The sequence below is a fragment of the Castor canadensis genome, chromosome 4 (assembly GCF_047511655.1).
Source record: "Castor canadensis chromosome 4, mCasCan1.hap1v2, whole genome shotgun sequence".
In the NCBI taxonomy this organism is placed as follows: Eukaryota; Metazoa; Chordata; class Mammalia; order Rodentia; family Castoridae; genus Castor; species Castor canadensis.
The window spans coordinates 82,479,090-82,550,195 of NC_133389.1; the positions used below are offsets into that span (position 1 = coordinate 82,479,090).

The 71,106-nt window shown below is 52.5% G+C and overlaps 1 protein-coding gene across 1 annotated transcript; it reads right to left on the reverse strand.

Moving 5' to 3' along the window:
- Positions 1 to 43,871: 43,871 nt before the first annotated feature.
- On the reverse strand, positions 43,872 to 49,548 carry Inhbb (inhibin subunit beta B). Its single transcript, XM_020175364.2, has 2 exons — positions 49,101 to 49,548; positions 43,872 to 46,570 (listed from the first exon to the last, which is right to left on the reverse strand). The coding sequence occupies exons 1-2, from the start codon at positions 49,546 to 49,548 to the stop codon at positions 45,795 to 45,797; spliced, it is 1,224 nt and encodes a 407-aa protein (XP_020030953.2). The 3' UTR covers positions 43,872 to 45,794.
- Positions 49,549 to 71,106: the final 21,558 nt, after the last annotated feature.

Sequence of the window (71,106 nt, forward strand, 5' to 3'; positions counted from 1 at the left end):
TGCCAACACACACGACACAGGCTCAGTCACACACCCACACTCGCTCACATATGCACTCACACACAGGCTGGCAAATTTCAACTCACCCTAGAAGACGTCTTGCCCGCTGTGTGAGGCGGCACCACGGTTATAACATCAACCCCTGCAAGCAATTCCCCTTTAAATAAGGCCATTTGCAACAACTGCTAATTACACAAAGGCATGTGGTGCCATTGAGGTTCTTAACATCTTCCACTCAGTAACTTCCGAGCAGAGAGGGCTGGACTTGCACAGTGTGCACTTAGAGCCTGGTGGCCTTTTTTGTTTGTATTTCCCTCTGTTTAGTACAGATGAAACAGTGCTCTGTTTATGGTAGTAGTATGGTTTCCTTGTAAGAAAGATGAAAATTGGCTTTCTTTTCTTTTTTTTTTTTTGTTGTTATTATTTAAGACAGTGTCTCACTATAGCTTGGACTGGCTGGCTTCAAACTGGCGATCCTCCTGCCTCTGCCTCCCAAGTGCCTGGACTACACACATGTACCACCATGCCCAGCTTGCTTGTTTTCCTTTTTTTAAGTGAATTAATTTTACAACACAATACCACATAAGTAATGGTATAGAATGTTCTGGAAAATGTACAGGTAACAAAATGTGGCTCAAGTGTCACCTACTCTAAGAGGCCTTCCCTGATCTTCCCATCTCTGAGATGCCCCAAGTTCTTGGACATGCCTGTATTGTCATGGTGACTCTGTGTTTGCACATCTGCCCCACAGAAGACTCAGAGTCCCCAAGCCAACCTTGTGTCTCCAGAGCCTATCTGTGCCCCATACTTTGGATCCCCCTGGCCAGTGATCAGCTCCAATTCAGAGGCATTTTATGCAGATGTGGCATTAACCTTGGCCAGGTCCCTGGAACTCCTGGTCTCTTTCTAAAAAGCCCAGATCTCCATTCTGAGACCTGACTCCAGGGTCCCTGCACCGTCCCTGCCAAGTCCCCCACTAGGAGCCCTCCCCTTCCTCCTCCTCCCAAACCTACTCCAGCCTCCCTGCCCCAGCCCTACCTCGGTACCCCACAAGGACAGGTCTGTGACATTGTCCCTCTTCCTCCTGCAGCCTCCTCTCCTAACCAGGATCATCAGGCCCTGTGGCTAAAGCCTGCCTATCTGCCATCACCCCGAGCTGTCACCCCAACCTTGGAGCACCTCAGCCCATTGGCAGTGATCTGCCCTCTAGATCCTGACAGTTCAGGTCAGGATTCCCTCTGCATCTCACCAGGGTTTCCCATCATTCCTGGAGAAGAGGGGGTCGAAGCTGTCATTCACAGAGCCCTGTCCATGAGCTGTGAACTACAAGTTTTCTACACACAGTACCTCGTGTTCTTCCTACTTCCAGGTGAGGAACTGAGCTCAAAGAGACTAAGTCAGCCCTGGGGGAACGACAGTCCTTCAGCCCAGCACCAGAGGACGGTAATACAGTGGTATCTCCCACCCAGGCCCCATCTAGCTTCCAGCTGCCCAGAATAACCTCAGAACCAGGGTGTGGCAACAGTGAGCACTGGGGAAACAGGACCACCTCCTGAGGGTGGAAGAACAACAGGCTGCCCCCTGCCCATTGTGACATAAAAGCCAAACACGAGAGCCCAGAACTCTAGGGAATCCCTGTGTGCTGTGAGCACCCACAAAGACTAAAAACCAGTCCAAACACCAGGCCAAACAGCACCCCTAGATAGTCACTGCTTGCTCATTCCTGACCAGGGGCAGAGGACAGCATGCTGTCCATGCTAGAGTGTCTCTGCTGCCCCCCGGGGGCTCCTGAGGACAGAAGCCTGGTGGACTGCCCTGCCACAGACCTCCTGGTTTTTGGCATCCAGCTACTGTCCTTTGGAGTTCTCTTGGCCTCTCCTGGGAGACCTGCAGCTCCCAGGCAAGGAGATGCCGCTATATAACCGTCCTCTGGTGCTGGGTTGAAGGGCTGGCACCCTGCTGTGCTGAACTCCTCTCTGCACTGCCAGCCAGGCTGGGGCTGGCAAGGGGACTAACAGTTGGAGATGGTCTTGACATAGGTAAGTGCAAGTGGCCCTCAGTGTCTGGAATGCCGATGAAAGAAAGGCTGATTCAACTTGATCCAAGAGACTGGGCCAGTTGCCTGTGGGGTAAAAGGTAGAGAGGACCACAGTGGTACCATTGGTGGGCAGGAGGGTTGTTGCCAAGGGAAGACACAGGAGCCATGCAGAGAAAAGGCACAGAGACACTGCCTGCAAGGCAGCCTGCCCTGTGATGGGGGCAGGGCGAGCACTGCGAGGGGGCAGGGATCACACCCCAGTAGCATGGGACCTGGAGGCCCTGCAGCCTGACAGGTTGTGTGGCTGCATCGATGCTCCCCCTTCCACCAGCGAGTGACTGCATCTCTGTCCTGCCAGCACACACCCACCCCTATCCTGACCATATTGATTTACTCCGTTTTCAGGGTACCTGTGGCCCCAACAGACAGGACTCCTGCCTCCTGCCTCCCACCTGGAATCTGTCTCTCAGCCAGCTGCCGGGAGCTGTGTGGCAAGAAGGATGCCTGCTTCCCACTCAGGCTGTGGATTTTGTGATTCTCAGCCTCACTGTTACTTTGCAACATAAGGATCAGGTCCTTGCCTGGGAGTCACATCCCTGCAGCACAGCTGGGCGTACATAGGTACCTGGTGCTGACACCTGTAAGCTCCAAGGAGCTGGAACCTTGTTTCCAGTACCTCCCCAGGGCCTAGCACACAGTTTATAATTGATAGATACTTAGAGGAAAGAAAGAATGAATGGGTGGGTGGATGGATGAATGGTTGCAGGAAGGAATACATGAACACAGAAATCACAGCATCCACTTACTGTATGCCAGGCTGTACTGGCTGTCCTGTGTTCCCTAGATTGTCTTGTTTAATCTTCACAGCAAGTCAAGGGTAAGGTGCTGTGATAGATCCTATTTTGCAAATGAGAAATCAAGGGTTGGGAGGTGAAGGGAACCGCACCCCCCCCTCAGTCACTCAGCCTTTAGAGGACACAGCTAGGCCTTCATCTTGCTCTGGAGTTCTCCCACCTTCTCCTGCTCTTGGAACAGCTCTCCACGATGTTCCCCTGTAGCTTGAAGGGCTCTGAGAACCTCCTGCCACCTGAGATGTTTGGGCACTTGAAACTCAGGGTGCCTAGTGCATCCTACCAAGGCTCCCGCTGTTGAATTATGTGTCACTCTACACTCCAACCCCACTGGGATAAGGGACATAGTAAGTCTTTCACACTGGAGTTTGAATTTGTTTTGATCAGCTCTTGTGCAAGACTGGTGGAGTCCCCTCACATCTGCAAACCACAGACCTCGGTCCCCTGCCCTTCACTGAGCGCTAGCCTGGACCAGGCTCTGTGCTGGGAGCTGGCACCGTGTAGGGACCTGAGCCACCAGCTTGCCCACAGGAACTCCCAAGGACGTTCAGAAAACCTGATATATTCAGGAGAGTGGACAGCTGAGCTTCAGGGAGCACCAACCACCTTGCTGGCAGGGAGATCAGAGCCACACTTGGGGAACAAACGAGCAGTGGGTAATGAGTCTCACTGTGAAGTGAGAGTGACTCCTGTGTGTCCCACATAAGCTAGGAGCAGGAAGAGGGACCTCAGGACTTCAGGAGGCTGGATCAAACTGGCTGCCATCTCACCTCAGGTCCTTCTCTGAGCCAAGTGTGTGGAGAGATTTCATCAATAAAAGTGTTGTCCTGGTCTTAGTTTGTGTGACACCCCAGGGTCTGGCAGGGCCTACTACATCCCCATCCTCTCTGACACACCTCATGGGAACCCTGCCTTCGAAGGCCTTGGGGACTTAATGCCACTCTGGACACAGGGGCTCCAATTCCTGCTTTGCCCCACCAATCTCCCCTCAGTCTTCTCCAAAGGTCACCTGTGCTTTTCAGCGTACAGCTGAAAAGCTGTCACCCTATAAGGGGTGAGCCCAGCCCTATCTGCCAGGGACTCCACCTACAGCTGCAGGTCTAGCAAAGAAGCAGTTTCTCAGCTGACCTCCCTGTCCCCCTGCCCTGGCCCAGTCAAGGGAGTTGGAGAGCAAGAGCTACTGCTGTCAACACATTCCAGGGAGTGCCCTCTGCAGGGGAGTGCCCTGTACAGGACTCATCTGGGACCCACAACGGTCCTGCCATGTCAGCAACCTGGATCATTGCCACCACTTAACAGTTGGGGAAACTGCGGGTGAAGTAATCACAAGACAAGTGTCAAAGCTGAGAGCAGATCCAGGCGCTGCTGGCTCGCGCCTGTAAGTCTAGTTACTCAGGGCAGAAATCAAGAGAATCACAGTTTGAAGGTAGCCTGGGCAAATAGCTCTAGAGACCGTAACTTGAAAATAACTAACACAAAAAAGGGCTAGTGGAGTGACTCAAAAGTGCCTGCCTAGCAAGTGTGAGGCCCTGAGTTCAAATCCCAGTAGCGCCAAAGAAAGAAAGAAAGAAAGCTGGAAGCAACAGTAAGCTCTTGATGACAACTATCCCCAATCCACCTCTGCCCCCTCAGTGACAAAATGGATGAGACAGGGATGGCCCACACCTAGCTACACAGCGATCCCCTACTGTCCTTGGTGTACCCATGGCCCACAGAACCTCCCCAGAGAAGGTGAACATAAAACCCAGGCAAGGGCAAGGCTGCCCTGCTTCCAGTGAGAGCTGGGAGCCAGTCTGAGGGTTGACATGGTCCCTGACCAGCAGGATGACTTTGGACAAGTAACTTCAGTGTTGAGCACACAGTCACACACTCACACACACGTGTGCATGCAGCCCACCCTCTACCCGTGTTCCCCAGTGCCCCATGTGAGTGAGTGGGGAGTGAGTGGGTGGGAGCTATGGAGCAGCTTCGCAGCGACAGTCTCTGTAGCTCACTCGGAGCCCCCCTCTTGGCTGGATGTCAGCCCCAGCCTTATGCACAGGCAGCTGCCTCTAGGGAATGATTTGAAGGGCTCCCAGAAGCAGCCCACCCTTGGGAACATCCCCCGCCCCCTGCCTGCCTGCCACGGGGCCTTCGTAAGGCCAGGCTAGATCCGGGAAAGGAAGGGAGCCCCAGTAGTGGCTCCACAGTCCTGGCACTGTCCTAAGAGACCTATGCATTGCCTCCCTTGTATCTGCCCAACACCCCACCTTGCCTCCCCGCTCCCATGTGCCCCAGTTCATAGCTTAGGAGCCTCTTGCTTAGAGGTGGGAAAATCCAGGCTGAGAAAGTTGGAGAATGCTGCTCAGATCCCCAACCACAGAGCCAGCAATCCCACCCCAGTTCCTGGGCTGTCTCCGCTTCTCACGCCATCGTGCTAAAAGCATTCGTGGACCTGACCCTCAGGAGACTGGAGCCTGGATCAGTACAGAGGAGCCCCAGGAGCCCGAGAGCAGGACAGAGGCAGGGTGGAACCCCAGGAAGAGAGAAGGAGGGAGGCACCTAGGATCAGCATTGAGGAAGGTTCTGGACTTTTCATTTCAGCCAGGTCATCTTGCAGCTATAAGACCCAGAGTTGTGCTTCCACTAGTTGTGTACACGAGTGCAAATGCACACACGTCACACACACACACACAGGCATGGAAGTGTACACAGGGACATGCACACATGCATGGGAGTGTACACATACGTGCACATGACAAGAATGACTCCATGAAGAAGGAAATGCCTGCAGGCTGGGGCGAGATGAATGCTCCGGTGCCTCAGCCAGGGAGATGCTGGTAGACAGAGATGGTTGCCCAAAGCTCACTCACATCCCACTGCCCAGACCCCTTGCCGGCCTCCACCCACTCAGCTGACCTTCCAGAGTCCATTCCATCCCATCGCCACCTAGCCAGACACTGCATCAGGAGCATCACCTACATCAGCCCATCACTCAGACAGCACTGCACCCAGTCACTTCAGACACGGCTCTCAGCATGTCCCCAAGCAGGGGTCTGCCTTCTCTTCAAGGGCTCAAGACTGACTTGGGAGAGTTTGTTCAGGTGCCAGATACATCCCAGGAAGGAAGAAGGGAGGGGCAAGAGGCCCAGGCTGCCAGGGCGAACTCCCCAGAAAGAATCTTTTTATTAGCATACGTCCCAGAGAGACATTCGTGGGCAGCCCCTAGAGGGGCTGCTGTTCTTTCAGCCAGGACTAGCCATCTGGGGAGACCGGACACCAGTGGCAGGGCCATAGAGAACAAGGACTGGGATCTTGTGTGGGATGGGATTACACGCAATCAGAGGGCAGACACTTGGAACCTGAAAGCTGGATTTGACCTGCAGTTATGTTTTCTTTGGTCAGTATAATGCTGGCTCATAAATGACTTTTTTTGTTGTTTTGTTTTGAAACGAGGTTTTGCTATGTAGCCCAGGCTGGCCTCGAACTCTCGATCCTTCTTCCTCATCCCTCAAGCACTGGAATTACAAGCTTGTGCCACTATACTCAGATCACAAATTATATTTTCAAAATCAAATTAATTGCCTACATTTAAAAAACAATCCGCACAGTAGCAGCCATCCACACCAGAGAGGCTGGAATTGCTCACTGCAGTCTCCACTCCTCCCTGTTGCCTATCCTTGGCTTCTGTGTTCATTGTTTTCCTGTCAACTCCTGTGAGTCTTTGATTTTGCCAGACCTCTGGTTCTCGGATTCCAGTTTCTTGGACAAGTAGACCTATGCCCAGCAGTGTGATAGAGCCTGAGGTGTTGAAGACACAAGAAGTGTTGTGACCGCACGTGCCAGAGACACCTCTACTTGTGGGCACAAGTAGAAAACCAAACTAAAGAGAAAGCCCATCCCAGCACCAACATTCCAGGATTCTGTGAATGAATGGAAGTCAGAAAAGAGGAAGTGAGGAAGAGGAAATGGAGGAAGAAGTAGGGAAGGAGGGAGGTGGAGCTTTGAGGCTCAGGAGCAGGCAAGGCACCTGGTCAACCCCTCCCTGCTACCCACCCTGCTTCTCTTCAATGGATATAGCAATGCATTATTTAGCTACGAATTGACAACAACCCATCCCCAAACTCCTAGGCTTAATACATCAACTGTGTAGCAGATCCCACAAGTCAGGAATTGGGCCCAGGCTCAGCTGGGAGGACCTTGTGATCCAGCAGGCTGCAGGCTGCACTCAGCCAGGCTCCCTCCAGCATCTGCTTCTGTGATGGTCGGCTAGTGGGCTGGTCTAGGAGGGCAGTCAGCTGGAGCAGTGGAGTAGTCTGAGCTGTGTATATCCCTCGCCCTCCAACAGGCCAGCAGGGAAGGGGTCCAAGAAAGTGAGCAGGGCTGGTGGAGTAGCTCAAGCAGTAGCGTGTCTGCCTAGCAAACGTCAGGCCCTGAGTTCAAACCCCACTATGGCTAAAAAAAAAACCAAGAAAGTAAGCAGACTGTGGCGACCTCTGGAGATCCAGGCTGGGCATGGTTTCAGTTCTGTGAAACAGACACAGTAAATGACAAGGTCCACTCCATCACTCCACCTGTCCGGGGAGCCAGTGTCACATAGCAAAGGGACAATGCAGGTGACTACAACCATTGTACTGAACTTAGTTCTTTGTTTTGATCAATCACTCCAGGTGATTCTGAGGAGCAAGAGTTTAAAAACAAAGAAAGACACTGAGTTACTGAAGCAAAAGCAAACTAAAAGAACCTAATACACGCCTCTTTAAAAATACAATAAAGGCTAGGTGTGGCGGCATGCAGAGTAGCTGTAGGAGCACTGCAGTCTGAGGCTGGTCAGAGCAAAAGCATGAGACCCTATCTGAAAAACTAAAAGCAAAAAAAGGACTGGAATTACAGGCTTGTGCCACCACACTCAACCTACCACAAACAGAATAAGATAGCTTAAATAGGCTAGAGGTTCATTTCCACCTCACATGAAGAAGCCCTGAGGTGGTTTACATCAGACTCAAAATCCTCAGGAGTCAGACTTCTTTCTTCTTTTTGCTCTGCTAACTCAATACCACTTTATTCTAAAGGTTGCCTTGTGTTCCAAAATGGCTTCTGGGTCTCCAGCCATCAAATCATCATTCCATGAAGGAAGCAGGAAGAGTTGGTGTGGAGAGGGGAGACAGTTCACAAAAGGGTATGCCTTCCACTTGCGTCATCCCCTCGCAACAACTGCTGTCCAGATTTCCTTGGTTGACGCCAGCTGCTGAGGACGGGGCATTGAGGTCCTTGAGTTGAGAACTTTGTCACTTAAAATAAAATTGGACTTCTAGACTGGCGGAATGGCTCAAACGGTAAGAGCACCTGCCTAGCAAGCATGAGATCCTGAGTTCAAACCCCAGTGCTGAAAAATGAAAAGAAAAAAATCAGACTTCTGTAAGGAAAGAAGACATGGAGAATGGGCACGGAGTGTGAGTCCAGCAGCATCTGCAGAAAGACAGCATGTGGGAGGGGAAAGAAGCAAGGTTTCTTCATATGGGTTTAGGGCTCAGATTTCTGCTTCTTGGCATTTTAACTGAAGCTCTAAAGAATGTGCAGAGACCCAAGTGGTAGCACACACCTATAATCCCAGCTAGTTGGGAGATGAGGTACCAGGATCATGGTTCCAGGCCAGGTCAGAGGAAAAGCACAAGACCCTATCTGAAAAATAAATTAAAAGCAAAAAGGGATGGGGGGTATGACTCAAGTGATAGAGAAGAAGAAAGAGAGAGGGAGGAAGGGAGGGAGAGAGGGAGGGAGGAAGGAAGGAAGGGGATGGAAGAAGGGAGGGAAGCGAGGTAGGAGGGAAAGAGGGGAGGAAGGGAGGAGAAAAAAAGACTATGAAGAGGGGTAGTTGTGGCAATCCCAGAGGTCAGGAGGCTGACACAGAAGAATTATGAGTTTCAGGCCAGGCCAGGCTACATATGAGACCCTGTCTCAAAAAACAAAAATATGAGTAAAATAAAACTGAACAAGAAGAATATGTAGAGAACTGCGAAGAAAGTATTTTTTAAAAAAGAAAGTGAGTATTAATTGTGTATATGCAATTATTAAGGAAAAGAAACATCCGTAGCCAGGTGCCAGTGGCTCACACCTGTAATCGTAGCCATCTAGGAGGCTGAGATCAGGAAGACTGCAGTTCAAGGCCAGCCTGGGCAAACAGTTCATGAGACCCCCCCACCCCCAACATAATCAGAGGCATGGCTAGAGGTAGAGTGCCTGCTTTGCAAGTGTGAAGCCCTGAGTTCAAATCCCATCCACAAAAGGAAGGGAGGGAGGAAGAATGAGCCACAGGGCGCCGGTGGCTCAGGCCTGTAATCCTAGCTACTCAGGGGGCAGAGATCAGGAGGATCGCCATTTGAAGCCAGCCTGGCAAATAGTTCATGAGACCCTATCTCATAAAAAAAAACACTTCACTCCAAAAAGGGCTGGCGGAGTGGCTCAAGGTGTAGGCCCTGAGTTCAAGCCCCAGTACCACCAAAAGAAAGAAACATCTGGGTTCCAAAGGGGTAGGAGAGGACTATCAGCTCCCCTTATCTGTAGGGTCTGCAGACACAGCACCTGTCCTCCTACCTCTGCTCCTGCAGGGGGCACCCCCATGCAGCCCTCTCCCCATGCTTCCTCCCCTCCCAACAGCTGCAGACCTGGGTGGGGTCCCAGCCCCAGTCAGGGCCTAACTCCTGGCTGGATGGCACCTATGACCAGCCCTGTGACCCTGAGACACTGAGGGGCAGCTGTCCTCCACACCAGCACTAGCCCTGGGCCGGCTTCAGGCACACCCAACTGTCTCACACACCTGGCCCCTGCAGAGGCCTCAAAGGGAGCAATGGCCTGGAGAACGGACTGCCTGCTAAAAAATCTGGGCTTGAGTCTTCTCAGATCTGGCCAGGCAACTCCTGCGGGCCATTTCCCTTGTCCTCTGCTAAGCTGTGGCACCTCAGGGAAGGGGACAGAGCAGCTGGGTGCTACAGTAGCCTGGTAACAGCCCTCCCCCCTCCAGAGACCACAGAACTCACTGCATCTTTCAGCAGTGGTGTTGGCTGTGCCCCCTCTGGAGCCACTTCCTCCTCCCTCCTCACATGGGTAGAGCACTGTGCTCCTAGCTGACCTCAGAACAGAAGGATCTGAGCCAGAGTCACTAAGGATTGGTGGCCCTGCCCGGTTGGTTGAATGTGTCAGAATCCCAGGGTGCCAGGCGCCAGTGGTTCATGCCTGTAATCCTAGCTACTCAGGAGGCAGAGATCAGGAGGGTTTGAAGCCAGCCCCAGGCAAATAGTTCATGAGACCCTATCTTGAAAAAACCCATCACAAGAAAACAGGGCTGGTGGGAGTGGCTCAAACAGTAAGAGCACCTGCCTAGCAAACATGAGGCCCTGAGTTCAAACCTCAGTGCTAAAAAAAAAAAAAAAAAATCCCGGGGTGCCCAGAGAAGGACTGCCAAGCCAGGGCCTCCAAGCCTCCGCCCCCTCCAGTCATACCTCCAGTATGTTCTTCCTTGTGCTTGGCTCCTACAAACTAACTCATTTGAAGAAAGGGCTCCGAGCTAGGAATGAATGAGGGAGCCGGTGATTGAATGTGTGACTGGTGGACAGCACGTGCCTGGAGAGCATGGCGGACCCGTTCCACAACACCCACTCCACGGGGCCAGCGTGGAAGAGGTGCCTGTGTGTGCAGAGAGCAGAGCAGGCAGAGAGGCAAAGACTCTGCCTCACCCTCCATCCCTGGGCAAGAGAGTGGGGGTGGGGTAGCTCAAGCCTCAGGGGACCCTGACCCCATGTGGCTCTTGTCACCCAAGCTTGGCTGTCTCATCCTCCTTCCCACTGGAGCTCTGATTTTGTGCCCACACCGTTCCACCTAATAAGCCAGCCCCGTACCCCTTCCCACCTCAGCCCAGAAGAGCCCGATGGAGTTCCCGTTAGTGCTCTCACCCCACTTCCTGCTGCTGATCCATCCAGCCCTGTTCAGTGAGGTTCAGGACAGGGGTTTCTGTGTACTCAGGATGAGGGTCCCTCCCTCTCCAGAGTCAGAGATGACTCTCTCTTGTGGCCGTCGTCCTGTAGAGACCAGAGCCCAAAGTTTCTGCGGGGGTCTTTTCCTGCCCAGAGCCCATCCCAGTTCTGGACCCCATAGCTCAGCCCACTGCTGTGGGCCTTCTGGATCTTGCAGCTGAAGTGGCCCCCAGATGTAGCCTGATAGGAGCTATTACAGAGGAAGGTGTTCTGCCTGGAAGGGGGTCACCTGGGTCACCGTAGGAGATGAGCTTCTAGAAGGATAAGCAAGGAGCAATATTACAAGTAAAGAGACACTTTGAAAAGGCCTTCGGGTGGGCAGGAGATGAGGGACGATAACAGGGGACAGTGATGTTGTCACCTTTTGAGGTGTTTCTGAGTGTCTAGGCTCATTAGCTCCTCATAGCGACCTCAATTTCAAAGAGGATCTCCTTTTGAGGATAATAATTGGCATTATTCCCATGAGAAGATTGAAGCACAGAGAAAGTAACTTGACCAAGGTCACACAGCTTACAAAACTTGGATTCCCAGTCAGTCCCTAGCCCCAGACTGCAGACTCTTAACCTTCTGCTCTGAATCCTGACTCACGTCACCCCAAGCGAGTCCTTGAACACACCGAGCCTCCATCTTCTCATCTTTGTTGGAAGGGCAGAGGCCTAATTGCTAGGACTTTGTTTCTTTTGCTTATCTTTTCTTGGGGGTTCCCTGTTCTTTCTCTCAGAGAAGTCTTTAGGAAATGGGTGGGGACCCAGGCCTCTTGTCTTCCTAAATGGCCCTGGGGAAGTGTTCTAACTCCAGGAACTTCAGGTATATAAAATGCAAGAACAATATCTACCTCAGGGGGCCGTCCAGCCAAGTGTCAACACAGACGCAGGTGCCTGGGGGTGGGCTGAGGGCAGAAGGGCACAGGCCTGTCCCAGTGGGCTTGGAAACAGGAGAGCACACAGCTACAAGCAAACACCAGCCCCGGACACCATGGGGGCCAAGGAAGAAGAACCCACGGGGGCCAAGGGCTCAGGAGCACAGCAGGACAGGGAGTGGCAGATGCCAGCAGCCAGTGCCAGCCCAGGAGGCAGGCGGACAGGGTCAGTGTCAATGCCGAGGACAGGGCAGCAGAGATAGGAACCCCCAGTGCCTGTCAGAGCTGGCAATTAGGAGGTCATCGGTGACCTTGGCAGGGCTGTCGGGGCAGTGGGAGGGCAGGGGTGGCTGCGGAGGCCAGAAGGGGTGAGTGGAAGCCATCCAGCAGGACAGGCTCTCCCATGGGAGCAGATAACCAGCTACACCAAACAGCAGCGATAAGCCAGGCAGGCAGGCAGGCAGCCACAGTTCTCAGGCGGCTCCCAACCAGCGGGGCAGCATCGTGAACCCAGACAAGGGCAGGGCTGCTACATCCAAGGACAGGAGCGTTTTGCCTTTCAAGTTCACCAAGTCTGAAGTCCAGTCCAGCTGGACTCAGCCCTGGTTGGCACCAGAGGCACTGCCATCTCTAACACCAAACGTGTATTTTGTGTTTGACATTTTCCATGTGCTTAGGACAGAGATGGGCGTGTATGGCGGATGGATGGAGAAGTGAACAGGTGGATGGGTGGGTAGATGGACAGGTGGATGGGTGAGTGGATGAATGGGTGTCTTGGTGGATGAGCGGGTGGACGGGTAGTTTGGTAGGTGGATGGAGGGACCGGTGGATGGGTGAGTGGATAGATGGGTGGATGGGTGGGTGGATGGGTGGACTTGTGGGTGAATGATACATTAGTGGGGTGTATGGTTGGCCTTGGCAGCAGTAGATAAGTGACCACTCAGATCACAAGAGTATTTTGAAACAAACCAGAAACATTTTAACACAATGTTTTCCTATGAATACAGAAAAGTCACTGGAAGTCATCTAGCATTTTTCTCTAACTTGACCATTACTATTTTGATTACGCAATCTGTATTTCTTCCAATTGCCACCTGGGATGGAGACGCTAGGTCTCCATCCCAACCCTCATCATTTAAAGTTATTACTCCCAGTCCTTGACTTGAAATAACAGGGTGGCTAGTGCTGCTTCCTCCACCACTGTGTCTGTGCAATATTGGTCTAATTTAGAGTGGAGTGTAGAGAAATAACTTTTGCATCTGTAAGATGGGTATGACCACAGCCACCTCCATGACCGGTCTCTTAGCTCCACAAAGCTCAATAAACACTGGCTCCTGTTTTTATTTTTCTTTTCCTTTTTTTTTTTTTTGGCTCCACTGGCGTTTGAACTCAGCACCTCACACTTGTTAGGCAGGCACTCTACCACTTGAGCCACTCCTCCAGGTTTTGGGGGAGGAGGGTTTGGTTTGGGGTGTGTGTGTGTGTGTGTGTGTGTGTGTGTGTGTGTGTGTTGGGTATTTTTGAGATAGGGTCTCACCAACTATTTGCCCAGGCTGGCTTCAAACCTCAATCCTCCTGATCTCTGCCTCCTGAGTAGCTAGGATTACAGGCGTGAGCCACCTGCACCCGGCTCTTGTTTTTCTTTTTAATTAAAGTCATCACACATTTGAAGGATTCCTGGATGGTTCTTCTGGGCCAACATCTTGTCAGCATTCTGGGGAACAACTCAGAACACTTATGACTGCCTCAGCTATATGCCCCAGAGTCTTGCTACCCAGAAAAAAGAGAACTTACTCCTCTGAAGCCATACTAACCTGCTGCAGGATGAGGGAGCTGCTCCCATCACCATGACCCTGCAGCAAGACAACTGTATCCAATTCTGCCTCTGCCCCTTGCACAGCTGTGTGACCTTAGGCCAGTGACTTAACCTCTCTGAACCACATTGCTCTCTCCTATAAAATGGAGTCAATAATAGCTCCAGCTACCAGGAAGATTGAAAGGATCATAGAAACACCTACAGATGAAGCATTAGAAAAATAAGTATAGTAATAATTATTTTTACTTTTCTAAAATGATAATTTTCCCTGGAGAGGTCACTCTCATAATACAAATTAATTGGCCCTCACAACCAGGGTAAAACAAGGCAAAGGTTCATATTCGAATTAAATGCATAAGGAAGTGAGCAGATCAGAAAGGGTAAGAGACTGGCCTGAGGTCACACAGTAAAAAGACACTAGGAAGGTGCCTTCAATTCCTCCCCAGACACCTTCCCAAAGCCCCTCCTGAAACCTAGCAAGACACCCTCTCCACCTCCTGGGTCCAGGCCCTGCTCATCTTTGTCCCTGGTCCCCTCCCCCTTCCCCAGGCAAACACCATTTCATTCAGCCCCAAATGTGTGAGAAGCTCAGACTGATGCATAATTCATGATGCCAATTTGCATTCCCTCACCAGGCCTCCAGCCTCCTCCCCACCCCCGCCCCCGCCCAGCCCGCCACTCCTCCCAGAAGGAGCATCTGCCTTCCCAGGGATGGTTTGCTAACAGTGGAGGGAGGGGGGAGGCTCTGGACGCCCAGTCCAGGACGGGGCTCAGAGGGCTGGGAATACTTTGCAGGCGTTCCTTTTCCTTGGGACTGTGTCAGAGGTAGGATCAGGTCCCTGTGCGGGCAGCCGGCAGGGCCAGGTGAAAATGCACACATGCATTCAAAAGCAGGCCCTTGTGTGAGATCCCAGGCCCCCCATGAGGGTACCCCTCACTCCATTTTGGCCAAGCCCCTGGTTACCCAAGGTCAGGTTCCCTGACCCCCACCATTGCCAGGCCTTGTCCTCTGATAAGGAGACCTAGCCGGTTGAATCCACAGTCCTCAGCCTCTGTGCACAGATCCCATGCTTCTACAGCTGGTTTGACTGAGGCCTTTCAGACTCATCCGCTGGCCTGAACCCTCTTGACCCAGCAGAAATGGTTGGCAAAGGAAACTCACACCACCAAGGACTGCCCACCCCCTGGTCCCAGATAGGCCCCATACAGGGGTTGCCAGGCCAGATTACTCCCCCATCCAGGGACACTGACAACCCCAGGGACCAGTCCACACCTTGATGGGGCTCCCACAGTGTGACAGACGTCAGGATGGGTGACAACCTCTGGCGCATCAAGGGACCCATGAGGACATATGAGGTGCCTGGAAGTGGCTGGCTATGGGGACCACAGGTTGCCCAGCTGGGGAAGGGGTCTTTGAGGGTGAAGGCCTTGTCAGCCTTCTCTCTCCACTCCGTCATGACACACGACAGGTGCTCAGTCTTAAAAACCACTCCCACTGGCTGAGTGCCCACAGACTGCAGCAGCTCTCACTACCTGGCCCCATTTTGCAGATGAAAAGACCAGTTTAAAGAGGTGACAGTATGTCTGCCCAAAGTGACACACCTGGGAAATGACAGAGCCTGGATTCAATGACAGAGCCAGGTCACTGAAGGTCCACACTCCTTCTGCCCCACCAGATGCCTCAAGAACAGGAAGAAGGGATGGACTGACATTCCTAGCAGAGGGGATTCCCTCCCCTCAGCCCATCCCAAGGCCACGTGCACGTGTGCATACGGACAAGGCTGCTGGAGGAGCAGGAGGGAGAAGATAGCTCGTAACCTCGGCCCTCTTATCGGTCAGGGTCAGTAAGCATGGGGAGGTCAGCGGAGGCTCCCTGCCCCTCACCCCAGCCCTGAGCCCTCTGTTGTGTCTGCCAGAGGCAAATAGACACAAGCTGCCATCTCTCCATCTCTCTCAGAAGCGCCTGGGTTGCTAAGGACAGGCCTAGCTTCCTCCCAGCCACCCCCAGCGAGAAAACCTTCACCCCAGCTGCTTAGCCCCCAGCCAGCTACTGCCTTGGGGCTGCCTGGCCCTGCCCCAGGTCGGCCAGAAGACTTGAGAACCCAGGATCCTTTCTGCAAACAGCCCAGGGCACGTGGACCTGCCCCGAGGGAGTCCACGTCCCAAGCACAGGATAGGGTTCACATTCCTACCTGATTATTGTACCCATTTATCAGAGGCAGACACTGAAATAGAATAAAAGCTTCATGCCTGGGAGTTTGCAAATTCTTGGCAGTTGCTCACAGCTTGGTAACTTAGGCTATGTTTCCCTAGCCAGGGAGCCTCACTTGGAAATTCAGCTTGGCTTTTTAATGCAGATAAGGACACAGAGCCCAGAGAGGTTTAGTAACCAGCCGAGAGCAGCACAGTAAGGTTTAAATGCAATCTCAGGTCCTGCCCACTCTACACCTTATCACCTGTCCTGTTCAGAAATGCTGTACCACCCACACTGTGGAAAGAAAGATCCAAGTCTGGGGGTACTTCCTTCCCTTGGTGCTAATGGGTAAACTGAGTCAGAGGCCCTCTCTTTGCAAATTCTGAGGAAAATGGGAGCACTGAGACGTGCACATCGGGTGCCTTCTGCCTCCCAGGTGTCTCCTTCATTGTCTCGTGGACTTGTGTGATAGACACTGTTGACTCTCCTCTCTACTGAGTGTTTTGCCCTCCATTTGCATGGCCAGGTAAATGGCACAGTTGGACACCCAGGGCTGGGTTGGTCACAGACCATTGCCCCATGGCCTGCTGAGCCTCAAGGCAATCTAGAAGTCCATGCCATGAGTCTGGGGGCCGATGCCTGGCTGCAGACCCTGGCTCCCCCACAGCCTGCTGTATGACAGGGGCAAGTTCCAGTGTGCCCATCTATGAAGTGACCAGCAAGCTGCTGTGAGGACCAAAGGGGACCCGGTTGGCAGGAGGCACATCAAAGTCTGCATCAATGGCTACCTGCCATCCCAGGTTCTGAGTGAACCAGACACAGGTTTTGAAAGGGTGACACCAGGTAGATCCATGAGTGGAGGGCAGCCCTGCCCCCAGCCAGTCAGGATGGGCCCCAGGATTTGCATTTCTCAAAGTCCCCAAGTGCAGGAGATGCAGGGCTGAAGTTGACACTTTAAGGACCATGGTACTGAGATGGTAGACCTGTTTAAACCCTGGAACAGCCACTCTGGCAATTGTGAGAAACTGGCTAACTGCAGACACAGAGACACAGCTTTGGGGAGCTCCCCGTAGGCTCCTGAGCAGAGGGCACAATTAAGCCATAATTGTTCTCTGATGGTTGAGCGTTTACCAGCCTTATCTCTCCTCCGGCTGTAATTGGCTCCCGTCCCCAGTTGGTGGCTGGAGCGAAGCCAGGTGCAGCTTCTGGGGCGGAGGTTGCTCTTGGGCTGGATCCTTGGTAGTTTCCACCCAGGTTTCTTCCATCTGCCTCCAGAGCACAGCCAGGCACACGGGCAGCAGATCAAACGTCATTGTTTCCTCTCCTGAAGCATTCCATCTGGCAGCTGCTTCCCCCATTACCTACTGAAGCCTCCCCTCAACTGGGAGAAGCAGGTGTACACAGAAGAGGCAATCAACGCTCAGAGAGGCCAAGAGACTTGCCTGAGGTCACACAGCCAGAAAGAAACCGACATAGTCACAATACAGGAACAACCCTACTCATGAGTTCTCCCTGGCTGCTCCCTGTCAGTCTCGGTATATATTCAAATACAACCCCCAGCGCCAGTGGGAGGCCCCCTGAAAAGCTCCAAACTGCCTTTTTCACTCTCAGCACTGACAGCAGCTTCCGCGGAATCCCTCTGCCTGTGTGGTAGCCTGTGCCTCATGCTTCTCACCCCCCTTACCCAGTCCCCAGGCCCAAGCCTTCTTTCTAGAAGGGCAGCAGGCCCTCCCAGAAGTGGGATCTTAGGGACTTGCCCCCCACCCCACCCCTCAGGGCTGAGGATCAGGTCTTCATGCCTCAGGGGCCTCCTGGCCCAGCTGACATAGGCCCTCGGGGCACTTGGCCAGAGCCCACAGGTTGGATTCTCATCTCTGGGTCACTGCCTCCCCCTTAGATGGTCTCATCTCTGTGCTTCTAGAAGCACTTTGTCTTAAAACAACAGCAAAATGTCTTACTGGCTTGTGGCCATGTACCAGACTTGTTTTCTACACCTGTGAAATGGGAGCATGGACCCAGCTCACTCTGCCCTAGCGGGATCTTGAGGGAAGGCCTTGGAGACTTGCCCAGCACTGATGGGTTTTTTAGCTAAAGATGGACAGTCGCAGACCCAGAGGGACAGGCTAGTAGCCACCCTACTGGGAGGCTGTGACAAGGACTCGACACATATGTGTATTAACTCCGTGGGCTAAGGAGCAGAAACTACTTAGCCCTAAGATCACCCCACAAGTCCAGAGTGGCACTGACCCAGCACCCAACTCATGGGTCCTCTGCGTCTAGCACCTGCTCACCTGCCAGATGCTCCTGACACCCACTTCCTGTGCTCAGTAGCCACATCTGCGCTTGGCCTGGGGCTGGGAGTGCTTCCCAGGCAGAAGAGAATCAGAAGACAGGTGGGGCCTGGCAGGTGCTCTTCTGTCTCACCTGCCCTTCTCCTTAAAGCACTTTCCTCCTCTGAACACAGTCAAGTTCAAAATGAACTCTGCAGTTCAACCCAGCTGCCAACTGTGTGGCAGCCAGAGTGCTAGAGGAGATGGGAAATATTGTTCCTGTGTGCGGGGGATGTGAGGGAGGCACCTGCCACCCAAATGGAAGGGACACATGCAGGGAGCTCACATGAACCACAGCTGTAAGACATGGATTCCCCATGGCCAAGCTCCTCTGCTTGGCTGAATGACAGATGGAGAAAAACAGCAGAGACGACCAGAAAGCCCAAGCTCTGGCTTTGACATCCAGCACACCCAGGCCTTGTCACCCACCAGTCAGGGGCCCCCAGGCCTCAGTGTCCTCCTTGGCCCATCTCTCCCCGATGGCCTTCCCACGCCTAGCTCTGTAGGTAGGTGATGTTCCTTGATCCTCGCTGTAGCTACGTAAGAGGCTGTTGAACGCTGAGGACACCAGTGCTCAGCAAAGATGTGTGATGGGAACACCTGCACCCGTTTTGTTCTTCCTGAGTCCTGAGTGCATGGAGCCACTAGGAGCCCACGCAGCAGGCCCTTTCTCTGGATGTGTATCTCCCCGGCCATGTGTTTGAATTTCCACACAGCCTCGTGGCCTCTCAGGGAAGTTTCTGGTGCAGGGTTGGGCACGCGCCATACTAGGAGACGCATCCTTTGAAGGGTTGATGGCACTGACCCAGGGCTCCTGCCCTTTCCAGCTCCATCTGCAGCCCCTGCCCACCATCCCCTAGGGTGAGAGGTGGGGGCCCGGCCCCCTGCCCGCCTAGGAGTCTGGTCCTGGCCTTGCTTCTGCATTATTGACATCTGTTGATACACCCACCTGTCCACAGAGCCGCAGCTACCTGTGCCAGCAGGCCAGAAGTCTGGGGCAGCTGCCTTTTTCAGGGTGCAGAGGCCAATTGACATAAGCTGCCCACGTCTTCTCTGAGCCCCTGCCTAAGGCACTGTGCCTAACCCTGGCTTCTGCCCCATGCCCCGGGCTCCTTTCATGCTCAGTGCAGCCTGGAAATCTACCCACGGTGGTTCTATGTTGCTTTCAGATTAAATGTGTTTGAGGGCAGCTGTGTAAACTTGGGCAAGTCATTTGACCTCTCTGAACCTTGATTCCCTGAAATATAATTGGAGGTAACATGTCTCCTACTCAGAGAACAGCTGAGGACCATGAGTGTGAAAGGCTGCTCGCTTCTGCCTTTCCTTTCCTTTCCCTCGGCCACACTCTGCACTGAGCACTGAGCTCCTGACCGTGCCAGGCACACAGCCAGCGCTTCCTGAGAGGGTCACCGTGAGCACCCACATGCCAAAGCCAGCCCTAGCCCAGCCCAATCCGACACTCACACCTTGGCCCGTTTCCAGTTCCAGATTGCTATCCTCCTGCCTCAGCCTCCCAAGAACTGAGATTACAGGCATGCACCACCATGCCTCACTGGCCTGTTTTATTTCTAAATCATTCTAAGTCCCTGAAACCTGAAATGGGGAAAGGAGAAAGGCAGGAGGGAATGATCTCCCCACCAGATGGAGGGAGGAAGGAAGCTCTCCAGGCGATAGAGCAGAGGAAAGGGGAGGATGGGTAGGCTGTGGGTGAGAGGGGAGATTACAGGCAAGAGGAGGAAGGAATGCCAAGGTTGCCAGGATTGGACTAGCTGGGGCCATCAAGACCGCCACGGACCATGACCAGGCTTTCTGGGTTGTGTCACTATGTAGTCTACCCAGGAGGAGGTGCTCCAGAAGCCCCCCCAGCCTTGGAAGGTTTTCTTCTATGGTCTCCGGGACTTCAGCTTCTACCAGTCCTGCTTAAGCAATATGCAGTGGAGCCTGGGTACAAAGAGGACACACTCAGGCCACCTGTCCCTTTCCCCAAAGGGACATGTTTTAAAGCTCTCAGCTTTTAAACATGGCCCCAGGCTTAGCAGTTTTGACAATCTTCACAACTGCAAAGAGGAGGCAGGGGGGTCACTGTCACTGCCTTGGTGAGGACACGCAGAACCTGTTCATTTCTCAGAGGACAAACTGAAGGCAGCCATGGTGGAGAAGGCCAGGGTGAAGGTTATGCCTAGGAACGCACAGCAGGACAGTGATCAAGGTGCCCTCACTGTAAACCCTAAGCACCTGGCCTGTTGACAGGGTACCAGGCTGGCCTGCCCGTCCCTGTCAGCTGCAGGAGGGATCTATGGTCCACAGAGCCCTAGTGGGCAGGGCAAGAGTCGGTATAGAGGATACCTGAAATCACACATCCATCAGGCAAGTGGCAGACCTCGGGAGGCCCAGGCAGAGGACACCCGCCTATGGCTCCCACTACAAGGTCCCCAGTCATACAATGTGGGCCTGCCAGGAAGACCTCATACCACGTGACCAATGAGACAGCTAGACTTGTGGGACCCGAGCTCTCCCCAGTGCAGCCAGGAGGCAGCAAATTCTGTCTGGGTGCCAGTGCACATGCTCTGGGCTCTGTGGCAGCACCCAAGGCTATGCCAGTTTGGAAACATTTCTAAGCCGACTCTCTAGCCCTGGGGGAGCAGGGGCCTTGGCGGCAAGGAGCTGGGACAAAGAAGAGCCCATGCCTGCCCTGGCCAGCCCCCAGCAGCAGTTAGAGATCAAGAAGCCCCCAGCCAGCACAAGACACAACAGCGATAGGCTATCGGCCAGTGCAGGCTTGGGCCAGGGACCATGAGGGGTCTCCTTGAGGAGGCGGGGAGGAGCAATTCAGGGACGTCCCTCTTAGGAGTCAGTGTGCCCAAAGACATGGGGAACAGAAGTGACCCAGACATCTGGCACTGTCTGAATTCCGGGTTTGCCAATACCTGAGCTCTTCAGCAGCTAGACAGGCAGGTGTCAGGTGAGGGAGTCAGCTCCAGGTCTAAGAGGAAGGCACAGCCATAAGTCCCTGCTGAGGACAGCAAGAGTCAGTGTGCTACAACCAGAAAGTATCCCAGACAAGAGCAGATGTCCCCCACATCCCCAGCCCTGCCAGGTTGGCTAACAACTAACTTGCCATATGAAGACCTGAGGTCTCCCAGCCTGGGGTCCAATGCACACCCAGCCAAGCCTGATGGCCACAGGAAGATCACTTCCACCCTAGGCATTTCTGACAAGAGTGTCCCTTTGCAGACGGGCACCAGTGGCTCACACCTATAATCCTTGCTACTTGAGAGGTAGAGCTCAGGAGGATCACAGTTCAAACCCAGCCCCTGCTAATAGTTCATGAGACCCTATCTCAAAAATACCCAACACCAAAAAAAAAAGACCAGCTGCGTGGCTTAAGTAGTAGAGCACCTGCCTAGCAGTGTGAGGTCCTGAGTTCAAACCCCAGTACCACCACCAAAAAAAAAAGGGATGTCCCTTTGCAAAGCTGCTATGGGAATTTGCTGGACTTATGACAAGTTGGCCTACTGCCTTCTGTCTCTGTGGGGGAGACATTTATGATTCCTAAGAGATGGCCTTATCCCCTTCCCTGACTGTGGGGACCCAGGTCCTGTCCAACTTTGGAGATTTGCTCTGCTCTTAAGTACTCTCATGACCACTGTCCGAATAGCAGCCCTACAGGACACTCCAAGGTTTTTTCTCTCCATTGCACACCCTGGGAATCAAAGCCGAGGGATGAGTGGACCCAGGTCTGTCCCTTCTCCATCACCTGTAAATTAGGACAATGTAACACCCACAACATTGTGTGTCTGTGAAGTCAAAATCAAGTGCCTGGAGCACAGACTGCATTTGCCAGTCTTGGTTTGGGGTGGGGATTGGTGGTGCTAGGTGGGGAATGAACCCAGGACCTTCCAAATGCTAGTCACCTCCTGTACCACTGAGCTACAGCCCTAGCCCTAGCAGTTTTGTTCTAACACACCCAGCCTCTCCCCCCTCTGCTGACCCCTTTCCTTCACCTGAATTAACTCCGGCCCATCTTTTCAGGACATGGGCCTCCCCACATCGCCACCTTTCCCCTCCCCAGCCCCACCCAATTCCTGCCTGCCCCACTCCCTCTGGGTGGCACTTCCTTCCCCACCTGAGGGAAAGTGTAATTCACTTTTTTGTAAATAAATTCATGAATACATTATCCTTGTAAAGACTGAGCACACCGATGGCTAAAATCCCCTGGAAATCAAGCCCCTCCAAAGCCATGGTCTGTCTCCCCGGACGGAGCTGGGCAGCAGTGGAGCCAGTCCGCTGCCTCTCGTGTTTCCTGGCTGGAAATCTTTTTGGCTCTTAGCTGCTCCTGAAGCGAGACCTTATCCCTACCCTCTTGTGCTTTCTCCCTGTTTTAGAGGTAAGAGTGAAGTCTCGGGCCTGCCTTGAGGCCAGCAATTCCCAAGGTCAGAGGAGATTCCAAAAGAAAAATGCAATCTGCTAGTCAAACTGAGCGGGAAGTAGCATGTTAGCCCCTTCTCCAAAAACAAACTTAGGAGAATATAATGTAAAAAAGGCTCTAAGAAGTCTGAGGTGAGAAGTTTATTTGCCTTTCCTTAACCTAGGACAATCCAGGAATGGGAGGCTCTTTGGTTATTTACCTTGTACCATTGTGATATGTGTAGAGCAGTCTCTGTGGCCCTAGAGAGCTCCTCTGGTCAACCAGTTCCTTCTGGCAAAATCCCTGATTAAAACTAAAAGGAAGTGGGGGGGCGGGTGCAAAAAAAAAAAAAAAAAAGGATGCCACCATCTTTAAATAGACGCCCTCCCACTCTTTATTTCTCTGTTAGGTTCATGGGAATTTACCCTGAGAATTTACCACACAATCTGTTGAAAGCTTTGGCCCCTCCACACAGTAGCAGTGCCTGGAGCTGGCCCATGGAAAAAGTTGGGCCACCAGGTTTGTGCTTGTTGATGCCTTGCTGGCTCCCTTTTGGTCACCTTATGCTCTGCTGCTTTCTCTCCAATCAGTGGCCTCACCCAAATACTGGAACTGGCCAAAGCACAACAGGACACCCCCCTCTTGACCTGGAGTCCTTGGGCACCTCCAATCTCCTGGTGACACTCCTAGTCTTAGAAGTTCACAGAACTTCCCAGCAGTGACTCTGCAGCCTTGTAGGCCAGGTTCACCCCACCCCCATCCTGGGGGAAGCAGTTCACTGGGATGGAGGGATGGACCTCACACCAGCCTTCCCTATCTCCTGACCAGCCATCAGGCTCAGGGTACAGCAGTCTCAGGCTTGCTCTGCTGATCTCAAGACTGTCCTCCTGCCCCTGAGAGACGAGCCCTGGTGGCTGCACACCCACCCAAAGCCCACCTCTGGCTGGACTTCATAGTGACCTAACACTGCCGACTTTTACTTCTGTGGGAGCCTCCTTGCCTGGCCTTGGGACTCTGCTCACTCCCTGCCCACGTGCACACATGTACTCATAGTCAGCAGCCTTGTTCAGGGACCCCAGGGGAAGGGAAGAGAACACAGCAACCCTCAAGGGCCTGGCTGGGTAAAAAGGTGCAGGGCCCTGCCACAAGGCCAGATTGAATGAAAAGGGGTACTCTGGGGAAGGGAGGAAGGAAACAGGCTCTGGGAAAACATAAGACAGTGTTGAAATGAGGGGTGGGGAGGCATCAGCACAGGTCAGCAATGAAAGGTGAAGGAATGGGGAAAAGGCAGGTGAAGTCAGAGGACAGGAGACGTGTGCGCGCGTGGGTGTGGGTGTGTGCGTGTGTGTGTGTGTGTATGGGTGTGTGCGTGTGTGTGTGTGTGTGTGTGTGTGTGTGTGTGTGTGTGTGTGTGTGTGTGTATGGAGCTGGAGTTCCCCAGGTCTAGAGGAGCACAGGGCAGCAAGGCCCCCGTGAACAGATGGAGGACCCCCCCCCCTTTCTATGCAAAAGCAGATGCCCTGAAGGCTCCAGCCAGGGAACTCAGGCTACAGATTGAAACAAAGGAGCCAAGATTGAAAAGGAAGAAGTAAAACAACCCTATTTGCAGATGACATGATCTTGTACCTAGAAAATCCTAAGGAATCTACTAAAAAACTATTTGAAGTAATGGATAAGAAAAGCAAGATTGCAGAATATAAGCTCAATATGCAAAACTTAATTTTGTTTCTACACGCTTGCATTGATTGACATGAAAGTGAAGAAAATGACTCCAGATAGTTAATGCTATTAGGATAGACATGAAGAGCAGTAGAACAGAGTTGACAGCCTACAAAGAAACTTTGATGTTTTTGGTCAATGAACTTTTGAAAAAGGCATCAAGACAATCCAATAGGGAGAGAATAGTCTTTTTTACAAATGGTACTAGGACAATTGGCTAATCCACATGCAAAAGAATGAAGTTGGACTCCCCTACCTCACACCACATACAGAGAACAACCAAAGACCTAAATGTAAGTGCTAAACTATAAAATTCTTATAAGAAAACATAGCTGCAAATCTTCACCACCTGGATTAGGAATGGGGTCTCAGCCATGACACCAAAACGTAAGCAGTAACACAAAACCCCGATGTATTAAACTGTGTCAAAATTAAAATGGCTGTGCTTCAAAAGAACATCATTTAAAAAGTGGGGGAACTCTAGTTGCTGGTGGCTCACACCTGTAATCCTAGCTACTTAGGAGACAGAGAACAGGAGGTCTGAGGTTCAAAGCCAGACTGGACAAATAGTTCAATAGACTCTATGTAAAAAAAAAAAAATCACAAAAAAAGGGGGGCTGGTGGAGTGGTTCAAGGTGTAGGCCCTGAGTTCAAACCCCAGTACCACACACACACACACACACACAAAGGACAAAAGCTGGGTGCTGGTGACTCATGCATAATGTAATCCTAGCTACTTGGGAGGCTGAGATCAGGAAGATAGCAGTTAGAGCCCACACAAAAAGTTCACTAGACCCCATCTCAAAAATAACCAGAGCAAAGTGGACTGGGGGTGTGGTTCAAATGGTAGAGTGCCTACTTTGCAAGCAATAAACCCAAAGTTCAAACCCTAGTCCCACCAAAAAAAGAAATGGGCAAAAGATCTTAATAGACATTTCTCCAAAGACAACATACCAGTAAGTACATGAAAATATCTTCAACTGTCATTAGCCATTAAGGGAATGCAAATCAAAACTACTATGAGATGTCACTTCACAGCACAGGATGCTACAATCAAAAGAGTGATTATAACTAGATTGAGGAAACAGGGAGGGAAGATGGCACAGTTGTTTGGGCAAACAGTTCAACAGTCTCTTGAACAGTTAAACTTAGAGCTACCCTATGATCCAGAGATCCTAGTCCTAGAATTTTATTCATGAGAACTGAAAACATACATCCAAACAAAAGTTTTACATGACTGCTCACAGCAGCCTTCTTTGAAATAGCACCACAGTGACAGCCACCCAAGTGTCCATGAAAAGGGGGATAGATAAGCCAAGTGTGGTGTAGCCCCACAATGGAATATTTTTCAACCCAAACAAGGACTGAAGTATCATACATGAATGAACCTAGAAAATGCCAGGCAAAGGAAAGAAGCCAGACACCAAAGGCCACTCACTGTTCCCACTTACACAAAATGCCCAGAAGAGGCAAATGTGGAGAGACAGAAGGTAGGTAAAAGGGATACAGTGGAGAAAGGGGAATGACTGCTAGTGCATACAGGGTGACATTTGGGGGGTGGTTCAAATTTTTATTTGCATACATTAACTGTACATTGTGATATTTCTATGCATGCATACTTGACTCAAATTCGCCCCTCTATTACTCTTCTTATCCCCCTCTCTCTCCTCCCCACCCTTTTAAACAGTTTTAAGTGGGTTTCATTATGTTATTTTCAAACATAGATACAATGTACTTCAATCTACTCATCCCCGCAGGGATAGAAATGTTTTTAAATTGATTGTGACTGCCTGGGGTGCATCTCGGTGGTAAAATACTTGCCCAGCATGAGCAAGGCTTTGGGTTCCATCACCAGCAATGTAAAAAAAAAAAAAAAAAAGAAGGGGGGTTTGCACAACTCTCTGAATATATCAAAAGCCAGTGAATCACAGACTGTAGATGAGTGAATTGCATGGTATGTGAATTCTATCTGAGCAACGCTGTTTAATCGGGGGAAGAAAGTAGAGATGGACTCACACCAGCCAGTGGGGTGGGTAGGGTGGCACCAGCCAGTGGGGTGGGTAGGGTGGCAGGGGTAGCACACCCTGTTTTCTGGCCTCTTTTCAATCTACTTGGCTCTTCCATGCTTATCTTCTGGAAGGTTCCTTCCTCAGCTCTCTGCTCCCCTCCTTCAGGCAGTCACATCCTCATCTCCTCCCCCACTGCTGTGCCCCAATAGGAAACAATCCCTCCCTTTCCTTGGCTGCTCTCCTGAGCACTTTGTGCCAGGTCTATGTCCACCTCTGCAGATGACAATGACATACTTATCGTACTTACTATGCACTAAGAACTTTGCTTGTGCTATCTCATTTCTCACCACAGCTTAATGAGGCCAGCCCTGCCATTTTTACCCCCATTGCAGAGGGGAAAACTGAGGCTCAAAGACATACAGCCATGGAAGAGGGGAAGCTGGGATCCAAACAGGTGGCCTGGCTCTTGGTCATACCTTGAGCCCTGGGCTGGGCCATCACACTGGACTAAACACACCCCTGCTCCTGCCCCACCCAGCCCCTGTCTGGCCTGATGCCTCCCCTGGGTGTCCCATGCCCTCCTTGCTGCCTCTTTGCCCTCAGGGCCCTTTGCCTGGCCTCCTAAGGTTGGCACAGCCCTGAGTCACTCAGGCTTCTGCCTATCCAGGTTCCAGGGCCTCCAAGGTCTTGGGGCAGGCCCACCAAGAAAGCCCAGATTAGTTCCAGGAATAGGGCAGCATTTTGAAACCAGGTGACTCAGGGCCTGGATGAATAAGGCAGACATTCAGTCAGCCAGACAGACAGACAGCCAGACAGGCCTGAAGTGTGCAGCAGGTGCTTCCAAGCTCTCTACAAGTCCACATGCTCTAGAATGAGGTTCTGAGGACAAACCCGGTTCCTGCCCCAGGACCCCAGAGTCCCCTCAGAACCATCCCATAATCCCAATGACCGGGGAGCCTCTGCCCCGCCTGCCTGCCAAGAAGATCAGGTATTTTCTGTGCCAGTCTCAGCCCTTCCCCAGGGCTCGGTGATCTAGTTCCCGCTTCCCACCTTAGAAATAGCTCATCACAGCAGTTTCCCCATACGCCCTCGGAGGGCGGGGGGGCGGGGGGCCCGCACCCCACCAAGAGACTCTCACAGGCCAGGAATTTCTAAGGGCACAGCTGGCCTTGGGTGATATTCAAATGCATTTTTCTTGAGTGACAAGGAAGGAAAGAGAGAGAAAGGGAGGAAGGGAAAGAGGGAGGAGAGACGCTGGGGCCCTGGTTCTCTGAATGTCCTTGAGTTTGTTGGCTGGCTTATTCTTGCTTGTCTTCCAGCCACTGTGTGACCTTGGAGAGTCAAGCAGTGTCTCTGGGCCCCCCTTTACCAGCAGTCAGTAGAAAGGTTAGATTAGGGAAGATAAGTACCCAGTGGCTACAGGGGTGGGGTCCCAGGCACAGGTCTGCACAAGGCCAGCTCTGTGTCTCTCATCTGACTGCCCCACATCCCCACCCCACTCCCCAGCACCTACCAGCGTGTTTGCCCAGTAGCCATGCATGGCTCAAAGTGATGTGGGCAGATCAAACCTGGCCTGCGTGGGGGGAACAGACTCCCAGCCCTTCCAGGAAGTTAGCTTGGAAAGTACCACTCCCCACCCTATGGTTCTGGTCTGCCTCCCCAGGTGGAGTTTGTATGGGGACCGTGGACTCCCAGGCCCTGCGACAGGCAGATAAATAGCTGGTGCCCAGCCTATTTGCATGCAGAATCTGCCCCTTCTCACACCTACAGTTTCTACTGATCCCTTCTCCCTGCTGCTCATGCCCCACTGCCCATCTGAGCCCTGGTGGGGCCCAGGCTGCTAGCAGGTGGACCTCGGCCCCTTGACCATGCTCCACATAGGAAGCACAACTCTCGTTCTGTGAGTCTGGAAGTTCTTGCGGGACCTTGAGAAACCGGATCTGAAACTAATTCCCAAAACCCCAGGCCAGCTGGGTACCAGTGGCTCACACCCGTAATCCTATCTACTTGGAAAGCTGGTATCACAGGGATCGTGGTTCAAGGCCAGCCCAGGCAAGTAGTTGGTGAGACTCCATCTCCAAAATAACCAGAGCAAAATGCACTGGAGGTGTGGATTAAGTGGTAGAGCTCCTGCTTTGCAAGGGTAAAGCCCTGAGTTCAAACCCCAGTCCAACCAAAAAAACCACAGCAAAGAAACAAAACAAAACAAAAAACAGACCAAACTTCAACCCACTATTCCTAGCACACAGCTACCCCACCTCAGACAGCATATAACCCCAAGTCAAGTGTAGGCACATAGGTGTACACACGTGCACACACGTGGCCATGAACACTCCAGCCTCGCCTGTCATGGGCTCCAGCCTTGCTGCCTCCCATAGAAGGCTTTGTAGCCTCTTTCACAAGGAACAAGGCCATGGGAGGATGAAATGAATTGAGGCCTCTGAGCCCATTTCACATACCTCATCTCCGAGCCCCCGGGACAGAAGGGCAGCAATTCTGTGCTCAGAAGGGCAGCCACACAGGCTCCCACACTCAACCCCACCAGATAATGCTCAGAAACTGGCATAGCCTCCTATCTGGGCCTCCTCACCTCTCTGTAGACTCCAGAGCCTCAAGCTTTGAGGTCATTAGCTGAGCTCTGCCTGTCCAGCCTTCAGGTCCAACCTCTGCTACACATCTTACTCTGTCCTGTGAGATCCAGGCTGGACATTGGGGAGCCTCCAGCAGGGCTCACTGCACCTCTGTCCCTCGCTAGGGTCTGTTCTTCACACAGCAGTTAGGCGGAATCTTTTGAAAAATAAGTCAGGTCACACCTGCCCCCAAACCACCCCCGTACTCCATCACACATAAGCCATGCTCCCTCTGACCTCTGATGGTGATGACCTCTCCTCGCTCAACTCACCTTCACAACCCTCAGCCTCCTGCACTTTCTCCACCAGAGAAGCACTTCACTGCCTCAGGACCTTTGCACATGCTATTCCCTCTGTCTAGGATGTCCACCCTCCCCACCCTGATGCAATCATGTCAGTGATTGGCCTCTTGCTTCAAGAGGCTGTGAAATGAATGCAGGGGTTCACAAAAGGGCACAGAGATGAGGCAACATCAGGAAGATCAGCACCGGAGCCAGCTTAGTCTCCCACTGCTCACAATAACGCTGAGTGCTATCCACTGTGCATGGATGGCCATATTCAATCTCATACTGACCCCACCACAAGAGACATATAGTTGGCTCTTTTTACTGACAGGCACCTCTGTCACAAAAGAACAGCCACCCCCAGAGGTAGGATCGGCCACAGCCCCCAGCAGCCAAGCAACAGACAAAGGCCGTGGTGGCCCAGGTGGACACAGTGGCTGGAGAGGGCTGACCCAGGCCAGACACACCAGCACGCTGTGGGCCACAGAGCCAAAGTGAGGCTGGTGGCCTGGAGGTTTCAAGGACCCCAGATGGCCACTGAGATAAGGGACTCCCCGGCAGGTCTGGGAGAACCAGGAGGGCAGAGAGCACTGACTGTGTACTGCCTGGTCCCTTGGGTAACCCCCAAAGGGTCTGCATTTCACAAAATGCCCAGGGCAGAGAAGTCGTGACCAGCTAAAGGCCCCTCCCAGAGCTCGTGCCCTGGCTGGCGGTGGCAGTGGGAAGATGTCCCCAGGTTGCACAAGGTATGTCTTTCATTTTCCCAGCTTCAGTGCAGCCTCACCGGGGAGCAGCTAGAAATGCTCTGTATAGCCCCATCTGGTCCTGTCACACTTAACCTGTGTGTGTTGGTTTTGTGTGTGTGTATATGTATGTATATTTGGTGTTTGTTTGGGGGGTGGTTTGTTTGTTTTTGAGACAGGGTCTCACTATTTAGCTCAGGCTGACCTTGAACTCATAATTCTCCTGCCTCAGCCACCCAAGTGTGCTGGGATTACAGGAGTATACCATCACACCTGGTCCTTCAATGTGTTTTAAGAAGACCCCAGTTATCATGGCAAAGTTTGAATAGCTCTGCTCCCAGCTCCTCCCTGTGGACCACCTGCTCAGGTGCCTCTTCTTTTTTTTTTTTTTTTTTGGTAGGACGGGTTTGAACACAGAGCTTCATGCTTGTAAAGAAAGTGCTCGGTGCTCTACTATTTGATCCACACCTCCAGTTCATTTTGTTTTGGTTGTTTTGGAGATGAAGTCTCTCAAACTGTTTGCCTGGCCTGGCCTCAAACCTCAATCCTCCTGATCTGAGCCTCCGAAGTAGCTAGGATTATAGGCATGAGTCACCCGTGCCTGGCCAGATGCCTCTTCTTACTATGGTACCATTCCTGGTGTCAGGAGGCTTGTCCTTCAACAACAGGATTGCTACAAGATGTTCCTCTCAGTGTTGTTTACTACTGAGAAAAATTAGAACTATCCCAAACAGCCACAATAGGGAAAAGAGGCCAGCTCCACACTGCTGTTTGATGAATGTCTGTTGGCACAGGAGCATGTGACATTCCCAAAGGAGGCCAACTTAGTTCTGCCTGTACAGTCATTGCAGCACAGCCCCATGCGTGCTAATTCACAGGTGCGGTAGCTGTGGTCCCCTCTGCTTGCTGGGATCATGGCTGAGGCTTGATTTGCTTCCTGTGTTTTCCTGTTCTCTGGTGGATGTGCTCTGTGCCCATGATAATGAAACCACCAATAAATGACATTGTTTTTTAAAAATGAAACGTCAAGCACTGTAGCCTACACTTACAGTCCCAGCTTCTGGCAGTGTGAAGATTGCTTGAGCTCAGGAACTCAGGACCAGCCTGGGCTGCAAAGTGAGACCCCATCTCTAGACAGATGACAGATGATAGATAGATGGATAGATAGATAGAGAGGCAGGCAGACAGAGACAGACAGACAGATAGATAAAGATGTGAGTGTCCATTTGAAGGGGTGTTCTTATGTTAGTTCTGCTAACGGCCCTGACAAACCAGGACTTGGGACACCACCTGGCAGAGCCCTTAAGGAGGGAGTATGGGAAGAGGGTTCCGTGAAAGGGATAGGAGAAGCAAGGGAGTCATGGACACCTCTGGGCAGGGTGGCCTCTGGGGACCTAATTATGGGGAGGGGGGACTGAAGAATGGGAAACACCAAAGGTCAAGGCCCCCTGCTCTGGACCTTTGCTGCTGCTGCCACTAATTTTTAAAATTCCTTTCCCCTCTGCCCTTCCTACCTGGGCACTCCCATCCGTCCTATAAGGTTTGGTTCAAGGACAACCTCCTCCAGGAAGATCTCCCTGATACCCACCCCATTATGGAGCCCATAGTAGCCACTTTGGTCCCACACAACTTTGACAGTGTGGAGGAAGATGCTTCAGACATGCATTGTGGTCATATCAAGTACTTAGAAAGCCTTCATAAACAGCCACTACGCAGACCAGTTCCCAGTTCCCAGTTCCTCTCCCGACTTACCAGACTCTTCCCCCCAACCATCTCTATTGGTCTTCCAATAGGGACGCCTGCTTCCTGCTCTGGCCTGGGCACAGCCTGCTCCTTTTGACACTGCCCAGCAGAGGCCAACAGCCTACATCTAAGGGCCTAACTAGGGAAGTTTCAAACGTGTATCTAGAGACAGACGCCAAGCACTTCTAGTAGGTCTGGAGCCCCCCAGACTCCTCCTCAGCCCCGGGTCCCGGCCCCACTTGGCAAGACCCCCTGGCTTCAAGCCTTTCCAGATGCCCCCCAGTCCCTCGGCCTGCAGTCTGAGGGATCTTCAAGGATGACAGGAATCTCAGATCCCAGGTCTCACTGCAAGGCTTTGTAAGAAAAAAATACGGGAAAGGCCCTTCAATGCCTGGCACACATGCACAGCCACCGGGTCACACCTCTGCAAGCTGGTAAGGGGGGGAGGTGGCCATCCCAGATGGGGCCAGTGAGTGTCTGAGTCCAGGACTGTACCCAATCAGTCAGGCTGGGCCAGCTGCTCCTCGAGGTCGCCCAGCCTGAGGCAGGGGCCTGACATCCACCATGAGGAGACTCCACAGGCAGGCTGCTCCCCTAGGACACCATTTCCAAGGTTTCTGGGAAGTTTATGACCCTGACTCTTGGCCAGGTCAGGCCTGGCAACTGAAGGAACAGGCCACACACACCCACACTCACAGAAGCAGCTCACAGGGTAAGGCCCTGGAGGGATCCCTGGAGGGATGCCCCGGGGAGGGGGAAGACAGGGGATAGGGGGCCTTGATGTCTGTTGCAGGGGAGGCCAGAGATGGGGCTGCCACAGAGGAGGTCCATTCTGTTGCTGGATTTCATATGGGTTTTTTGAATTGCTAATTGTCATAAAAAATACTCTTAACATAAAATTTGCCATTTTAACCATCTCTGAGTGTGTACCTCCGTGTAGTCAATACATTAACACTGAACTGGAGAACATTATGCCAAGTGAAGTTAGTCAGGTTCAGAAAGACAGAAGTCGCATGTTTTCTTTCATATGTGGAAGATAGATCCAAACACAAATACACGCATTATCACATATACATATATACAAAACGTGATCCAAACACAAATACACGCATTATCATATATACATATATACAAAATGTGTTCCAAAAATGGAACAGTTAGAGGAGACTAGGGGAGGAAGGAAAACACGATAGAGAGTAAAAAATACTGAAATATGTCAAATCTGTGTAGGAACAAGACACACACACTGAAAACTGTTGAACAATACAGGCTAGGGGAAAGGGAAAGGAAGAGTAATAAAGGGGGTGAGACTGATTAAACCACAATATATTTACAGGTGAAATACCAAGGCAGAACCCCACTGAACAATGAACAGACACTTTAACAGTGAAGGACAGGAATGTAAAACAAGTCATGTTAAGGAGAGGGTAAATGAAGAGGGTAAAGGAGGGTAAATACGGTTGACGTACTTTCCATACATGTATGAATATGGAACACTGAAACCAGTGACTTCACACCTGTAATCCTAGCTACTCAGGAGGCAGAGATCAGGAAGATCATGGTTCAAAGCCAGCCCTGGGCAAATAATTTACGAGACACTATCTCAAAAAAACCCATCACAAAAAAAGGACTGGTGGAGTGGCTCAAGCAGTAAGAGCACCTGTCTAGCAAGCATGAGGCCCTGAGTTCAAACCTCCATGCCACAAAAGAAGGAAGGGAGGGAGGGAAGAAGGGAGAGAGAAAAAGAGAAAGAGAGAGAGGAAGGAAGGGAGGGAGGGAGGAAAAGAAGCCTGTCGAAGTCGTTTTAAGAAGAGGAGTGAGAGAAGAGAGAATAATGGAGAGGATGAAGCAACCCCGTGTGACTATCACATAACAATAAAAACGTTTAAAAAATGCACTTTGTTGTGTCACTGTCACCCTGTCCATCTCCAGAACTTGTCCATCTTTGCAAACTGAAACTCTGTTCCCATCAAACATCGAGTTCCCATTCCCCCTCCCCAGCCCCTGGTGCACACATCCACTTTCTGCCTCTGTGGATGTGCCTACTCCGGGAGCCTCAGGAAGAGGAGCCGCACAGCCTTTGTCCTCATGTGCCTGCTTTACCTCACTTAGCACAGTGTCCTCAAGTCCTTCCATGTTGCAACACGTGTCACATGCCCTTCCTTTCCAAGGCTGAATGCTGTCCCATTGTAAGTATCCATCCACTGGTGGACACGGGGCTGCTCCAACCTTTGGTTTATCGTGAATGATGTCACTGTGCACACATCCCTGCTCTCACATATTTGGGGTCTAGACTCAGAGACAGAATTACTGGATGATGTGCTAGTTCTAGTTTTAATTTTCTTTTTCTTTCTTTCTTTCTTCTTTTTCCCTTGTTGCCCAAGTTGGCCCCAAACTCCTAAACTCAAGTGACCCTCCTGCTTCACCTCCTAAGAGCTGGGATTACAGGTATATACCACCACACCCAGTCCTATTTTAGTATTTTTCTGTCTATTTATTGTTTTTTGATTTTTGTGATAAAAGGTCTTACTATGTAGTCTAGGCTGACCTCAAACTCACTATATAACCCAGGCTGATCCCATACTCACAATTCTCCTGATTCCACCTCCTGAGTGCTGGGATCACAGGCATGGGCCACCATCATTTTTAATATCTTACGGCACCTCCTTAGGATTGTCCGCAGTGTCTGCACCATTTTACCTTCCTGCCAGCAGTGCACAAGAGTTCAGGGTTCTCCATACAGTCACCCACATTGTTATTTTCTGTGAGTTTGTTTGTTTCATTTTGTTTTTTATAGTAGCCATATTGACAGGTGAGAGGTGGTATTGCTGATTTTCTGTTTGTTTGTTTGTTTGGGGTTTTCTGGTGGGACTGGAGTTTGAACTTGGGGCTTTGTGCCCTACCACTTGAGCCGCACCACCAGTCTGGTGTTGCTGGTTTTAATACCAACCCAATTGCCATTACTTATGATACGTGCCAGGTGTTATGAAGGCTCTGAGGAGTCAGAGGGCCACTAAATGTATAGGACAGACACAGTCACGGTGCATTTCAACATTCAGGTGACTTGTCATGGTCAAGGTCACAGGTCCACCTCTGCACCCATCAGCAGGAAGAGGGCCATGGAGATGGGGCAGCCTCCCAGGAGGAGGACGAGAGCAACTACAGTAGCCTGCTGGGACATTTGCCCTGCCTAGGAAACTTCTAGACCAGCGATGCACAAACGCTTTCTGTGAAATGCATAGTTTGGGTTGTGCGGGACACGCAGGCCTCTGTCCTAACCAGCGAACAAATGAACGAAGGAGATATATTCCAGTAAGCCTGCATTTATAGGAATGCAGGAATATGGCGTACCATCAGTCTCACAGGCAATAGCATTCTTCGTTTGATTTGTTCTCATCCATTTAAAAATGTCAAAACCACTCCTAGCCTTCAAATTTGGTCACTGGTCATAGCTCACAAAATCCTGTTTTGGAACTGGCAGCGGTGACATCGTGAGGGTACGGGGCCCTGCTTGGCTCACAGGGAAGGTGTCCCCCCAAGGGGTCCGGCATTCCTAGGCACCCAACTATCTCTTCCAGGGCTTTGCTCTGGAAGCAGGTCACAGTCACCTAGGTGGCCTGGCTCTCTAGCCCCGCCCCATGGGGTGAGCCAACTTCACAAAGTCAGCGGCACACAGACCCCCACAGCCTGTAGTCAGGGACTTGGAGCCTGGAGCAAGGGCCTTGTGTTCCTGTCACACTATGTGACTGCAGGCAGATCACTGACTGTCTCGCCCCACTTCTTCATCTGTAGGATGGAAATGCTAATAGCCCTAGAACTGGGGTGAGCCTGCTAGATTGAACGCATCTGTGTAAGGGGCTCGTAACAGCAGGAGTGCCTGGTCAGGAGTCACTGTTAGTGTTATCATCTCAATCAATCTGGCCCAGCTCATCGTGTAAATACTGCTATAGCCCCACCGTATGACAAAGACGACACAGACACAGGGAGGTTGAGCAAGCAGCCCAATGCACACAGCTAGGGGCTAGGTGGAACTGCATTCTGGGAAGTCAGGCCATAACCTCCTGAAAACCTATCCTCTTATCTCCCGGTCTATGCACCTTCTTGGAAACAGAGCAGGAAGCCCTGGGTCCAAGGTGGACCTTGGAGGAAGGTGCCTGGTGCTTGCCTCCTCTAGGAAGACTTCCGCGTGGCCACACCTACCTCTCATCCTCGACAGCCTCGTACACACTCACGTACACCACAATGCCAGGGAAGGATGACATTTTGGGGGCTCAGCCTCTTAAGCTTAGGAGGGACCCATTGCCAGGTACACAGAACATGCACTTGAGAAGTACCTGGGCTACCGAATTTGCTGTGGGTCTTGAGCAAGTCACAGCCCCTATCTGGGCCCCAGTTTCCCCATCTGTACAGTGAAATGGTACTTCTCTACAAAAGGTCTTCCACTTGTAGTAACGGCTTCCCCCACCAGTCCAAACCCTCCAAACCTCGAAGACCTGCTGCCCCCGCCTCATAGATGACAGCGGAGGAGCATTGGTGTGTGACTGTGACCCAGAAGAGTCCTCACCCCACTAGCACAGCTGACCACCATACCAGCTACATCTCCAACCACCCCAGACAGATGGGCAGCTCTAGGTGGTGAGGGTCCATCCTAGACTGGAGCTCAGCAGAGGCATCCTATCCTTCCACCATGGCTAGCGTCACTACACCTCCCCCCGCTGGCCGCCAAGGCCCACAGAACCATCCTGTGGTTGCTGGGCGCATCTGGAACTTCGTGAGGAACCTGATGTTGACTTAAAGCCAGACTCCAAATGCCATCCCAAACCTCCAGGGACTCTCCCTTCCTGCCTTCCTGTCCCAGGAGCAGCAGGTAACTGTCCCAAGAGACAGGGATGCTGGCTTCTGTGTAGGGGACTGGGTTGGCCAACCACATAGGAGGTCCTTAGTAAATTCTAGAAAAACAAATGAGACCATCAGTCCAATCCAGTCACTCTGCAAGTGAAAAAACCGTCGGCTAGGGAGGCCAAAACAGTTGCTGAGATCACGTAGCAACCGAGTGCCAGGGCCCAGGTAAGGCTGACAGACGACAAGTAGTTACTGAGCAGCTGCTGTATGCAGATACTGTTCCCAGCACTGGGGGTAAATCCACACACAGCAGACCAAGCTCCTGTCCTCATGGCCCTTGGTGCCTTTTTATTGGTGGCACTGGGATTTGAATTCAGGGCCTCACACTTGCTAGGCAGGTGCTCTACCACTTGAGCCACTCCACCAGCCTTTTTAGTGTTGGGTATTTTTGCAATAGTGTCTCATGAACTATTTGCCTGGGCTGGCCTCAAATCGTGATCCTCCTTATCTCTGCCTCCCGAGTAGTTAGAATGATAGGCGTGAACCACCAGTGCCCACTCATGTCCTTAGTCTTTGCTGCTAACCAGAGTCAGGCCCCTGACCCCTGTCCTGGGGGCCTTTCTTGCCCCATGATAGCAAGAAAGACCATTGACCATGAGACCTGATTCAGAGACTCCAGATAGGACAGCAAGCAACATTGGTGGCAGGCTGGCTTCCGGGGCTGCGTTGAGTCTTGTGTACTTTCCACTCCCTCCCCAGCACGGTTGGAGATTAATTATTAATGCTGAAATAATTGGCACTCATTAATGTGCCAGTCATCCGTGGGGAAGTGGGGCCCTGCATTAACCAATTCATCGCTCAATGATTGATTAATTAAAGCCAAGCTTTTACGAGACACCCTCGGGTGACAAACCACACTCTCCCGAGGGTGGAAGACAAGAGCAGGAAGAGATGCCTTCTCCAAGCTGCCAGAGAGGAACCAGGAAGCCAGCACAGATCTCTCTCAGTGCCCGGGCCCCAGATACCATGCATTTGGACTGGCATTGCCTTTGCCTACAGCTTATGTGCAAGGCTGAGCTTTGAGAGAGGCAAATTACAGGCTTTTGAAAATGAGATGACATGAATCACCTGTGGAGCATGGGCGCTCTTAAATGCAAGAAAAATAACAAGGTGTGGTCAGGAGAACATGCTAGCTTCTGGGCTCAGTCTCTCCCTGGGTCCTGCTGGCCCCTTGAGTCTCAGGTGAGTAGAATCAACTTTTCACCCTGAGCCTGGTGTTCTGGCACTCACTTAAAAAGTGTGTACTAAGCTGGGTGCTGGTGGCTCATGCCTGTAATCCTAGTCACCCTGGAGGCAGAGATCAGGAGGATTGCCATTGAAAGCCAGCTGCAGGCAAATAATTTGCCAGACCCAATCTTAAAAGTACCCAATACACACATACAGAGAGAGAGAGAGAGAGAGAGAGAGAGAGAGAGAAGAAGTGTATACTGAGCACCTGTTCTGTCCCAATCAGAGAGAGAGAGAGAGAGAGAAAAGAAGTGTATACTGAGCACCTGTTCTGTCCCAATCACACAGTGTTAGAGTGGTGTGCAACACGGGTTCCTGCTCCTTGGAAAGCAGTCCTGCAGATTCTCAGGGGAGGCAGGTGTGCACACTGCTGGTAACCACATAGGTGAGCCCAGGACAGGAGCTCCTACTCAGAGCCCTAAAGGGCAAGCCACAGCCAGCAAAACAAAGCAAGGCAGGAAAAGTGTTCCCGGAAGGGAGGGCATTTGGAAAGAACCGAGGTGAGAGCAGCAAGGAGCTATGCAGGCATGGAGGACAAGGAGGGGCCTTCGGCATAGGTGGGGAGGGGAGTGCCTTGGGGCCCCAGGGAGCTCAGGAGCCATCAGACTTCCTGCAGGTCTGCGGGGATGACAGGGTCCCTTAGAGCTACTGGAGGAAGGACATGTTTTGGAAAGCACTCCAGTCCTTTCCCATGACCGTTTGCAGTGCTGGCCTATGGCAGAACCTCAGCTGTGCCAGCCCCTTCCAAGCAACGTGGTTCACCCCATATGGTCTGCCAGGAGTGAAGGCCTTCCCCTGAGCAAGGAAGGTAGAAAGTGGTCTCAGAGCAGCAGCCTGGCCCAGAGCCCTGGCAGTCCTGTCTGCAAAGTGGGATAAATAGTTCTCACAACCTTCTATAGGCCTCCTGTGACAGGAGAGATGGCATCCAGAAAGCCCAGAACAGAACCAGGCAAATGGCAGAGGCTGACCACTCCAGATGGTCGCCTGGGGCCTGGGGACTTACACACCAGTCAGTGTAACTCTTCCCAGTGACCTAGAAACCAGGCTGAGGGCTTGGGGGAACCCAGAGCTCCCAGGAAATGAAGATGTCCTCCAACATCACACACACAGGTTCCCTCAGAGGCCCAACAGAGTCTCCTCCCCCCGCCTCAACTCTAGACCCTGGGGCCTACCTACAGGCCCCACAGTAAATGGAGTGGGGAAAGCACGGGAACCCAGCCCCACACCTCATTCCACACAAGGGCTGGTCATAGCACCCAGAGACATATCCTCACCTTTACCTTGAGGCTGGCAGGGCAGACCCCGGAAGCAACCGGAGAAGAGCAAGTGGAAAGGCAAGGGACAGATAAGAGCTGCCTACACTGTGAGCCACCAGCAGTCTGGCAGTGCTTACTGCAAAGAGCTGTGTGAACCCAGAGTCCCCTCCTGCCAGCACCTCCATCTGCTTCTGCATCCCCAGCACCTCCCCAGGGGACCACAGGGTGCTAAAAGCCTCTTAGAATGGGATGGGTTGGTGGCTCACGCCTGTAATCCTAGCTACTCAGGAGGCAGAGATCAGGAGGATCACGGTTCGAAGCCAGCCCCAAGCAACTAGCTCTCAAGACCCTATCTCGAAAGTACGCAACACAATAAAGGGCTAGTGGAGTGGCTTAAGTGGCAAAGCACCTGCCTGGCAAGCGTGAGGCTCTGAGTTCAAAACCCCAGTTTGGAAATGCGATCAGTCCTTATTCTCTGAATCTCACCAGTACCCCCACCTCTATCAGACTCCCCAAGGGACCGATGACACCTGCTCACAGGGGACCATTCTCACCCCTGTAGGCATCCCCTACAGGGATGGGGTGGGCTGCAAGGAGGGCTGGGGGCAGCTGAGGTTCCTGAGGGACCTCCAGGATTGCATTCAGCAGCACCCAGACCCCTGCCCATGCAAATTCCAGCCCCCAGGTACTCAAGGACCCCCAGGGTCTCCTGGCAACACTGAAGGGAGAGAAGACCACTGGACTGGCTCTGCCCCATTCTTCTTATTTTTATTAGGTATCCCCCCGTGATGCTGGGTATTGAACCCAGGGCCTCACACTTGCTAGGCAAGTCATCTACCACTAGAGCTACACCCCAGCCTCATGGCTCCTCCCCTTAAACAGCCTCGAGGCCTCATAAAGATGCTCGACTTCTTAGTCAGTAAAGTGGGCACAGCCCACCTGCCCAGCAGGGAAGCTGTAAAGATGGACTCTAGGATGGACATTAGATAGGACAGTCAGCTCTCATTAAATGTCTGCTGATATCCTCATCTAGAGCCCTGGGAGTATTTGTCAAGTGGGTAACTGAGCAGGTGCGCTGCAGAGAAGGCCCCTTGGAGGAAGGGCAGGGCTTTGGCTGGGCGCCCAGTACCCTTCCTGACATAGCAAAAGGTGGAAAACAGCAACAATGAAACACCCAGAGCCTGGCCCTGTTCTAAGCCTTCACAGCAGCCCTCTGAGGTAGCGCAGTCATTGCCTCATTTTATAGATGAGGTCTCTGAAGGGCAAACTGGCCTGGAGTGGCATGGCCAGACTGATGGACTCCACTCCAAGCTCCTAGTGACCATTTTAAGGATCGCTCAAGCTACCTTCTCCATCACCATGGGCTCAGAGACAAGGCCAGTGGCCTCCTGCCCTATCCAGCTCCACTCAGTCCATAGCTTGCCTGTCCCCACCCTCGCCTTGACCCCTGGAAGCCCCATCCCCCTGCCTGTCCCCACAGCCAGAGAAAGGAACAGCTGAATGCACAGCTCACACTGGGATCAGGGAGAGTCGGGGAACCAGACCCCTCCAAATGTACACCTAGGAAACTCTGAGCCTCCCTTCAGTCTTCCTGAGCAGCCCAGTGGCTGTGAGTGAGTTTGGAAACAGCTGCCTGGGGGCAAATTCCTGCTCTGCTACTCATGAGCTGGGCAACCTTCAATGAATGACTTCCTTGCCCTGGCCTCAGTGTTCTCATCTATACAGTGGGGTTAATAATACCTATTTCCTACCACCCCTGGGTTGCTGTAAGGACTAAACTGGGATGATGCATGAACAGCACATAACAGCAGGCACCCAAGAAATGTTCATTGAGTGACTACATGACCAGATGAAATCTTTCCATTTTTTATGTGCTTGGGTTTTGAATCTGTAGGGGCTGCCAGGGCAAGGCAGCAGAAGCTGTGACATCACACCAAGGATACCTACACAGGCCACAGAATGGTACCTGTATCCACCCAGCCCAGCCCACAGGGTATCTGCTGGACTTGAGGGCAGTCATAGATTCTAACTGCAAGGATGGCAAAGTGCAGGCACTGGTGCATCACCTGAATGAGGACGAAAATGGAAATGACAAGAAGCACAATCAGCCAACCAATCAGCCAGTTATCACCCCACACGGTCTCACACTACCCACAGGACCTCACAACCTCAGAGACAGCCAACTGCACACCCACAGTCACAGCCCAGAACCCCATGGAGTTCGGCACACACCCAGTCACATCCACAGTCATCAAAAAGCACCTCTCTCCACCTCACCCCCCTTTCCTTGTCCACACCTCATGCCATGCTTCCCCACACCTAGTCACGCACACTGGTGTCACGTCCAAGCCCACCGCCAGCAGACCCCAGCAACACACATAACCTGCATGCTGTTCCTCCTGTCCAGTCCCTTGTCCTCACACAGGAGGCCTCAGCATTGCAGGATTCCCCAAGGCCAGATAGACTGTGTGTCCCCTTGGGGACCTCCAGTAGTAGTTCCCACAGGCCTTGTATAGGGCTCGCCAAGCATGGCCCTGGGCCAGCCTGAGTTCGGGGTGCCTCAGGAACCTAGCCACAGTGCCAGGGCTGCCCAGGTCTATTTTCCAGATCATCACTTGGAGCTGTGGTAGGGACCTTGTCAATGGTGTTCTGTCATGCCGCAAGGAGTGTGTATAAAGCTTTGATATACCATTGCCCTTCCTAATGCTGTCCCCAACCTGGGGCTGGGCCACAGGGGACCCCGTATGCCCCACTCTGAGCCAGCCCTGAGAGATCCAGAAGAGAAAGTACAAAGCAGGAACACCCTGAGCCTCTGATACCAGCCGTTTGCCTGCCTGCCTAGTACATGGAGGATGCTAGAGGTAGATAAGAGCTCTGTCCTCTTCTGGTGCTCTTCTCCTCCCCACAGCCCAACTCAGGCTTTGAGTTCTGTACAGTCGCTAAGAACGGAGCATGTTTGAAGGTCAGCTAGGGATCAACCCTACACAGTGGGCCCTTGGGTATTGCAGCAGGTGGAGACAGCAGCCTTACAGCTCTGCCCATCCCACTGGTCCCAGTTGAGGCTGAGGATGAGCACGAGTGTTAACAGCCTAGAAACCACAGAAAGAAGGGAGAGTGAGAGGGAAGCCAGAAAAGAACTTCTTGAAGTCCAGCAGAGGCTTCATCCAGAGGTGGTAAGCCTAGGGGCAGAGTGCACAGCCTGCCCTCTGGGCCTAGCAGTGCAGGGCTCCAAGGGGCATCTTCAGTAAGACAGAGGCCACGAGGAAGAGAAGGGGAAAGAGCAGCAGGAAGACAGGATGGAGCACAGAGTGAGAAAATGGCAAAAGAAGCCTGACCACAGGATGCACAGAGGCTGTGTGGCCCCTTGGAGGGACACTCAGTCCAGGACAGGGCTGCAGTGCCTGCCTCACTGCCCCTCTCAGTCATGGTGCACAGCAAGCCACATCCCACAGAGACACACACTGGCATGGGGCAGCAGAGAGCCAATCAGGAGCTACGCCTGCCTTCCCACTGGCTCATGACTCCTGAACTGAGAAACCCCATGAACTGAGTGAGGCACAAGCAGGGAGTGGACACTAGCAGGGAATGAGCCCATCCTGGGGCTACTGCTGGACCTACAGGGCCAGCCCCAGGAGGGGCCCCACAGATGCCCCATATCCAAAGAGCAGGGGCTTCTCTGATCACTCTCATACTGCCCTCCTGGCTTCAGGCCTGCATAACAATACCAGGGCAGAGCAAGGCAGACCAGACAGAGGGAATAGAGCTGCAGGCAGTGGGCCAGCCCAGGCAGTGTGGAGTACAGCTGGGTCATGACTTACACCCCAAAAGGGCCAGGTCAGAACTGTCATGATGGCACTTTCTTATCCCTGTGAACTTGAAAATCGTTTCATGGCTTCACAGATCAACAAATTCACCCCTCAGGAGGAGAGCCCAGCAGAGCAGTAAACTCTCTGGCCTAGGCAGAAAATGAGAATACCTCCTGCCCCAGCTGGCAGGATGAATTGAGATATGGTCGTGGAGCTGTCAGTTTCCCCATTACCTTAATGGGGTTAGATAACCCTTAAAGTCCCACACATTCAAATGTCCTGAGATTTTCTGGGAAGACCACACAGGATGGGATACAGACCCTGGGACAGAGCTGTAAGTCTATCAGTGAAGCAAGTGGACTCCAACGCTAAGGGTTCCTGAACTGGCTAGGTGACCTCAGGCATGCACCTGAACTCCCTCAGCCCCAGTTCCTAACCTTTGGAAAATGAAGATGTGTGATTCAGGCACTGTGTGGGTGACAGGACTGAATAGGTCTGTAAGTCACACTTCGAGGTGACAGCTGAGCTGTTGTCAGTACTGACACCATCACCTCTACTACTTCTCGCCAGTTCAAACCCTCCAAGGGAAAGAAGGATCATCAGCCTACTCCTGGCTTGGTCTGCTTACCTCCTATTCCAAGATCTGAAGCTCCTTCTGGGTCACAGTCACCCACATTAGTAGCCAAAGGTGAGCACAGAGATCAGGGGGCTTCACCTTCCAGGTTGTACACTTCTTTCCAGGGATGGGGCTTAGTCAGCACTTTCAAATGCTAATAGATGCGGCCTTGGTGAAACAGAATCAGTCTTGGGACTAGAAGGGTAAACAAATGTGTAATTCATGAATTTGCTAATTGTCCTTCATTTTGATCTTCTGCCATCTCTCCTAGCTTGTGAGTGACATACATCTCATGGCAAGGACTCAGTGCCGGGAGCGAGCCGTGGGGGCTGCTGGCGTCGAAACTGGACACCTGGACCAACCCTCCTCCCAGCTGTCCACCTCCAGCCTCGCCCCACCACCCCAGACAGCACATGAGGCAGGATGCCCGTGGCGCTCAATCTTTTATTTTCTTAAACTGTACACAAACGTAAAATACTTTAACAGCCAGTCTATGGGGAAATTGTTTGGTTTTAAATTATTATGAAACAGAACCTAAGGGGAGCTTTATTAAATAAACATAAAGATGAGGATTTAAGGATACACACCTGCATTCTACCATAGTCATTTTTACTCTACCTTCTGGGTGTGTAAGGATAGAAAAGACATCAAAATGAATAAACAAAATCCATTTATACCCTGAAATATTGGCAGGCCACTCACGGGACTGTTCAAAACGTCCACCTCATAGAAGATGGCCTCACCATCTAATAAAAATTAAAACTGATCTGTTGGCCTCTTTGGTTCCAAAATTATGTATAATACATTTAACTGTATTCTTTTTTTTTTTTTTGCTGCTATAAAAATAACTTCTTTTTTTCAAATGGCAGTTTCTGACTAATCATGCAACTAAATCAGTGCAAACATTAAAAGCAATCATTCGCTTAAAAAAGAAGCAAAGGATTTCATTTCAAGTATAAAAAATATAAAAAGAGTCGTACGAGTCCAGTTTCACCTAGTGTGGGTCAACCCTTTAAATTGCATAGTTCACGGCACTTGGACATCTAGAGGGAGAGCTAATTCAGTGCTCATCCCAGGGCCACTTCTGGACACACGCAGACTGGCAAGTGCTATATCATGTGCGTTCAGGCAGCTCTACAAGTGCTATGCAGAGTGGGTGAGCAGGCAGGCGGTGAGTGGGCAGGGGCCGTGTCCATGGCGGGCCTAGTGGCCATGGCCTACCCACATAAGCGACTTCTGCAAAGCAGCTGAAAGCCTTCCCCACCTCTCCAAGACCAGCTAAATGGCTCCCCTCCCTCACACTCCACTGGGGGACTCCCCCCAACCAAGCATTTCCAGAACCCCTCCATTTCTTCCTCCAGACTCATCCTCTTGCCTAGTGGTCATCCCACCCCTCCCCTAACCAGCCTTAGAGGAATGTCCCCAGCAAAGGGCACCAATTGCAACGTTTTTTCCTCTCATTTAACAATTCAGATTTCCACTTAAAAGGTCATACCTGATAGAAAAGTCTCTTTTTCAGTTCTACAACTGGCACAAATGACCTGTCAACTGTTGGAGATCAGTTAAAGCATCAAATTAAGACCCCTCTCCTCTCCCTTCCCTCCTACTCCACAAACACACACATACACACACACACAGAGTCATGTCAGAGATCCAGGTGACAAACAGTCAAACCGTCATTGTCCCACTCCACAGTCTCTGACAGGTCAAGTCCCTCCTGGGTATAGCTTTCCCTCTTCAAGGGCAGGTAAGCACAGCTTCCCGCCTTGCAACACGGAGAATGCCAGGTGGGGTGCCAGTGCACACACTGTGCCAGGAGCTGCTGCAGAGGTCTGGTGCAAGCCAGGGGACATCCAGCCCTCCGCCTGCCAGCACTCCCCACCCTGCTTTTCCTCTCAGTGGTGCTCTCTCTCTCTTCCTCTCTCTCAGTGTCTCTGTCTTTGTGCTTTTATGTGTGCTCAGAAGGCGCGATTCAGAGTGGCCGGGCCAGCTGGTGGGAATGGTGGCTGCTCACCCCGTTCTCTCTGAGTGACAAGCATTAGTAGCTAAGCTGCCATTTGTCACCCCAACTATTTGCTGGTGTCCCAGAGGCTTCTGTGTGGGTGGCAGGATGCGTCTGGCTGTGCGTGTCTACGTGTGCATTTGAGTCTCTCATGTCACTTGAGGGTTCTCCCTCTGGTTTTGACTGGTTGCTCTAGGAAGGAGTAGAAAATTTTTTCAAGCCTCACCCTGGCACTCTGCAGCCCCATGGGAGGACGACACTCAGCCCACCTTCACCTCCTCTTCCTGCAGGGGCAGGAAGAAGCCCACCGGGCCTGACCTCCGCCACTGCTGCCACGCCCCGCCGGCCACTGTCAGGCGCAGCCGCACTCCTCCACGATCATGTTGGGCACATCCCGCTTGACGATGTTGTACTCGTCGTCGAAGTAGAGCATGGACATGGAGCTCAGCTTGGTGGGGATGCAGCACGAGTTCACGGGCCCGGGGTTGAGGCCACGCATGCGGTACTGGTTCACCACAGCCGTGTGGAAGGAAGAGGCTGAGCCAGGGACCCCCGCCAGGTAGGCCGGGCAGCTGCCCTCGCAGTAGTTCCCATAGTAGCCGGTGGGTGCAATGATCCAGTCGTTCCAGCCGATGAGCCGGAAGTCGATGAAGAACTGTTGCCTGCAGCAGAGGCTGGTCCTACCATCGCACTCCAGACCCCTCTTGCGGATGCGATGCCTGCTGTCACCAAGGCGGGCCTGCACCACCACGAAGGGCCGGTGGGACTCCTCACCCGGGTCCACGAACACTGGCACCACGGCCAGCTCCTGGCAGCTGTCGCACTGCACGTCCAGGTTGAGGCGCCGCTCACCGCGCTCAAACAGGGCCTGGATGGCCTCAGTGAGTGGGAAGGTGTGCCAGCCACTGCGCTTCAGGTCCACCTTCTTCTCCACCATGTTCCACCTGTCACCATGGCCCTGCTCTTGGAAGTACACCTTAACCCGCACCTTCCGCCGGCTGCCCTTGTCCAGGACGTAAGGCAGGAGCTTCAGGTATAGCCATAGGCTGGCCTGCACCACAAACAGGTTCTGGTTGCCTTCATTGGAGACGAAGAAGTACAGGCGGACCCGGGAGGAGGCGAGGCCATCTGCAGAGAAGGGGAAGAACAGGCAGAGTTAATTCCAGGAGAACACGAGGCCACGGGGAAATGGACTCTGCTGCCTGATTCTGGAATGCACACTTGCCACAGCTGGAAAACGTTACTGACCAGAAAAACCGTTCCTGGGACCGGGGCCTGGGCCTCTGCCGGTAACCTGGGAGAGGCAAGGAGAATCACTTCTCATTGAGAAATCAGGACCAGGGTGGAGCTGGAGGGTCCAGGCCTATAAAATCCTGCCTCACCTCTCCCAGGCCAGGGCTCCCTGGAGACAGCCTGTCAGGCCTCAAAGCTCAACAGAGCAACTTGTCAGAAGGCCAAGGTCTTAACAAGTTGTTATGGGTATCTGTGAAATCTGGAAAACAAAACCAGAATCGCAATCACAGGAAGGATTTTTGGGTGGGTTGTTTTAAGTAGAGGATTTTTTTTTTTTTTTTTTGGTTAACTTAGGGCATTGCAAAATCCAGCTGAGCCACCTACCGCCTCTTTCCAGTGTTTACCTAAGCATGATCTGATCCAACCCCCAGTGGAACCTCCACAGCAAACAAGCAAACTCTGCTCAGATTTCTGACACAGGAACGTGTGCTTTGCAGGCTGCAAAGTGCAGCCCTTGTTTCTGAGTAGTTCCAAGGGACAGGACATTCAGCCTTGAAACTTGAGGTCCAGTCCTTTGACAAGACCCCAGCTCCCGTTCACAGCACATTCAAAATCTCCAAGGAAAAGGGAGAATGGTTTGTTAGTTTTCTCAGTAGTTCAGCAAGAAGAGTGGCTATGCTAGCCAAGAGAGGATGCCCCTCTCACTACATTTCAGTGACCCCTTCCTCTGACAATCTCTACTAATTTTTTTTTCTTTCTTTCTTTCAGGAATACGGCAGCTGTATGGACATGTTTGGTTATATCAAACCTCACACCATGCCCCCCAGTCCCCTCCTCAGGCCTCGCTTGGCTCCTCTAATAACACTGACATTTGACTTTGAAATGGGGGAAACTGCAGCCTTAAAAGCTGGTCTTGGATGAGCTGCCTGTGACCTGAATCTGTTATTTATAAGTCAAAGCGCTGGCTCCGTGAAACGGACCAGAAATATAACAGCCCCCGCTGTCATTTTGTGCCACTGGGACCAAAAGGCCTCCTCAACCTTCCAGAGTCACATTTCTACCCTGGGCCCCAGAGCACCTTTTAATCCAAGCCCTCTAATTGCATGTCGAGCTTTCCCTGACTCCAGCGGACAGCTAAAACAGCAATGCATTTCTTTCTAAGCACAAACCAGCCCTGATTGTCTCTGCTTTTCTCCACACCCGGCCATGCAAAACTTTTCATCCCTTTTCATCCCCAGGCGGCACCAGCACCGTCTGCCTGCTGCCTGGGGGAGCGTGATGTCGCGGGGGGAGCATTTGCAGCCAGGGGCACAACTGATCTCTCCTCCTCCCAGGCTCTCTGCTTACCCCCCACTCTGACTGCACTGGGGCTTCCCCCTCTGCGACCTTCTCTGCAGTCCCCTCTGCACAAATGGGGCCGGGCTCCAGGCACAAAAGCCAGCCTGGCTCATTCAAGTCCTGAAAAGGACAGCGGAGTCTAAAGCACTTGCAGTATTTCAGCGCGGGTACATTTTCCTTTTTTCTTTTTAAAACTTCCCAAAGATTTTTCTCTCCCTAATTTTTATATTTAGGCAGAGGAAGAGATTTGCAACGTGGGACCAGGGGGAAAATTCCAGAAAGGACTCCTACTCTTTGTTAACTATGAACTCTGCGGCTCTGGGACTGGAGAGCTGCCGCTGCTGCCAGGCAAGCCGAAAGGCACCCGAGCTGTCCCTGAGCCGTGTCTTTGCGTAAATGATGGACCTGTTGAGAAGCTGCCTTCCGCCCGAATCTGGTGCCCACACAATCGGAAGAGAGGTTGCCTAGCTCTCCCCAGCGAGGCTTCAGCAATCCTGGCAAGCCCACGCCGCCCGCCCGGCGATGCAAGCGGCCCCGGGGGCCTCTCACGCAGGCACACACACACACACACTCAGTCTCTCTCTCTCTCTCTCTCTCTCTCTCTCTCTCTCTCTCTCTCTCTCTCTCTCTCTCTCTCTCTCAAACACACACTCCTCCGGCCCACGTATATCAACAAGCACACACATCTCCATCCACACTGTTAAGCCTACACTCCGATCGTGGGAAACAAAAACATTAAGCAATCACCAAGCAAGTGCCCACAGAGCCAGGGCCGCGCGCATCTGCCGGGAGGGGGACGCGCGCCCAGAGGTGCTGGGGCCCGATTCCGGGAGCGGGGAGTGGGGGGGGGCCGGGCAGGGCGCTCGGCGGCGGTGGAGACAAGGGAGCAGGAAGGTCCGTGGCCTGAGGAGGACGAATGCAACCCTGCGGCGCGTGCAGGACCACAGCAGCACGGTCCGGCCGGGAGTCTAGGTTGCCCCCGGGGCGCGCGGGCTGCTGCAGCGATGGCAGCCGGAGCTGGCAAGGAGAGAGAGGGAGGGAGGGAGGGAGCGCGGGCCGCGGCAAGCAGCCCCAAGGCCGGACCCACCTGTCTCCGCAAAGCTGATGATTTCGGAAACGCGCTCCTGGCCGTCGGCGCCCGGGCTAGCATGGCCGTCGAGGTGCGGGATCTCCACGCGACCGTCCTCGCGCACCTTACCCGCGTGCAGCTTGCGCAGGGCCGTGACCATGGCGGCCTTGGGCACTGCGTGCGTGATGTTGGGCCGGCCCCGCAACTGCAGCCGGTTCAAGATGTGCCGCTTCACAGCCTCCAGGAAGTCTCCGTCCACCCGACCCAGCTCCTCCGGCCGCCGGAAGCCGCCGCACGACGTACAGGTGTCCTGAGAGCCGCCCGGGGCTCCGGGCGGCGGGGGTGGCGGCGGCGCAGCGGGCGACGGCGGGGGCGTGGGGGAGCCCCAGGCTTCGGGCCCCAGCCAGCCGGCCGCCAGGAGCAGAAGGCAGGCGGCCCCCAACGCCCGACCGGGCAGCCCGTCCATGGTGCGCCGCTGGCGACGAGGGCGCCCGCCGCGAGGCGAGGCGAGGCGAGCTCAGGGCCGGGCTCCGGGCTTCGGGCGCACCGCCCCGCCCCGCCCCCGCCCGCGCCGCCCGGGCCTCCGCCCGCCCGCCCGCCTGCCGGGAGGGCCGCCGCCGGCTCGCAGGGGGAGGGGGCCGGCCGGGCCGCGGGGGTTCCCGCGCGGCTGAGAAGGGGCGCCGCGGAGGCCGGAGGGTCAGTGGCGCGCGGGCGTCGCGGGGTGCCTCGGCATCTGCAGCCTTCTGCCCATCCTCTCCGCGTCGGGGCCCCGCAGCCCCCGCTCGGGTGAAGCGAAAGCAGCGGCAGCGGAGGCTCGGCCGCCGGGCTGGGAAGGTGGCGAAAGAGCCGGTGGACGCAACTTGGTTGAGACGGAAGCCAAGGTGCCGGAGCCCCCGGAGAGGAGCCGGCGCGGCGCGGCGCTGCGGCGGGAGCTGCGGCGGGGCCCCGCGCTCGCACCTGAGCGCCTCGCCCTCGCTGCCTTGCGCCGGGGAAGGGCCGCCGCCACCGGCGACGGGCAGGTCGTCCCCGCTGCGGGCCGGCGGGCGGCGGCGCGGAGCGAGCGCGGTGCCGGGGAGCGCCGCCGCGCGGGCCCGCTCACGGGAAGCGCCGAGCCCTCGGCCGCGGGCCCTGCAGTCCTCTGGGCGCGTCACACGGCAAAGTTGTCTCCAGGCTCCCGGGGCACCGCATCCACGGGCGGGCGGGCCGGCCGCGGCGCGCTTCTCCGGGGCCTCCGCTCCGCCCGCCTCCTCGCTGCCTCCCTCCCTCCGCCTGCCTGCGCTGGCCGGTCGGGCGCGGGGCGCCGGCCGAGGAGGACGAGGCGGAGGCAGGGCCCTTCTCGTCCCTGTGTCTTCTGGCTGCCGCCGCGGCGGCGATGTCGGCTCGAGCGCCTAAAAGTGTCTGGGCGTCCCCGGGAGCGGGTGCCCTCGCTCGCGCTCGCACTGGCACACGCCGCAGGACCGGGAGAGAGCGGGCGGCGGCGGCGGCGTCCCTGCGCCCGGCCGCGGCACGGAGTGCTGAGCACGCCGAGGAGGAGTTCTTCGCTTTGCCCTCTCTTCTTTGACACTCCGTGTTTTTCCTCCCGAGGGTAAAAAAGCCGCACAATCTCCGTATGTGCGCGCGCCTTGAGATAGACGTTGGCAGAAAAAAGGGGGGGAGTGTCGTCCTGGCCGTGCGGGAGGAGACGGTCCGCGCCTCCCCACTCCGGCTTCCCGGGGGCGGAGGGGGAGGCGGAATCTGTTCAGGTTGGTGCTGCCCGCTCCCCCGCCCACCCCCGCTTCCCTCGGCTTTTTTCCTCTCTGTCTTCTCCAGGAGAGGCAGTCAGCCGTCGCCCTCCTCCCGTCCCCCCCGCAGCGGGCAGTGCAGGCCACTTTTGCTACCTCGAAACTTTCCCGCCACGCGCGTGCCCCGGACCCTCGTCCTGCTGGGCAGCGAACGGCACCGACGGGCTGTAGGCGCAGGATCCGGCTGCTTGCCCTCGCCTGACGTCCCTTCTCCCTGGCGGCAAAGGTCCTGTCCTTGTCCCAGCTGCCACCCTCCCCGACCAGGACAGGGGCCTCGTTGCCCTCTCCCCCCACCACCACCCTTCCCCCGACCCTCTTGGGGCGATCGCTCCTTTGCGTACTGGCCTTGTTAGGTCGGGGGCGCGGGGGGGGGGAAGGGGCGGCGCGGCCTCTGACGCAGCGGGCCACTCCGGGGCTGCAGTGCTCTCTCCGAGTGCCCAAGCCAAGCCTCCGTCGCACTGGGCAAGGCATGGTCCCTGCCTGGGGCTGGAGGACAGGGTAGGCGGCCGCCGATGGAGGCATAACCCAGTTTCTGGCTCTGGTAGAGCGGGCCCCAGGAACGCCTGGATTATTCTGGAGAACCACAGTGTAGGCCCGGAGGTCTCTGACTCCAGGGATGGCAGAGCTGGCGGGGTCTCCAGCTCTCCATTCCCGCCTTGGCACACTTGACCTCAGTCAATCCTGGGTTTCAGTCCGGGCTAAAACACTACCAGCTTTGTAAAAGTGACCTTGTACAGAGTCCTATCTTCTCCACTCTATCTCCTCATCTGTAAAGAGGGTACCATGACACCTATATTACACTGGATGGCTGGGAGGTGCAAACGAGGTGACTAGGGCAAGCTCCTCACAGAACCCAAGAAAAGATGGTTCCAGGGCGCCCTTCCCTGGCCACCAGACAAGAAACTGCACATAGAAATGATTTCCAGCTCTGTCCAGAATTCCAAGTGCAACGGTTCCTTCTGTCCCTCTTTGCACCCCCCACCGGGAATCTGGGGTAACAGATAATGCCCAGAGGGCACAGCCCCCAGGACTAGGAACACAGCCTTGCTCCCTGGGACCCCCTACCCCCAACATGGGCTCACATGGCAGCAGGCAGGACCTGGAGGGAGCAATGGGCTGGGAGGACATTCTGGCTTTCTTCAGATGTTGTGTGTGGAGGAACCCCCAACTACCAGGCCAAAGTGGACTCCAGCTGGGTTCTTCCCCCATCCTGCCCTATCCCCACCGCAGACCTCTCAGGCCAGCCCTGCGCTGTGGCATTCCACCAGGACAGCAACCCCATGGAGTCCTGCAAGTCTGGAGGCAGAGCGCCCCCTCCCTCCCAGTCAGAGGAACCGACCAAAAGTCTATTGAGCAAAACTAGGGTGAAACTCAAAAGTCAGAAGTATCCGCCCAAGAGGATGCTGGAGATAGCAGCCCTTCTGCCTTCTAAGGACGTCAAGAACCCATTCTCTGCTGCTTTCACCCATGTCCACCCCACCCGTGCTCTGTCAGGAGCCTATGATCCTGGACAGGAGGAGATGCCGCTGCCTCTGGGACAGCCTGGGCCACCAAATCCTGCAAGATGATCCCGAGCCTCGCTGGCCCACCTTGGTGGTTTTGTTTGCATCTTCTCACCAGGCCCACACACTCTGGCCCTCTGGCTTCCTCCACCCCTACTGCTTGCCAAACTTATCCTCAATTTTTAGAACCCAGCCCAGTCTCTCCTTGGTGAAGCTCTCCCTGGCCTTCTGTCCAAAGTTGCGATTTGCCTGGTTAGGCCCCTGTGCTCAGTGCCTGCCTGTCTTATCACCTGTCCATTTCCAGCACAGGCACCAGGCTTCATGGGCCCTTGTCTGGTGCAAAACCTGACAGATGATTAGAGAGAGCTTACTGAAGAAATGATTGATTGAATGAATGAATGAGAGAAGTCATGAAGACCTGCCATGCCCTAGCACAAGTCCTGGAGGCCATTCATGGCCTACCCAGCTTTTTTCGCTGGCCTCACCTGGGCTAGACAGGGCTGAGAGAAGAGAAGGAGAATAGGTTTGGGCTCCCGACCTTGAGAGAGATGCAGCATTCTACCCATTGACTTGGCACCAGGAAGAGATAAAAGCCATCATGTTCTGGCTAGTGGGAAGAGAGAGGGTCCTCACTTTGCTCTCCTGGTGGAGGAGCTGTCAGCCCTGCTGTCAGTCATCTGCTGGGAGGGAACTGGGTCAAGCGGTAGTCAGAAACCATCTGCTTGAGAAGCTGGGATTATCCCGCCCTCTGCTGATCCCCCAGCCCACAGGAGCCAAGGGTGTAAATTGAGTTCTTCCAGATCACCTTGTACTGAGGGGGAGGGGGTTTACCATACCCTCCTGAAGACAAAGACCTGTTCCTGTTGCTTCATAGCCTCACTTAGCACTGGGACTAGTTCTTGTGCTGCTTGTCCCAGCCTTCAATCTTGGCCAGGGATGTGACTGCACCTGTCAGTTTTGAATACAATAACGTACATCAGTGCCTAGCCAACGCCCTCCATGTGGGCTGCACAACCAAACCACCCCCATGAAGATGCTGGCTCCCTGCCGGTATCCACCAACTCAGGCCCAATGAGAATGCAAGAAGGAAACACGATGTTGGGGTAGATTTGGGCACACAGAAGATGAAAGAGGCAGCGGTGTCCCGGGAGCTCTCACACCAGTTTCTGTTTTGTTTTTGCATAGCCTGTTGCTAAGGGTCAATTTGTGGCTGATGAAAATGTCAAGCAAATCATGAAAGGGAGCTTTAGGGATCATTTGCAAAAGAATTGAGAACCCAGGTGTAGTTGTTGCCCACACGGCCCCTGCAGGGTGTGGAGTAAGGCTGGGAAAAGGTTTGGGTAGAATTGGGCTCAGAGACCTGGCAATCACTTTTCCAATGCTGGTCAAGAAGACACTTGCCAATTGTCACCATCCTAACCGCGGTTCTCCACAACAGCTTAATGTCTACATGAAAGGAACTGCACGTCAGCCCAGGGCTCAGGAGATGGGCTGCCCAGGCCTGGAGCCAGGTACAAACGAGGACCCAGCAGAGGGGGTCTCTGAGGAACAAGGGACCAAGGCCCATGGAACACCCCAAGCCACCTCATGCCTTTGGAGTCAGAGACAAGAGCTGATGAGAGAGTGGGCATGAGAGGGATCTTTCTCACCAGGACAGCTGAGCAGCTCCCATCTCCCAATGGTCCCCTGCAGCTTTCTACAGCTTGGGTCCCCTGTGCTGTAGGACCATGATCTACTATGCTATTCCTCTATAGCTGCCCAGTGCAGTCAATCAGTGCCTGACTTAATGAGTGCTTTGCTTCATCGCATAAGACAGATGAAGAAACTTAAGGGTCCATGTGGGGCTTGGTCAATACCCTGAAAGTCCTTCATTGGCCTGGGCCTCCAACACAATCCCTGTTCCGGTAGGCCGCCATGTGCGTGCTCCCATCCTCTATCCAGGCATAAACATGTGGCCACAGTTGGTACCTCATACTTTCTATGCCCCCAGTCTGTTGTCTAATCAAGCTTTAACAGAGCCACTTCAGGAGACTTCTTTGCAGTGTTACTTTTGCATGACTTCCTCAGCTCCCAATCCCTGAGACCTGTCATTTGTTATCAAGAACCATACAAAGCCCCACTCTTAGTGAAAGCACCAACAGGGAAGGAGCTGGCTTGAGAGGACCCTCCTCTGCTTCACCCAGCTGACTGGGGACTATGAGAGAGTAGGATTTAACACGTTTTCAACACTCAGGAAATATTTCAACAGCAGGTCCCTGGGGATGGCTGTCCAAGTTAGTATATTTTCTAGAAAAAAAAATACAGGCGCTAAATACGGCAGTTGGTGAGTGGCCCACTTCAAATTGCTAATCACAAACTATTTCTAGCACATAATTCCTTCCTATTCATTCAACATGATGAACTAGTTGCTGGGAATCTAGCAATGGATAAGTCATAATCCCTGACCACCCTGCCCCATCCAATGGGGAGACCAACACATAAACTTGCCTCAGTTCCAGGAGATACTGAGATGAAGCAGAACGAACAACATCTGCCAGAAGTCTCAGCATGACAGGATTTGAGAGGGAAGGTAGTCAAGGACAGCAGTCTACACCATGTACCGAATTACAATAGGGTCTAGGTGAGGACCCAAGTCCAGCTAGCTAAGCTAGAGAAGGGCCAGAAGGCCTTGTCAGCCCAGAAAGGGCTAATAAGGCCAAGAGGATATGGGAACCCTTAAAGGAGTGTTTTGGGGGTACATCGGCAGCATTGTAGTGGCTGAGAGACCTCACCAATTGGGGAGGAGATGAGGGCCAGAGGAAAGGGTGGCAAAGAGGACTGAAAAGGAAGATGTGGAAGGATTGGACCCCTTGCCTCAGGGCCCAGACTGGGCATGCAGGGGAGGCGTGAGGGCTGAGCACGAATTGTCCCAGGCCTCTCCACATGCATTTCTCCAGTAGGGGTTCCTACGGACAGCCCCCACACACCCATGCGGCCAGGGACCCAGTGAGCTGGTATTCCACAACTGACAAAGGGAAAGTGGGGCATTTCTAAGACTGCTTTGAGCCACAAACCCAACTGTGTCCACTTTGCAAATCCTGGGGTCCAAGTACCTTTGGGATCTCTTCCCTGAAGGATGAGATATGACCGATCTGTCCAATGAGGAGAGAGAAGGAGAGAAGAGGGAAAAGAGAGGAAGAAGGAGGAGGAGGAGGAGAAGAAGAACGTGAGGCGGTCTAACATAGCATTTCTTAGGTTCTAAGGGGTGAGAAGGACAACACAGAAATCAAGGAAATTGTGCTTGTACACACACACCTTTTTCACTTTAAACTGAACCAATAAACTCATTAGTCCAGATGTGAATATGAGAGTTGAGGAGGTCTGTTTCCAAGTCACCCACACACACCATAGATATGTGTCCTCCCCATTTACCTAACTCATTACCTGGGATGCTACTACCAAAAATAGCTCAAGAGTGACCCAGCCTCACACAGCTCCTTCCCACTCCTGATGGAAGAGCCCATTTTAATTTTTAGTCACTAAATCCGGAGGCTTCCATAGAAGGGACGGGAGGGGACCTGTGAGAATGGAGAAATATCCTAGAGTCATTAGCAGTTTGATCTCCCTAGCCCAGCCTCTTCATTGCCTCCGAAAGCTGAGTTGTCAAGTCCTCTCCACTTTCAGCCCTTCTCCTGGGCTGGCACCCTCCTTCCCCTGTCTTTCCTCTTTCTTCCCATCCCCCTCAAGTCAGGTGCTAACTAGGGAAGATTTCCTCACACTTCGCCTTGGTCCAGTGCATTCAGTTCTCCCTGTGACTTCCCTTTCCCACACATTAGATTATGTGTGGAAACACTGGAGAGAAAGAAAAAAATGAAAAGGGAAGGATCTGATTTTTGTTTGATGGTTAAATGTATTTCTATCTAATTAAGAGCTCTCACTGTGAAGGGCCACAGTGTTGTAGTTCTGGCCTATTGAAAGACAAACATGTATTGCAGTAAAGTAGTTCCAGAGTCAGGGGGCATTGGTGCCCCCAACAGAGCTGTGAGCCGAGCCCAAGTTAGTTCACTGCATCCTCAGCGTCCCACCTGGCCTCAGGGCCTGACCGCCCAGAGACTTTCCACTCATGCCAGGGATTTGAAGATTTACCCTTCTCCACCTTTCCAGAGGAAGAAGAGAGAGGGAGAGAGGGGAGAAGATGATGGACAGCAAAGGGGCAGCAAGCATCTTTAAAATAAAAAATTGCAAAACATTAAACTCTCATTTAACTTTCCTGTCCTTGGTCTATTTAATGTTTCTCATACCCCGCAGCTTCCTACGATCAGACCCAACAGCACAGAGAAGGGACTTAGCTAACTCTAAAAAGAAGAGGTTGCTGGTGACTTAGTTTTCATTGGGGATACAGCACTGAACCACCTCAACCAGCATTCACGCTCCCTCTCATAATGGGCTGGAAGAGCACCTGCCTAATAAGCATAAGGCCCTGAGTTCAAAACCCAGTGCTGACAAAAAAATTTTTTTTTAAAAAGAGGCCCTGGCACTGTGGGAGAGAATGGAGAGAAGAGGCGGGGGGGCAAGGGGAGGACAAAGGGGTTGGAGGAGGACTTCCTGAGTGAGCTGAGGGTTTCAGTGACCCTGGAGGAGGCCCAGCTCAGTCAGTCAGGGTCGGGGAGGAGTGTCTGGTGGGACCTCTCAGACAGCAGACTCCTTATGAGTGGAGAGGGGTCATGGTGACTTTGCAGACCTCCCACCAAACTCAGCAGCTACCTGAGATCTGCTGTGGCACAAGAGGAGAAGGTCCTGCTATTTAAGGTTTTCCACCCCGTGCAGACAAACTCCATGTCGAATGATTCAAGGTCACTCAAAGCTGAAGTGGGAGGGTACCCAGTTAGGGAGCAGGAGGAAAAGGGAGCCAGGGAAAAAGAAGGACAGTGAGGGAGATGGGAGGGAAGCCAGGCAGGGTGGTGTCCCACAGCCAGAGTAGACTCAGGCAGGAACAGGGCCCAGAGCACAAGGTGCAGCAGCTCCTGAAAGAGCTCCAGAAGGTTCCTGCAGGTGGCCACAGAGGGCAGGACTGGATGGTTTCTGAACTAACACCCTCACCAGGGACAGGGAATGGTCTGCCCCCTTTACTCAGATCAATGGGAACACAGACCAAAAGGCCGGGCTGGTGTGGGGCCCCTCCAGCTGTGACCTGCCCCCCATCACTGGAAACCAAGGAATGGTTGACGAACAGAAGTAGAGGCCAGCATGCTGTGTGGGGAGGTCTGGAGGTCACCCAGGGCTGAGTGTAGTAACAGTCTCAAAGGAAAACTTCTCAGACCACAGGTGGAAATGGGGCTGAGCCTGCAGCCTGCTGTGAGCAAGGCAAGGCCTAAGGACCACAGTGGACTCCCGAGGAGGCCAAGGCAGGAGCTGATTCAAAGTGCAGATGGTGTAGGTATGTACTGATGATGGGTACATGTACGTATTAGGGATGGATCTATGTGGGGGTGGGGCTCTAGTGTGTGCCACTGTGTGTCTTGGTGTACATGTGTTGTATGTGGTGTGTGGCATGTTATGGCATATGTACTGAGGCATACGTGTTATGTGGTGTGTTAGGGGCATGTGCGTTGTGGGTCTGTGTGTTCTGCGGGTGTTGGAATGTATGTATTGGGGTGCACTTGGTGTGGGGTGCACTTGGTGTGGTGTGCGTGTGTGTGTGTATAGACACAGGACTGAGGCACCAAAACACAGACACACACTGACCAGCCTCAAGCTGTTCTGGAAGAGACTGGGCAGGCTGATGTCACAGGAGTGGTGTCACAGGAGTATGTGACTGGTAGTGTGAGGAGGGGAGGGACAGTGAGGAGTGGCTGGGGTCCAGCAACAGGGCATTGGAGGCCTTCATGTTCAGTGTGGCCACCAGCCCCACCCACAAGCCCCCTCTCACCCAGGCACACTTGCTTTTCCTGCAGCCCCCAGTCACAGAAAGAACCCACCTCCCACATCCCCTGGGAGGATTTTTCTCTGGGGACAAATGTCCAGAAGGTCTGGCCTTCAGAGGAGAGGGATGGGGAGGCCCCCTTCTCCATCATGGTTCCCAAGGGTCCACTAAGGGAAAGTAGGGGACCCTCCCCAGAGCCCACAGTCATTGACTGGGACTCACTGGCAACTTGGCTCTGAGCCATGCAGAAGCTAGATGAGCACAGGACAGGCTCCATAAGCAGGTGCCATCCCCAGCCTGCCTTGGGGACACCCCAGCCTTAAGAAGCATGCAGGTTGCCCAGTTGTGGCTCCTTACCTGCCTGGGTAGGAGGAGTGGCTTCTTCAGTTGATGAGTGTCGCTGTCTTGCTCAGTACCTCGCTCCCATGCCTCAGTCCTTGTCTATGATCCTCCAACCAAGGAATAGTTCCCATTCACCATGCCATCTGGTCTGTCCTTTCCTCTGGCCTGTGGCCTCTCCAGCTTTGGGTGAAGAGTGTATCTCCCCACCCTCACCCTCAATGACTCGCCCGCTCACCCTCTCCCTCCTCTAGCCACCAAGAATTACTTCTAGGAAAGCCAGCAGGCCTGGGCTCTAGGGTGACCTGCCATAGTGCTTTACCTGGGATGAAGGGCTGTCCTAGGCTGTGGGACTTTTTATGGTAAGACCAGGATGGTCCACACACCAGGTCACACAATGTACATCCTCCTTCATAGCACAGTTTTGATACCTCCTCAGCCTGCAGTGCCTTCCCCGCCCCCGCCCCCCCGCCACGAAAATACTCTCTTTTGTCCAAACTTGGCTCAAGCATCCCTCCCCTCCCCACCTCCATCACACACAGCTCCTGCTTCCACTTAAAACCAGAGAACTGCCCACATGGTCCCTCTGTGCCCTCCTCAGCTTGTAGCCTGTGAGACTCTGGGCTTCCAGGGGACAAGGCTGCTGTCTTCACATCCCACTTTCCTCACTGGGCCCAGCATGTCCCAGGAGCAGCAAGTGCCCGCTGAGCTATTCTCAAATGCAGCAGGAGGGATACTGTGACATAGGACCACACCCAGGACAAAGTTCATTCTGAAAAGCCATCTCATTCAACTCATTCATGTAACAAAAACTTAGTAACAAATGCCTATCATGCGCAAGCTTGGGAGATAAGCAGTGAACAAGACGTCAAGATCTCTGTTCCCCTGGAACTTATTATCTAAGTGGGTGGACACATGTGTGAAAGTAAGTGACTTCACAAAGTCAGAAGTAAAAAGGAGCTGCTGATCAGGGGATATGTAAGTCAGGAAAGGCCTAAGAGCCCATGTCAAAAACTAAGACAGGCACAGAGACTGGGGGATGGACCCAAGATGGAGCTAAGCTGTTCAAAGGAACAAAAAGCAAGCCAGCATGGCCGGAACACAGTATAGCAAAACAACAGAATGGCTGAAAGAAATAAAAGAGGCAGAGGTCAGGTCGCATTGTGATTTGCAAGTTTCTATTCCTTAGGATTTGATTTGGCCTCCACCAGTGGCCAACACAAGGTATTTCTTACATAGGAGAAGCCCAGAATCAGGGATTCTCAGCTCTGGCCATTCAGAACCATGCTCCTTTTTCCCTTTCTTATGAAGTTTCTACCATCAAGTTTGCCTCATAATCACAAGATGGTTGCTGGAGTACTATCCATTACATCTCCCTTTCAAACAGTAGAAAGAAGGAAAGCATGGAAGAACAAAACTCCATCCTCTTCGCTGGAGGACCCTTAAAAGGACAATCCTAGAAGCCCCACTCCAAATATATACAGACATTTGACTGGTTACTGTGTTGCTCCAAATAAAACAAGGGTTCAGTCAGAAAGTAAGAAACACAGAACCAACATGGAGCAAGCCCAAAGGGCATGGAAGGGAGCCTGAGTTTTTGCTGAGAGTGATGGGACGTGTTCCAGGCTCTTCTCAAGGTCACTCTGGCTGCAAGCAGAGAAGGAATGGCCCAAGAGGGGTGGAGGCCAAGAGTAGAAGTAGATACTATTGCATTAACTGAGAGATGAGGGGATTCAGCAGGGGCTCCCAAGTATTATGATGAGAAGTCACCAGATTTGGCCATTGGTTGGGGGCTGCAGATTGGGGTGCATGTAAAGAAATGAGAAGAAAGAGAGTGGACCCAGATGATAGGGCTGAGCACACAATACAGGCTGCCCTTTGTGGGGCTGGGACAAGTGGGGAGGGAGAAGGGAAACTGAGGAGCTGCTTGAATAAATGGAGCTGGGAGGACTGTTAGGTCTGCTGCAGGCACTGAATGGGAAGGTGGATATTATGCAAGTGTGAGATTCAGGCCAGAGGTCAAACAAATCTGGAAGCTAGCATGTCAATGGTATTGAAAGCCAGGGGAAAGATGAGGTCACCAATGAGGTGTAGATGGAGGGCCCAGCATGAGTCCTGGGCACTTGGGCCTTTAGAGGTGGGAGAGCCAGGGAAGAAGAACAGGAGCCAGGCCAGTGTGTTGAGACGTAAGGAGGGCCAAAGGCCAAATGCCAGGCTGGTGGAGTCCGGTGAGAACAGACAGACCTCACCCTAGGTTTGGATGGCGTAGAGGTTGGCAGACACCATACAAAACCAGCACTTGCAGTGGGAAACATTGCGGAGGAGCAGGTGGGCCAGCCAGGGGACTTCCCGGCAGTGTCACAGTGCAGGAGAGCAGGGAAATGGGGCAAAGTTAAAGAGGACCTGCGGCCACAGGGGGCTCCCTTGTGGTCAAATTCAAGCACACAGGGCTACTCCAAATTACAGGGCAGCTTGCTCAGCAACATCCCTTGAAACAGTGGGTACAAAACAAACAGGATTCAGGCTTAGGCCTAGAGAGCCTGACCATCACTGTGGAATTGAAGGCTGGAGGTCCTTTCATTTGAGAGCCAACCAGACAGAGCTGGACTGAGTCCCCCTCCGTGCCCATCCCTGCACTGGGGACAGCTGGCTTCGTCATCACTTGCCACCTGAGGCTTCTCACTATCAGAGAGTGAAGAACTCTAAGCTAAGTGCTGGAGTGAGGCTCTGAGTCAGGTCCTGGGGATCATTATCCCGAAGGCCTTTCGCTGAGCTGCAGCCTATGTTCTTCTCGGGCCACCTGGTCTCCCTCTCCCTGAGCATCAGAGGAGATCAGGGCAAGGTGGGGAAAATTGGGGCCAGGGAATTATTTTGTCTTGAGTTGCTTGTAGAAATTCCCCAACACAGACAAGAGGAGAAACAGTGTGATATCCCCCACGAGCAGCATTTGGTGGTCAGTTGGTCCTAGAATTCGTTTGACTGACTGCCTGCAGCAGGGTTTTCCACACTACAGCATGTCAGACAAGACTGGACCAGGAGTCTAAATTTCTTGGATGAGGACATTTATTTTTTTAATTCAATAAAAAGGAATAAAATAAAATAAATCGTGCAAAAAAAGGTGAACACTCTTTGGGAGAGCTGTGTTTCAGTGACGTTGGCATGTATGTACGTACGTGTGTGTGTGTGTGTGTGTGTGTGTGTGTCTAGGTGTCTCTATACAGTGGATATGTTACATGCATTTAAAGTCAAAAAAATAAGATCTGGTGACCTCTTGTCTGCCCTTTCCTCTTGTCTCCTCACCCTTAGGGCCACTGGCATTGACACAAAGGCTGGCCAGGGGGCTATCACTCACTGGCTGGCTGAACTGTTCTGCCCTGGTGGGATATGTGTCAATGAGGACAAATTGACATGGAGACCTAATACATCCCAGCTGTGCCATCCCTCCCCACCCCACACACACCCCCTACATTTCCGTGGAGTTAAAAGGTACAGTTGAACATAATCGAGCCTTCTGCAGAAAGGCACTGCTCCTTCTGAGCTGAGCACAGTGATGGAAGGAAGCTCGGCAGCCAGGCCGAGGTCCAGCAGCCACAGAAAGACCAGTGGCTGTCAGTGTGGGTCATCTCAGAAGCACGAGTGAGCTCAACAAGCCACCAAGAGTGCCGCCTCCTGAAGATCCTGATGGGTTCAAAGTCTCCCAGGTGAGTAGGGCCAAGGCTGGGAAACACTGGCCTTGAGGATGGGGTGGGAGCACCCCCACAAAGTTAAGTACTGGAACATTGCAGAGACAGCTGTGCTTGGTGACATCAGTATCCTGAGCTATGGGATCCTCTTCCTCCCCCACATGTGGCAGAGTCCACTCTAGGCTTCTTGCTCCTGGCAAGCCTTTGGGACATCAAGCCACCTGCCTCAAGCTCTCGGGGCCCCAAGGCATTTCTTTGAGTGAAAACACTCCAGTGTCTCAATTCTGTACAGAGACCAGTGAGACTCAGGTCCTTAACCTTCTTTTCCCGCCACACCACCAGACATGGCTTCTTCGTCAGGCCTGCAGACAGCATGCTCCTCACATCTCCAATCCTCCCTGCCCTCTTCTGCCTAGATGCCCTCTCCCTCACTCTTAGAGGAGGAAGAGGCTTTCCAAGGGTAACTGAGGCCAGGAGTCTATTTTCCCAGAACCTGCTGAAGGAAATTTCCACGCACAAACAAGAAGAAACCGAAGAGTGCAGTGAACCCCCTCATGCATCCATCACCAGCTTCGATGGTCAGGTCACAGTTACCCATCCAGCAGCATTCCAACAGGAAGGACAAGGCAGCATCGCCATCCTTCCCCAACCTGTGCCCTCCAAGGACAGGGCTCAGAAGAACCCTCACAGGCACCAGGAGCCCTAGGCCCTGGGCTCAGTCACTAAGTGTCCCGTGTGCCTAGCCACCCTCAGTCCAGGCACTTCCCCTGCACCTGCTTCTCTAAGGAGAAGAGAGGGCATGTGGAGGCTCAGTAAAAAGATTAATGTGTCTTTCAGAAGTGGCTGGTGAGGTCCCCACATCCTTACTGGGCAGGGGTCGCCTTTTCCCCACTCAGCATCTGAGCGGTCATTGCTACATTGGCCAACCAACTCCTACAAAAGAAAATACAGTCACTTCTGAAATCTGTCAACCAAAGTCACCACCTTTGCTGTGTGATACATATTCCACCAGAAGTGCTTTTGTTCTGGGGCGGGGAGAAGGGGAGCACACAAAATGGTTCATTTGAAACCTTAGTGGCTTTGTCCGGGTTTTGCTCAACCCCCGTCTAACGGCTAACCCATCTGAACTCCAAACCAAAATAAATACACGTCTGAAGTTAAACAATGTTATTACATCAAGGCTGATGTAATGCTTCCAACCATGAGAAAATCGTATTCCAACATAATGGGTCCCTCTGTTTAGCCCAGGAGAGGCTGGGCAGCTGGCCTGCTGTCAACTGGAATTTGGCATTTCTATCGTTGCTAAGCTGGGTGGGTGTGGACGTGTGCGTGCAACCTCATTAATGAGGTTTCAGTCATTGGGGTGTACAAATGTATAGATAGATATTAAAATATAATTGAGGAGTGCAGAGCAGATCCCCAGACCAACCCAAAGAAGAGTTCTGGGATGATGAGCCCCGGCCTGCGCCATCCTGCACCCCTGCAACCCCTCCCAGACTCAGCTGGGGGAGGGGACTTAGGGTTTCAATGGAGGTGATGGTCAGCAGTAGAGAAAGGACACAGACCTCAAGGGCTGCTTTGCTGTGAGAGACAACTTCCACATCAAGGTGGGAAGTCACACCTGACCCCAGCAACTTCTCCACACAACCCTGGAGCCCCTCGGGCTGCGTGCTCACAGACAAGAAGCTGATTCCAAAGCTGAACTGAGTTGAGTAAGAAGCTGCCACTCGGTGGACACTGTACCCATGGCTTAGTCAGAGTGCAGTCACCCCCAGTGCCCCCCACCCCAAGCTCTCTCTGGCTCACCCTGGCCTGGAGGACTTGGGCTCTGGGCTCTGGTGTCCTTGACCCCTTCACTAGGCTGACAGCGCCTGGAGGACTGACCTTCCACCCTCCCCACACCAAGTCAGGGCGGGTCAAAGGCTTGTCATTGAAAGATTTTGACATAGAGCACAGAACACTCATTCCAGTACCCAGTCAGAGAAATGTGCCATCAGTGGAATTGGAACTCTTCTGATTGCAGCCTCTTCTGATTTCAAACAACTTTTTTTGGGGGGGGGTTGGGTTTTTGTGGGTTTTTTTTTTTTACATTATTCTTCACCACCACCTGCCAATCACATGTGGAACTCAAAGCTAATCTCAGCAAGTGGTAGAATGCCTGTCTAGCAAGCTTGAAGCCCTGAGTTCGAACCCCAGTACTGCCACACACAAAAAAGCCTAAGCTCGGCCCACGGATGCCTGTGGATCTGTGAGACAGGAAACAAAGTTTAGGACCTGGTCTAGAGTTCTACACAGAGCTGCAGGCCTGGGCACAAGATGAAGGGAATAACAACTCACCCATGTAAGTTAGATAGGGCTGTGCTATGGTTTGCGTATGGGTAGTGTCCCCCCAAAATTTATAAGTGGAGAACTTTGGTCCCCAAAATGATGCCACCCATCCCCCACTCTCTCCCTCCCTGGCTTCACTTGTAACTGCTCACTCTTGCCATCCAGCACTCTCACCAAAAGCCCCAGATCTATCAGGGCCCAGCTCTTGGATGTAAACTTCCAAACCTGTGAGATAAATAAACCTTTTCTCTTCACACGTTAATTTCCTCAGCTCTGTTGTTGTAATAACACAATGCTGACTAAAAGCATCACAGATTGGGTGGCTTAGCTAACAGAAGCTTATTGTCTCTCAGTTCTGGAGACTGGATGTCCAAGGTCAAGGTGTCAGCAGGGTGGTTTTACCAGAGGCCTTTCTGCTTGGCTTGCAAATAGTTTGTTTTCTCCATATGTCCTCACATGGTTGTGTGTGTGTGTGTGTGTGTATATGTGTGTGTCCTATCTCTCCTTATAAAGACACCAGTCATGCAGGATTGGGGACCACCCATAAGGCCTCATTTTACCTTGATCATTTCTCTAAAGGTCCTTTTTTCCAAATATAGTCACTGGCTGAGGTAGCAGGGTAAGGACTGCAATGTTTGGATTTTGAGGGGACACAATCCAGAGGTGCCAGCCTGGTGAAGGGCCATGGTGTTAGGTAAAGCACCTGTAGCAACCTGTGGCCCACAGCAGACTCGCTCAGCTCAGGGTTAAGTACCATGGATGACTCCGTGTGAGGTGACAGGAAAGGACTGCCAAAAGCATGCAAGGGAGGCCTTGCAAATACAGCAGACCCCTGTGCATTGGCTCCCTCTCTGTGGTTTCTAGCACCTGTGGCCAGCAAGAAGGGTGTGCACAATACAGTAAGATATACTGAAACAGAGAGCACGTTCACAAAACTTTTATGGTGTATTGTTATAATTGTCTGTCTCTCATTTTTCTTTTTTGGTGGCACTAGGACTTGAACTCAGGGCCTCATGCTTGCTAGGCAGGCGCTCTACCACTTAAGCCATTCCACCAGCCCCATAATTGTCTCTATTATTAGTTACTGTTAACTATTTCCTGTGCCTAATATATAAATTAAGCTTTATCATCAGCGTGTATATATAGGAAAAACATGGTTCCCACAGGGTTTGGCACTAGACAATTCCCAAACACACGGCAGATGTTCCTGAGGTGGGCATCCAAAACCCCTGTGGGGACACACAGCAGCAGGGTCTGAGTGAGGCAAGGAAATGCAGCTGAAACAATTCACCTGGGGAGACTCCCTGGGGCTACCCACAAGCTGAACTTAGGTGTGGCCTCACCTCGAGGAAGGAGGGAGAACTAGATGACCTCTTAGGTCCCTTCCTGTCCTGGGATTTCAGGCAGACATTAGCATCTGGGGAGTGACAGTAGCTAAGATTCCAGTGGCCTGCAGCCAGTAGTAACAGGGTGGCCCAGTCTGGGCGATCCACCTGCTAACAAGCTGGTAGAGTTGCAAACAGCAGCAGGTCTGGCAGCTGCCGGGATCACCTGTTTGACAGAGCCAGAGCTGCAGATGGGACCGCTCAGACCCAGCAAAGGCAGTATCAGGAGCTGAGTGTGGCGTGGGTGTGCAGCCATGCAAGTGTCACAGACGAGGTTGGTGGGAAGGCCTGACTGGGAGGTCTCACCTGAAGATCCTGAAAAGCCTGACTAGAATCAGTTGTAGAGTTGTGCATGCTTTCAGAGCTTCATGTTGCCTTACTATGTGCTCTCAGGAGCAAAGGGCCAGCAACCCTCTCCATTTGGGGATAAAAGATAAAAACAAGATTAAAAGATGGTCAAGATCATAGGAAGGTGACCCAAGCTCAGAGGGTTTGCAATGGCTGCTCTGGACCCTGTGCCTTTCTAATCACTGTACTCAGCTAGCCACTTCTGGAATCAGATTTTTTTTTTTTTTTTGGTGGACATAGGGTTTGAACTCAGGGCTTCATACTTGCAAAGCAGGCACTCTACCCCTTGAGCCACAGCTCTAGTCTATTTTGCCCTGGTTATTTTGGAAGTAGGATCTCACCAACTATTTGCCCGACCTCAGCCTTCTGAGTTGCTAGGATTACAGGTGCGAGCTGCAGGTGCCCAGCCAGATTAGCTTTTTTTAAAAAGCCTGGTATACTACTTAGTCAATCAATTAATTTACATACATGTTGTTTTAAGAATCTACCCTTGAGGGAAGAACTCAAAAAATGTGGAGGAAACCATGTTTTCCTTCAAAGAGCTTAGTGTTGCAAACACAAGAAAAAACTCAAAAGAATAATGAAGGGCCAGAAATAAGCTGTATGTTTGGAGGACACAGAGGCTCATGGGCAGAGCAGTTGGAACAGGCTCCGTGGGAGAGGCAGGGTGCACACGAGATCTGGGGGCATCTGGGCTGGGGGGATCTGGGCTGGGTAGACCAGACTTTCTAGGCTAAATGAACAGGAATGAGGTTATGGTAGAGCTACATGCACAGAGGGGCCACCCAGGCTGTGTGGAGGTCCCCAATGGGACGAAAGTGAGTGGGGCAAGTCTCAAAGGCTATGCAAAGGGACTGTGGTGAACTGGGAGCCATGAAAGTTTTCTGCACAGAAGAGGACTGTGTGAAAGCATTTCTGAAATGACTATCTCACACAAATCATACTGGGTGACATTTCCCAGCCTAGAGCAGGCCTTCAATGAGCTCACTATTACCTCCTACCCCTGGTACCAATAGCAAAAGAGATGGGAACTACCTCATATGGGACACTGAAGACCCTAGATGGAGCCCCTGGGAGCCCCAGCACCTCTCAGACCACTGGACTCAGTTCCATTGGTAACACACACACACACGTGTGTGCATGTGTGTACACACATGTTGAATGACAGGCACAAGAATATACTAACTAGTTGACTTTAATTACAACTATGTATTTAAAATCTAAGTGCTAGTAGGGCTCGCAGAGTGGTTCAAGTGGTAGAGCACCTGCCTAGCAAGCGTGAGGCTCTGAGTTCAAACCCCAGTACCACCAATAAATAAATAAATAATATAAAATCTAAGTGCTATGTCTTGTATGTGCTTTGTTTCCCAAAGGCTCCTGTGGTGGAAGTCACAAGATACTGAGATGGTGGGATCTTCCAGGAGATGGTTAGGTCATGGGGAGTCACGCTCAAGAATGCAGAGAGACTGGGTTACTGGCTCAAGAGAGGGCTGTTATAAAGTGGGTCAACCACCCCCTTGTCTCTCTCTGCTCCTTCTGCAGGCACCTGCTTCCCCCTTCAGCTTCTCCACTGTGCTGCAACATAGCACATGGCCCTCAGAAGCTGAACAGAAAGCAATGCCATCCACTTGGACCTCCAGAACTGTGAGCTAGATAAACCTCTTTTCTTTATAAATGACCCAACCTCAGGCATTTTGTTAGAGCAAAAGTAACAGACTAAGGAACTAGGCCTATAAATTAGCCCCTCACAATGGTCTCTGTATCCACTATGAATTGCTGGATTGAGACTCTTTCATTCTTTCTTCCCACAATTCATGGGCATTGAATGTGGCTGACTAGCTTCTCTCTCCTCTCTCTCTGACCTCCTTATGGGCTTTCCATGAGCCCCTCCCCCACACACTCAATACCTTCCATGGCTCTCTGTCCCAGAACCTCTGTCCAGAGTCACTCATCCCCCTGCCTCCCCACCTGCCAAGTTTGTGTCTGCTGAGTTATTACTGTGACCTGCATGGTGCCAGCATTCCATTGAGGCACACAGAAAACAAGCCTGAAAATAGCCCAACAACCAAAGGATTGCACATAGTGGCCAGTTAATACGGAAATGAGACACACAGAGAGAGAACAAACACCCCAGCAAGCAGAGCCACACATGCAGAGGCCTTGGAGTGGAAGGATCCTGGTGAGATGAAAGAGGCAGGAGACAGCCAAGGTGGCCGGAGCACAGAGAGCAAGGTCCCTGGGAGAGATCACAGAGGGTAGACACCAAATCCTACTAATTCTGTTCCAAAATCTCCTCCGGCCCTCTGGCTCTTCTCTTTTCTCCACCTTCATCTGGCCCTCACCATCGCTCACCTGGGCAAGGACACAGCCCCGGCCTTTCCTCCTGCCCAGGCCCTGGTATGGTACAGGTCAGTGGCAGGGTGTTCTGCCACTGTTCCATCCCCAGCACTGCAAATTCAATAACAAAACTCTTGGTGAAGGACACCCTTCCTGCCAACAGACTTTAGGGGCCAGCTGGTCTATTTTCTAGTCTCCCAGTCCCCAGTGTATGGTGGACACAGCCTCAGCCTCAGGCAGTCACTGCCTACCCAGTCAGCCTTGCCTCTCATGGTCTCACCAAACCCCCTAAAGGCTCCCAAAAGACATGGCGCCTATCAGACCTCAAGCTTCTCTTCCTCTCTCTACGTGGTCCATCCTCCCCGGAGCCCACGTTAGATGAATTCTCCAGTTCAAGTTCAACGTCAGCTCTTCAGCAAAGGTCCTTCTTTCTCCACCTGCCTATCTGCTTATCTGTTCATCCCTTTCCCCTAGTGTGGAGGGTCCTCACCGGTGAGGTCCCAGCACTTCACACTTGGTTCACCTTGAGTCCTCAGGACTGCCTTAGGAGGAAGGTGCCAAGGTCTCTACCTCAGAGCAGACACCCTACCAAGGCCACCTCACTCAGCCTGAAGTGGAGTGGCTCCCCCACCTGTCTCCAACATGTGCTCTCCTCTCTCCCCCAGCAGCCCCTGGGAACCCCACTTGCAGAACGGACACGTCTCCTGTGCTTACTGGCCTCCCCTCCTGCTCACTTATCATCCACCTACCTCTCCCTTCTTCCCAGAAAAGGACACTGCAGACAACTGAGGACCCAGCTGCAGACCGGAAACCCAGAGCCACTCTAGGACACAGTGACAGAGTGCACACTGGCCGGTGGAGACCTCTTGCAGGAGTCCCTGTTGTGTACAGGTCCCAAGTCCCCCTGACATCCCATGGAGGACAAGCAGCCATTTCAGGTAATTCTATCTGAGTCCCTCACTTCATTTTGTCCCCACGTAAAAATGAAAGGCAAGATCCAGAACCACAACCAAGGCCGTGTCAGACTAGTCCTGGATGAGACGTTGACCACATCCTCTACGATGATATATCTGCTTTAAAACATTTCACAAAAGAGTTCATGTTAAAAAAAAAAAAAAATATATATATATATATATATATATATATATATATATATATACTGTAGTGTAGTTCTTCTCTATGTTTCTGCCAGATGTAGCAGAACCCCCAGAGGACTACAAGGCAAGAAGCTGCCTCCCTACTAGTGCCAGCTTGGTCCCATGGCTGCCCCACCCCGCAGTGTGGCATGAACTTAGCCACCAGTGATACGAAACTCCAAGGTGTTTTAAGTCTGCTGTTAAATGAGGTGTGCACCAACAACAGGTGTTGGCGAGGATGCGGGGAAAAAGGAACCCTCTTACACTGTTGGTGGGAATGTAGACTAGTACAACCACTCTGGAAAAAAATTTGGAGGCTACTTAAAAAGCTGGACATCGATCTACCATTTGATCCAGCAATACCACTCTTGGGGATATAACCAAAAGACTGTTACTCCAGAGGCACCTGCACATCCATGTTTATTGCGGCACTATTCACAATAGCCAAGTTATGGAAACAGCCAAGATGCCCCACCACTGACAAATGGATTAAGAAAATGTGGTATCTATACACAATGGAATTTTATGCAGCCATGAAGAAGAACGAAATGTTATCATTCGCTGGTAAATGGATGGAATTGGAGAACATCATTCTGAGTGAGGTTAGCCTGGCTCAAAAAACCAAAAATCGTATGTTCTCCCTCATATGTGGACATTAGATCAAGGGCAAACACAACAATGGGATTGGACTATGAGCACATGATAAAAGCGAGAGCACACAAGGGAGGGGTGAGGATAGGTAAGACACCTAAAAAACTAGCTAGCATTTGTTGCCCTTAACGCAGAGAAACTAAAGCAGATACCTTAAAGCAACTGAGACCAATAGGAAAAGGGGAACAGGTACTAAAGAAAAGGTTAGATGAAAAAGAATTAACCTAGAAGGTAACACCCACGCACAGAAAATCAATGTGAGTCAATGCCCTGTATAGCTATCCTTATCTCAACCAGCAAAAACTCTTGTTCCTTCCTATTATTGCTTATACTCTCTCTACAACAAAATTAGAAATAAGGGCAAAATAGTTTCTGCTGGGTATTGAAGGGGAGGGGAGAGGGAGGGGGCGGAGTGGGTGGTAAGGGAAGGGGTTGGGGGCAAGGGGGAGAAATGAACCAAGCCTTGTATGCACATATGAATAATAAAAGAAAAATGAAAATAAATAAATAAATGAGGTGTGCACAACCTTGGGTCATAGCAAGTGAATTCACCTTTGCTACCACCTCTTCTAAAACCACAGGCATCATTTCAAGTGAATAGGTGCTTGGGCATCTATTTCTTGGGACAGGTT

Excerpts from the sequence above, each read along its gene's own strand:
- Inhbb (XM_020175364.2), bottom strand. The coding sequence starts at position 49,548 with ATGGACGGGCTGCCCGGTCGGGCGTTGGGGGCCGCCTGCCTTCTGCTC. Across the intron at positions 46,571-49,100 it reads CATCAGCTTTGCGGAGACAG|ATGGCCTCGCCTCCTCCCGG; the intron begins GTGGGTCCGGCC and ends CCTTCTCTGCAG.